The sequence below is a fragment of the Hypanus sabinus genome, chromosome 4, assembly GCF_030144855.1.
Source record: "Hypanus sabinus isolate sHypSab1 chromosome 4, sHypSab1.hap1, whole genome shotgun sequence".
Classification (NCBI taxonomy): Eukaryota; Metazoa; Chordata; class Chondrichthyes; order Myliobatiformes; family Dasyatidae; genus Hypanus; species Hypanus sabinus.
The window spans coordinates 176,645,273-176,717,361 of NC_082709.1; the positions used below are offsets into that span (position 1 = coordinate 176,645,273).

Consider the following 72,089-nt stretch of genomic DNA (forward strand, 5'->3'; position numbering starts at 1 on the left):
TGGGCAACTGAAAGTTCTGAAGGTAGATAAGTCACCTGGATCAGATTGTCTGTACCCCAGGTTTCTCAGAAAGGAACCTGAAGAGATCATAGAGACATTGCTAATGATCTTTCAGGAATCATTACATTCTGGAATGGTTCTGGAAGACTGGAAAATTGCAAATGTTACTCCATTCTTCAAGAAAGAAAGTGGCGGACAAAAGGAAAGTATTGGTCATTTACCTTGACCTCGGTGTTGGATTAAGGTTGAGGTCTCAGGATTTTTGGAGGTACATGCAAAAATGGTCAAAGTCAGCGCAGTTTCCACAAGGGAAACATCTTACCTGATAGATCCATAAAGCCTGATAACAAGTAGAATAGACACGGGAGAATTGGTTGATGTTGTGTACTTGGATTTTCAGAGGGCCTTTGACAAGATGTACACATAAGGCTGCTTCACAAGCTATGAGCCCATTGTATTATAGGAAAGATTCTAGCAAGGATAAAGCAATGGTTGATTGACAGGAGGCAAAGACTGGGAATAAATGGAGACTTTTCTGGCTGGCTGCCGATGACCAGCCGTATTCCAGAAGGGTCTGTGTTAGAACTAATTATTTTTAAGTTGTATGCCAATGATTTGGATGATAAAATTGATGGTTTTGTTGCGAAGTTTGCAGATGATATATAGATAGGTGGAAGGGTAAGTAATTCTGAGGAAGTAGGAAGGCTAATTGAAGAGAAAATACACACAAAAAAAAAGACGGAGGGTGGTTCTTGTGGAAGATTCCCTAAAGATTCATCTGCAGGTTGAGTCGGTGCTGAGGAAGACAAATATAATTTTAGCATTCATCTCAAGAGGGCTAGAATATAAAAGCAAGGATGTAATGTTGAGACTTTATAAAACAGTGGTGAGGCCTCACTTGCATTATTGTGAGCACTTTTGGGTCAATTATCTTAGAAGACAGTTGAAAGGAAGTTGACAAAAATGATTCCAGGACTGAATGACTTATTATATGAAGAGCATTTGATGGTTCTGGGTCGGTATTCGCTGGAACTTAGAAGAATGAGGGATGACCTCATTGAAACCTATCGAATGGTGAAAGGCCTTGATGGAGCGGATGTGGTGAGAATGTTTTCTATGGTGGGAGAATCTAAGACCAGAGGAGACAGCCTCAGAATAGAGGGGCATCCTTTTAGAATGGAGAGGAGGAGGAATTTCTTTGACCAGAGAGCCATGAATTGGTGGAATTCTTTGTCACAGGTGGTTGTGCGAACCAAGTCTTTATGTATATTTAAGGTAGAGGTTGATAGATTCTTGATTGGTCAGGGTATGAAGGGATGTGTGGAGAAGGCAAGAGACTGGGGCTGCAGGAAAATTAGATCAGCCATGATGAAATGGTGGAGCAGACTTGATGGGCCAAATGGTCTAATTCTACTCCTATATCTCATGATCATATGGCCTCATGGAGTAGCAGAGCAATCTCATTGTCTTGAGCAAGGACAGTAAAGTCCTATTCTGAAGTGTGAGATTATATCAAGGTAGATTGTGAGGACAAAGGCTGTACCGGTATACATGCAGAATGGTATATTCTTACTGGAGTACAGGATATCAACTGCAAAGATGATGGAGCTTTAAAAAGAGCAATGGCAACAAAACAAGAAGACCTGAAACTTGGCAATTTGGATAGAAAGGTAACAAATGGCAGATGGAATTTAAGTCAGAAAAGCGTGAAGTGTTGCATTTTGAGAAGTTAAACCCAGGAAGGGCTTGTGCAGTGAAAGGTATAGCCCTGGCGAGTACTGTAGAATAGAAAACAAAGGATACAGAATATGCACACATGCACACACACATGTGAATACACATGCATTCTTATCAACATGCCAACATTCATGTTTATATCAATGCAGATGCCTGACTACATACAAATGCATATACATACAGTATATTGACGCACAAGCACACAAATCCACAATCAGCTATTCACACCTACCCGCATACAAAATCTATCTTTGCCTTGATAAGTACTGACAGTACAAGGATGGAACATAAAGTCAAGAGTTTTACTTAACTCTACTTATGACATATTGTGGCAGAATATCAATACCACAATGACTTTATTTCATTGCATTGACAAGCTGTCTGATTTGGATACCGTTAAATCTTTCTGTGATGTCCAATTAAAATGCCAATCCTCAACTGAAGACCAAGATATATGACTTGATCTTCTTCCAGTAGAAAGAAGGGACCCCATTCCATATTCTTGTTTCTGTGTCTTGCACAGACTTTTGATAATTTGGGCTGTCAGCAGTCTACAGCTCTTGAAAGAATGCTGAGCACAATTTGCTGATGACAGGCATAAAATAATTGTTCTGGAGTCTAGTTGGAGATTCTTTGCCATCAGTTTTGGAGAGTGGATTAGATTCAGACAGACAGACAGCCAGACATACTTTATTGATCCCAAGGGAAACTTGGTTTTGTTACAGCCGCAACAACCAAGAATAGTGAAGAAATGTAGCAATATAAAACCATAAATAATTAAATAATAAGTTAATCATGCCAAGCGGAAATAAGTCCAGGACCAGCCTATTGGCTCAGGGTGTCTGACACTCTGAGGGAGGAGTTGTAAAGTTTGATGGCCACAGGTAGGAATGACTTCCTATGACGCTCAGTGTTACATCTCGGTGGAATGAGTCTCTGGCTGAATGTACTCCTGTGCCTAACCAGTACATTATGGGGTAGATGGGAGTCATTGACCAAGATGGCATGCAACTTGGACAGCATCCTCTTTTCAGACACCACCGTCAGAGAGTCCAGTTCCACCCCCACAACATCACTGGCCTTATGAATGAGTTTGTTGATTCTGTTGGTGTCTGCTACCCTCAGCCTGCTGCCCCAGCACACAACAGCAAACATGATAGCACTGGCCACCACAGCTTCGGAGAACATCCTCAGCATCGTCCGGCAGATGTTAAATGACCTCAGTCTCCTCAGGAAATAGAGATGGCACTGATCCTTCTTGTAGACAGCCTCAGTGTTCTTTGACCAGTCCAGTTTATTGTCCATTCGTATCCCCAGGTATTTGTAATCCTCCACCATGTCCACACTGACCCCTTGGATGGAAACAGGGGTCACCGGTGCCTTAGCCCTCCTCAGGCCTTTGATGTAGGATATGAAGGGTGGTAGTCGAGGGTTGATTCTCAGACTGTGTTTAGTGGTGTGCCAAAGGAGTCAGTGCTGGGACCTTTGCTAGTAATTTGTATATAAAGTATTTGAATGGGAATGTTCAAGGGATGGTTTTGTAGCTAATGTGAAAATAGGTTGTAATGTAAATAATCTGGAAAGGTTATCAAAAATTACAGGGGCTCTTGACCTGCCAGATATCTGGGTGAAAGAGTGACAAATAGCTTCCAATCCCATTTGCCACTCCTTAGCCTATATACCAAGTTGATCAAGAGCTGCTTGTAATTTTTGATAAGTGTGAGATATTGTACTTTGAGAGATCAGATCAAGGTAGGACTTGCATATTGAATGGTAGGGCCCTGGGGAGTATTTTGCAACAGAGTGAGTTAGGAGAGTGCAAGTGCAGAGTTCACTGAAAATGGCGTCACAAGTTGAAAGGATGATGAACAAGACATTTGGCATGTAAGCCTTCACAAGACATAGGAGCAGAATTAAGCCATTCAGCCCATCAAGTCTGCTGTGCCACTCGATCATGGCTGATCCCAGATCCCAGTCAACCCCATACACCTGCCTTCTCACCATATCCTTTGATGCCCTAATCAATCAGGAAATGATCAACTTAACAACTTGCATCTCAAGAATACACATGGTCTTGGCCTCCACCGCACTCCGTGGCATAGATTTACATAGATTTATTATTCTCTGGCTAAAAAAAAACTGCTCATAACCTATGTTCTAAAGGGTCACCCCTCAATTTTGAGGCTGTGCACTCCAGTTCTGGATACCCCCACCAGAGGAAACATCCTCGCCACATCACTTTATCTAGACCTTTCAACATTTAGCAAATTGTAATGAGATTCCCAACCACCACGCCCCCCCCCCCCAGCTCTTTGTCTAAATTCCAGTGAGTGCAGGCCCAAAGCTGTCAAATGCTCCTCATATGTTAATCCCTTCATTCCCAGAATCATCCCTGTGAACCTCTTCTGGATTCTCTCCAATAACAACACATCCTTTTTGAGATACTGGGCCCAAAACTGTTGTCAACATTCCAAGCCTGACTAGTGTTTTATAAAGTCTCAGTATTATCTCTTTGCTTTTATATTCCATTCCCCTTGAAATAAATGTCAATGTTGTGTTTGCATTCTTTACCACAGACTCAACATGTAAATTAACCTTCTGGGAGTCTTGCATGAGGACTCCTAAGTCCCTCTGCACCTCTGAATTTTGAACCTTCTTCCCATTTAGATAATAGTCTGCAGTATTGTCACTTTTACCAAATTGCATTATCATACATTTCCCAACACTGTATTCCATCTGTGTGCTTTTTGACCATCCTTCCAATTTGACTAAGTCCTACTGCTATTGCATTGCTTCCTCAGCACAGCCTACTCCTCCACCTATCTTCCACTCCTTCCAGTATCATCCCCAAACTTTGTCACAAAGCCATCACTTCCATTTTCCAAATCTTGACAATGTGTAAAATAGCGCTCCTAATACTAGCCCCTGAAGCCACTAGCAGTCTACCAGAAAAGGACCCTGTTTCCACTCATTGCCTCCTACCTGTCAGTGATTCCTCTATCCATGCCAGTATCTTTCATGTAACACCATAAGATTTTATCTTGTTAAGCAGCCTCATGTGTGGCACCTTATCAAATGCCTTCTGAAAATCCAAGTAAATGACATCCACTGCCTCTTGTTTGTCCACCCTGCTTGTTACTTCCCCAAAGAACTCTAACAGATTTGTCAGACAAGATTATTTTTTACAGAAACCATGCAGACTTTGACTTATTTTATCATTAGTCTCTAAGTACCTCATAACCTCATCCTTAATTATAGACTCGAACACATTCCCAACTGAGGTTAAACTATCTGGCCTATCATTTCTTTTCTTTTTCCTTCCTCCCTTCTTAAAGAATGGAGTGACATTTGCAACTGCAAAGGTCTTGAAAGATCATGACCGATGCATCCATTATCTTTTCAGCAACCTCTCTCAGACTCTGGGATGTAGTCCATCTTGCCCAGGTGACTTATCCAGCTTACCTCGAACATTTTCCTTTGTAATAGCAATGGCACTCACGCCAGCTCCCTGACACTCCTAGACCTCTGACACACTCCTGATGTCTTCCACAGTGAATAAGGATGCAAAGTACCCATTAAGTTCATCGGCCATTTCTTTGACCCCATTACTACCTACCAACATCATTTTCCAGTGGTCCAATATCAACTCTCACCTTACTTTCACTCTTTATATAACTGAAACAACTTTTGATATCCTGCTTTATTGGCAAGTCTGCCCTCATATTTCACCTTTTCCCTTCTTTTAGCTTTTTCAGTTGCCTTTTGTTGGATTTTAAAAGTTTCCCAATTGAACAAATTCTCTCTCTTAAAATCCGACACCAACATGATTGAAGTCCCCTATTACAATTGTGTCATTACCCTTGTTACATGCCTTTTCCCGCTCCCTTTGGAATCTCTACCCCACATCTTAGCTACTATTTGGAGGTCTGTATATGATTCCCATAATGATTTTTTAACCTTGCAATTTCTTAGCTCCACCCACAAAGATTGAACATTCTCTGTCCTTATGTCACCTCTTTTTAAAAATGTAATTCTATCTCTTACCAACAGAGCCACATGCTACCTATGCCTTCCTGCCTCTGCTTTCGATACAAAGTATATCCCTTGATGTTAAGATCCCAACTATGGCCTTCTTTCAGCCATGACTCAGTGATGCCCACAATGTCATACTGACCAATCTCTAATTGTACAATGAGTTTGTCCACCTTATTCTGAACGCTATGTGAATTTCAATACAGCACCTTCAGTCCTGCATTCTTTGCCCTTTCGAATTTTACCTCTGTGGTACAATTTGACTCTTCGCTCAGTCTGCATTTGTACCCAATCATTGGCTTGGCCTTCTGTATATTCATATTATACTCATTACCTACTTCTAAACCTGCTGGTTCATCCTCAGCTCTATCATACTGGTTCCCATCTCGCTGCCATATTAGCTTAAACCATTCCCAACGGATCTAGTAAATTTGCCCACAAGAATATTGCTTCCCCTTAGATCTGCCTCTTTATCAGGCAGTGCATTGATTAAAGTAGTTGGGAAGATTTTTTGTGTAGTTATATAAGATGTGGGTGAAGCTCAACTTGTAGCATTGTGTAGAGTTTTGCTCGCTCTGTTATAGGAAAGATGTTATTAGATTAGGAGTGCAGAAAAGATTTACCAGGATGATGCCTGAATTTGGGGCTCTGAGTTACTAGGAGACGTTGCATAAACTAGGATTTTATACCCTGGACGTTGCAGGGTCATCTGACAGAGATAAATATGATTATGACAGGTATAGTGTGAAAGCACACAATCTCTTTCCTAAGGGGTTTGGTCCTGTAACCAAGAGGGCAAAGGTTTAAGATCAGAGGCAAGGCATTTAAAAGGGACATCAGGGATAGTTTCTTCACCTAAAAGTCATATTTGGAATCAGCTGCCAAAAATAGTGGGCAATGCTGTTTTGGTGTGCAGCACGAAGACACCTGTCTCATCATTTAATATTTTTCTTAATCCGCTTTCAGCTGACTCTGTTTCAGGGTATGTGGCATACAAATAGTGGCTAGTATCCAATTAGGTTGTAGTTGTCTTTGTCAATCACATCCCCACAATGCTGATCCTCCCATTTTTACCACATACTAGCCCAACATGGCTTGTTTTTGTATTTCATTGATGCAGATGTTATTCCCACAACAGTCATAGTATCTTTTCCCAAGTGTAAGTTCTTTGTTGGATATTTGCAGTTTATTATCTTTGAAGTGCCATTCAAACTCATTTTGTGGAATGACTGAAACAGCCAAATCAGTGTACAATTCCATTTTAATTAATTTGCCATTCATTTCTGGTGTAAGCCATATTGCATTTTCATTGTTAATTTTCACATTATAAATGTCAAGGTGAATCAGTCCTTCATCATTCTCATCATAACCAGATTTTTTCACCAAACATGAAGATTAGTGCTCTTTTTGAAACTGCAACTTGACTTTTAACCCTTTCCTCCTCCTTGTGCAGTCAATATACTTTTGTCTGCCTGACGTGCTCTTTGCTTCTGTCCTATTTTGTTGCATTTACTGCAAGTTTCACCTTTAAACATTCATTGGTCATCTGGTGTGTGCGAGCCACTACAACAATGGTCGCACAGATTATTCAGCCAGGCTGGTTTCTGTTTACGCAAATCATTTTTGTTTTTGCTCACTTTCATCCCCTGCTGCAACTCAGTTGTGTCTCTGCCTGCTGTTTCCACTGATAGAGCGATTTCAACTGCTCTTCTAAGTATGAGTTGTGCTTCAGTTAGGAGCCATTTCTGTATGCTTTCCTGTAAGATTCTACAAACTATATGATCTCTACAGGCATCATTAAGCCCATCAGTAAACTGATAATGCTCTGACAATTTCTTCAATTTGCATACACTGAAATTAACTCCCCTTCCTTCCAATTCTGCTTTTGAAAGCTAAAGCATTCTGCAGTCAACAATGGTTTTGATTCTACATGTTCCTGCATTACTTCTATGATATCAGCAAATCTCACTTCAGCTGATTTGGTTGGGGGAGTCAAACATTTAAGCAAACTATATGGTTTTCCACCCACTGCACTCAACAAAACTGCTACTCGTTTCTGATTAGTTACTTTATTTGCTTCAAAATATTACCCAATTTGCTCAGTACACAATATCTAGTTATCTGTTGTGTAATCAAATACATCAATCTTTCTGATGTAGCCGGCCATTTTTGCTCTTTTTTTATAATTATTATAACTTGGTACTCACTGTTTATAAAATAGTGAACTTGTCTATTTTCTCCCTTTTTTTAAACTTGTCTATGTCTATCCCTTCAAAAGAGGCACGTGCTGTGAGTTTTTAAAAAAATTGACCATTTCTTTCAACACATTTTTTTAAGCTCAAACGTCTCACTGTGCTTCAACAGGTAGGTAGGTTTTTTTAAAACATACTCATCACCACTTTCATGTCTTGTAGTTCCAAAACATAAAACAAATCGACAGGAAAACAAGGGAGCTGAGAATGTGAGTCTAACTTCATTTTTACTTTAAGCAAAGCTTACAAGTATGATGTGGTGGTGAACTTGCTGGAGGAACTCAATGGGTCAAGCAGCATTTGTAGGGGGAGAAGAACTGTCACCATTCAGGTCAGAATTCTGCAACGGGAACTGATTTTGATGTAAAACACTGTCAGTGCATTCATGTTGTTCATCCTGTTGAGTTCCTTCAGCAGATTGTTTGTTGTTACTTCATAGCAGAATATGGTAATAGTTCTAGTTGGTAAATATTTCTGAGAATCTTTATTTTTGTGAAAACATAATTTCGTGTTAACGAAAATGTTATGTGTGTATTGCCAGTTCTAACAGTAATTCACACCAATATTCTTAACTTATTTTATTTAACATTGGAATTGGTTCATTTACAACTTGATTCATGCCTTTTTTATGCACTTAACACTTCCCAAACTCTATAGCTATATTAACCTGTTATAGTCCTGTGGAGCCAATTGAGCTGAACGCCTCACTGCAGTGAAGTAAGTCAGCCTATGAATGGTAACTGGGCATCATGTGGCAACCCTGGGGATCCATCCTGACTCCAAAATGACACTGTCAAACCCTATTAAAGGTTCCTAATATTTCTATGAATCAAAAGCATTTAAAAACCATTGAAATTAATTTACATTATTAGAAACCAAAATGTAAATAGTTAGAAAGGAAAAATTAATACAATTTAAACTTAGTAAAAATGTTATTTTTAATGAAAGCAAAGGTAAGACAGACCACAGACTTTCTCTTACTATTTGCATCGGGGAAATGACTGGAACTGCATTCTCGGAGGGGCCAGATAGGAAATGTATCCGGGCCAGTAGTGTTGAGTCTGGCAGAGAAGCAGAAAGTTAGGTACACCAGAATTTGATTGTTGGCATCATCTTGACTTCAGAGCCTGAATCAAAATCAGAATCTGAATCAAGTGTATTATCTCTGATTTATATCATGAAATCATGGCAGCTATGCAGAAATAAAACATTTACTATCAGTTACAATAAGAAATACTTAAAAAAAAATAGAACCTTCAGGACATTATAGCTGGGGGTGATAATGGGGACAAGCTCCCACTACCTATCAAAAGCTTCCAATGGCGTGCACCTCAAAGAGCCTCTGACAACAAAGTCCAGCTCCTGGCCTTCATGTGTGGCTAAGCTAGTAAGTCCGGCAGAAATGTTTCTACTGACAGGAGAAGGGGCAAATGCAGGTTACTGGTGCCTTAAAACCAGTCGATTTGGGCAGATAGGGCTCATCGGCTATGGTAGGCAGTTCATTGAGGAGAAGGTAAACTCGGACTTCAAACTGCTGATGTCTTGCGGATGTCTTACCCACTCATGGGGAAGGCTTCGAGAGCAAACCCCAATAGAAAACTCCGTAGATGGAATCCTTAAGGCACTCCTACAGTGAGTTCAATGCTGACCAACAACTTCTACGATGCCAGGGGTACCAAACTGTGTCAGTCTCTGCCCTTCCTTTGGATTCATCAGATGCATGAAGATGGAGAGACCATGAGACCATAAGACCATAAGACACAGGAGAAGAATTAGGCGGTTTGGTCCATCGAGTCTCCTCTGCCATTCAGTCACGACTGATCCTTTCTTTTCTCTTCCTCAAACCAATTTCCTGACCTTCTCCATGTAACCTTCGATGCCATTTCCAATCAAGAACCTATCAATCTCTGCCTTAAGTACACCCAATGACCTGGCTTCTACAGCTGCATGTGGCAACAAATTCCACAAATTCACCACGCTTTGGAGAAAGGAATTCCTTTGCATCTCTGTTTTGAAAGGGCACCCCTCTATCCTGAGGCTGTGCCACCACGGGAAATATCCTTTTCACATCTGCTCTGTCTAGGCCTTTCAACATTTGAAAGGTTTCAATGAAATCCTCCCTTATCTTGCTAAATTTCAACAAGCACAGACCCAGAGCCATCAAACATTCATTGTATGGGAAGCCTTTCATTCCTGAAATCATCCTTGTGAACCACCTCTGGATCCTCTCCAATTCCAACACATCTCTTCTAAGATGAGGAGCCCAAAACTGTACACAATAGTCAAGGTGAGGCCTTACCAGTGCCTTATAAAGCCTCAGCATCACATCCCTGCTCTTGTATTCCAGACCCTTAAAATTAATGCTAACATTGCATGTGCCTTCCTCACCACTGACTCAACCTGCAAGTTAACCTTCAGTGTGTTCTGCACAAGGATTCCCAAGTCCCTTTGCATCTCAGAATCTTGGATTTTCTCCCCATATAGAAAATAGTCTGCACATTTATTTCTACTACCAAAGTGCATGACCATGTATTTTCCAACATCATATTTCATTTGCCACTTTCTTGCCCAGTCTCCTAATCTGTCTAAGTCCTTCTGCATTCTGCCTGTTTCCTCAACACTACCTGCCCCTCCACCAGTCTTTGTATATTCTGCAAAATTGGTAACAAAGTCATCTGTTCCATCATCTCAATCATTTATATACAGCATAAAAAGAAGTGGTCCCAACACTGACTCCTGTGGAACACCAATAGCCACTGGCAGCCAACCAGACAGGGATCCTTTTATTCCCAGCCGTTGCCTGTTTCCAATCAGCCAATGCTCTAACCATGTTACTACTTTCCTGTAATACCATGGGCTCTTAACTTGGTAAGCAGCCTCATGTGTGGCACTTCCTCAAAGGCCTTCTGAAAGTCAAAATATACAACATCCATTGTATTCCCTTTATCTATCCTACTTGTAGTCTCCTCAAAAGATTCCTATGGGTTCATCAGGCAGGATTTTCCCATTAGGAAACCATGCTGACTTTGTCCTATCTTGTCCTGTGTCATCAAGTACTCCATCACCTCATCCTTAACAATTTACTCCAACATCTTTCCAACCACTGAGGCCAGGCTAACTGGTCAATAATTTCCTTTCTGCTGCTTTCCTTCTTTCTTAAAGAGTGAAGTGACATTTGTAATTTTCCAGTCCTCTGGCACCATGCCAGAGTCCAAGGATTTTTGTAAGATCATCTCTAACGCCATCTCTTTCAGAACCTTAGGGTGCGGTTCATCTGGTCCAGGTGACTTATGTACTTTTAGGTCTTTCAGCTTTTTGAGCACATTCTCCTTGTAATAGTAACTGTATCCACTTCTCTTCCTTCCCACACTACAACATCTGGCACACTGTTAATCTCTTCCATTGTGAAGCCTGCTGAAAACCACTAATTTAGTTCATCTGCCCTTTCCTTTTCCCCCATTATTACTTCTCCTGCCTTATTTTCTAGTGGTCCTATATCCACTCTCATCTCTCTTTTATTTTTTAATATTCTTGAAAAAGCTTTTACTATCCACTTTGATGTTTTTTGCTAGCTTGCTTTCATATTTCATCTTTTCCCTTCTAATGATTCTTTTAGTTGCTCTCTGTAGGTTTTTAAAAACTTCCTGATCTTCTATGTTCCCACTAATTTTTGCATTGTTGGATGTCCTCTCTTTTGTTTTCACATTAGCTTTGACTTCCCTTGTCTGCACCATAGTACTATTTTGCCATTTGAGTATTTTTTTCATTTTTGGAATACACATATCCTGCACTTTCCTCATTTTTCTCAGAAACGCATGTCATTGCTGCTCTGCTGACATCCCTGCCAGTAGCTCTTTCAAATTGCTTTGGCCAACACTTCTCTCATACCCCTGTAATTTCCCTTACTCCACTGAAATACTGCTACATCAGACTTTACTTTCTCCTTATCAAATTTCAAGTTGAACTCAATCATATTGTGATCACTAGTTCCTTAGGGTTCTTCCACCATAAACTCCCTAATCGCCTCTAGTTCATTACATGACACCCAATCCAGTATAGCTGATCCCCTAGCAGGCTCAATGACAAACTGCTCTAAAAAGCCATCTCATAAGAATTCAACAAACTCACTCTCTTGAGATCCATTACCAACCTGATTTTCCCAATCAACCTGCATGTTAAAATCTCCCATGACTACCATAACATTGTCCTTTTGACACACCTTTTCTATTCCCTGTTGTAATCTGGGTCCACATCACAGCAACTGTCGGAAGGCCTGTATATAACTGCCATCATTGTCCTTTTTTCCCTTTGCATTATTTTAACTCAACCCACAAGGATTCAATATCTTCTGATCCTATGTCACATCTTTCTACTGATTTGATACCTTTCTTTGCCAGTGCAGCCATGCCACCCCCTCTGCCTATCTTCCTATCCCTCCGACACAACGTGTAACCTTGGACATTCAGCTCCCAACCACAACCATGTTGGCCACAACATCATGCCTGGCAATCTGTAATAGTGGAACAATATCATCCACCTTATTTCTTATTCTCTGTGCACTGAGATACAACACTTTGGTGCTATGTTTGCTACCCTTTTTGATTTTGCATCCCTAATGTACTGATACTTACCTTGTTATGTGTGACTATGTTCCATCCCATCAACCTGCCTGCCCTTCCTGGCAGTCTGGTTGCACACTAAATTTACTTTTTTACCATCCGACCTATCTTGAGGCTCATCACTCTGGTTCCCACCCCCCCACCCCTGCCAATTTAGGTTAAACCTTTCCAAACAGCTCTAACAAAACTGCCCATGAGAATATCGGTCCCCCTCTGGTTCAGGTGCAACCCATCACTTTTGAACAGGTCATACCTCCCCCAGAAGTGATCCCAATGATCCAAGAACCTGAAGCCCTGCCCCCCGCACCAGCTTGCTCTCCATATTGTACTGCCCAGGCTTGCATATCTAGACAGCTAGGACACAATATTCATAGTCGACTCTGATCGATGGAGGCCCTCAGAGCGAAAAGAGAGCAAAATAATGATCATGAACTGTTCAGAGATCTGATGAAGGAGAGCAAGAAATCTTTGCTAAAACGTTGAGTGTTTATCTTCAGGCTCCAGTGCCTCTTCCCTGATAGTGGTAATGATAAGAGGGCATGTCCTGTGTGGTGAGTGCTTTTAATAATGAATGGCCACTTATTGAGGCACCTGCTTTAGAAGATGCCCTCGAAAATGAGGAGGGTTGTGCGGATGATTTTCATGCTGTCTGGTCAGAGACTGCCAAGATGGAATAAAAGTGTTGCTCCTCTAAACTGTGTGTGCATCTGCAGACTCTCTTACGTCTTCAAAGACAATGTAGTGCCTCAGTAAGAGCTCTTTCTTGGGAATGAAAGTTCAGGCTGATATTCCAATACAGTTCTGCGGGAGCACTGCACTATAGTAGGGCATATAGAATGAGCTGCTGGGCCAAGGCTCTGTCCACTTCCCCTTGTAGGAGATCTTAAAATATATTTTTTAAAAACAGAATGGGGAAATTATTCCTGGTATCCTGGATTACAATTCCTTCTCAGGCATCGTTACTAAAAGATAGACTGTGATTTTAACCACATTGCTGTTAGTGAAAGAATATTGTGCACAAATTAACTGCTGTAGTTCCTACACTATAGAATATAGAACACTCCTGAACAGTACAGGCCCTTCATCCCACAATGTTGTACCCAGCACTTAACCTACTCTAACATCAATTTAACCCTTCCCTCCAACACATTCCTCCATTTTTCTATCATCTATGAGCCTATCTAAGATTTTCTTAAATGTACCTAATATGTCTGCCTCTACAACCAGCAATGACAGAGCATTCCAAGCACCCAGTGCTCTCTGTGTAAGACAAACTAACATTCCCCCAATACTTTCCTCCAGTCGCCTTAAAATTCTACCCTGTGGTTTTAGCCATTTCTGCACTGGGAAAAAGTCTCAGGCTATCATTCGATCTATGGCTCTTACCATCTTGTACACCTCTATCTGGTCTCTTATCATCCTATTTTGCTCCAAAGTGAAGAGGCTTATTTGCTCAACCCATCCTCAAGAGACATGTTCTCTAATTCAGGCACCATCTTGACACTTTCTAAGAATGAATTCAAAGGTGCCATGTAAATGCCAACCTTTCTTGCATAATGTACCTGTTCCACATATTTCTACCATGGTGCTATCCTGGAATATGGTCCGTCACTCACCTCAGCTTCTAATTTTAAAAAGCGTCATTGTCATATAGTTAAGAGAAGCAAGATGGCTGTTTTACTGATACATATTTCAGGTGTGAAACATTAAGGCAAATAAAAGGAACAGATTTGAACAAGAGGTGTTTCGTGCCAGAAGAAAAGGACAATAGCCCAAAAAGCCGAGTCCTGACCCTCATCCTTGGTTGAAAGCCAGTCCTTCTGTAGTGGTGGATGAAATGGTTTCACAGTAATTGTTCAAAGGCCTCCGCAGAGCTGTGCTAATGAATAACGTTAACGACCTATCAACCAGACCTCGACTGACTGCTCTTCGTAACTGAGCCCCGCTTGGAGCTGCACCGCAGCTTGGCTCTTTGCCGATTATTGATTCTGATGAAAGATTCAAAGATTCAAAGTGCATTCATTATTAAAGTGTGTATGCAGAACACAATGCTGCAATTCATCCTTCCACAGGCAGCCCCGAAACAAAAGAGCACCTTGGTACCCGTTCAAAGAAAACATCAAATGCCCAACACGCAAAAAAAAGAACAAATTGAACAAACAGCAAGAAGCGAGTGAACAACACATGGAACATCAAGGATCAAACCGGGAGTCCACGAATATTCAGTTTAGTTCAATTCAGTGCTGTGCCCCAGCTGACTGCAGGCTGCAAAGTCAGTCTTTGCTGAAGCACCCAGTCTGTCCCCCACTCAAAACAAAGCAAAAAAAGAGTAACCAGCTTTCAGGACACACACGTAACATGAACCTCAAAGTCCCCCAAAATGTCCACGGTCATGAGCCTCAGTGATCAATCCTTGCAGCAATAAAACCGAGACTCCTGCACTTTCTTCCAACAGCAGCCAGAGAGAAGGAGATGAAAATGGGTCAAATGCCAGCAGACAGAGCCCAACACTTGTCCCACTCTGCACTCTCACCTTTGTTGACTTCAATGCCTCAATCGTAGAGGAGCAATGGAGCTGATCACGGGATTGTGCACAGCTGTGGGATTCCAGGTCTCCCAGCCTCACCAAACTCCCTTGGAGAAAGCAAAGTTCATATGCTTCTGAGGGTGCCGACATCTTGGATGATTTGTCTAGGGCTCCATGCCTCGATTTAATCACGAAGAAAGCACACCAGGAGCTCTACTTCGTTAGGATTTTGAGAAGATTTGGTAGGTCACCAAAGACTTTTGCAAGCTTCTAAAGGTGTGCAGTGAAGAACATTGTAACTGCTTGCATCACAGCCTGATATGGAGGCAGAGCATTGCAAGTGGCAGCAGAGGGCTGGACACTCAATCAGCTCCATCACAGGCACAACCTTCCCCACCACTGAGGACAGCTTCAAGAGGCAATGCCCCAAGAAGGTGGCATCCATCATTCAGGACCCTTGCTATTCTCTTCTCATTCCTACCATCAGAGAAGAGATACAAGAAGCTAAAGACCTACACCCAACATTTTAAGAACAGCTTCTTCGCCTCCACCATCAGATTTCTGAACAGGCCATTAACCCATGAGCACCACCTTGTGATTCCTTTTTTAGGACATTTAATTATTTTTGTAACTTATAGTAATTTTACAGTTTGTCTTTGCAATGTATTGTTGCCACAAAAAATAAAGTTTGTGTTTTATAAGTCAGTGAGAATAAATCTGATTCTGATTTGTGTGTAAGCTGGGGAGTGGGTTGCTGAAGTAAAATACTGTTCATACCAGAAACCTGAAAAAAATGGATAGAAGCTGAAAATAATCAACAAGTCAGACATCATCTGTGGAGAGAAAATAAACTATTTCTGGTTGATGACATTTCACGAGAACTCTGAAATATCATGTCTTTTCCTTAAACGTTAATTCTGCTTTAGTCTCTACTAACATAAGACCATATGATATAGGAGCAGAAGTACGCCATTCAGCCCATCGAATCTGCTGTGTCATTCAATCATGGGCTAATCCAATTCTTCCAGTCATCCCCACTCTCCTGCCCTTTGATGCCCTGGCTAATCAAGAACCTATTTATCTCTGCCTTAAATGCACCCAATGACTTGGTCTCCACAGCCTCTTGCGGCAACAAATTCCATAGATTTACCACCCTCTGAATAAAGTAATTTCTCTGCATCTCTGTTGTAAATGGACGTCCTTCATACCTGAAGTCGTATCCTCTTGTCCTGGACTCCCCTACCATGGGAAATAACTTTGCCATATCTAATTTGTTCAAGCCTTTTAAAATTTGGAATGTTTCTATAAGATCCCGCCCCCCCAGCACCCATTCTCCTGAACTCCAGGGAATACAGCCTAAGAGTTGCCAGACGTTCCTCAAATGGTAACCCTTTCATTCCTGGAATCAGATGTTCCTCATACAGTAACCCTTTCATTCCTGGTACCAGATGTTCCTCACATGGTAACCCTTTCATTCCTGGAATCAGATGTTCCTCATACAGTAACCCTTTCATTCCTGGTGCCAGATGTTCCTCACATGGTAACCCTTTCAACATTGTCTGACCTGCCAGATATTTCCATCACCTTGTATTGTTACTAATTGTGTACTTAACCAACAAGAATCTGAAGAGATGAAAATCATGGATGGGATGGGTTGTGAAATGATCTGAAGAAGGTATTAGTTTGTGGACTTCTTGTCCCTCACATTTTCTTCCAGAATATAAATTGGCTATTATTGTTTATACTCGGATGCAATGAAATTTCTCGCAGTAAACATAACAATAAATATAGTGAAAATAGCAAAGCACCAAAAAGGTATAAACTATAGTAGTGCAAAGTGTTGCTAAAATAAATGCTAAAGTGAAATTAACAGAAAAGGGTTTGAGAATGTGGCAGTACCACTGAGAAGGGGGACGTGAAAGTGTTGATTGGTTCAGCATTTTGTTTAGAGATAAAGCACGTTGCCAGGCCCTTGCAATGTTTAATTGCACACAATTTAGCCTACTAACTCGTATGTCTTCGGAATGCAGGAGGAAACTGGAGCACCTGGCGAAAACCCCACGTTTTGTGTTTTTATTTCAGATTTCAACATCTACACGCTGGTCTTGTTGAATATAGGCTGAGAGGGAAATAGATCAGCATGATGAAATAGTGCAGCAGACTCGATGGACCAAATGGCCTAATTCTGTTTCTATATCTTACTGTCTTATGTCTTAAAAGGAGTGTATTTTGGGTGTCCTGAGTTTGTACAAGGCTTTTGGAACAGACATCATTATTGAATATTCAAAGGTGTTCTGCTAGTTGGGATGTGACACCATTGTAAATATGAAACCCTGTTAATTTGTCTGCCTATATTCAAAATGTTAGAGTTAAGTACATGATTATAGCAATTCAAACTGTAGCTAATTATTTATTGTTATCTTTGTGTTGGAGAAGTGTAAAGAATAATCTCAGCAAAATGAGATTCTTTTGGATTCTCTTGGACTTTCTGTCTCCTGGAGGTTTGTTCTGTGAATTAAAACTTTTATACTTCCCAATTACAGCTTCCATGCAGTTCAGTTTTAATCAGCCACAACAAGACCAGTGTGCAGATGTTGAAATCCGAAATAAAAACACAAAACCCCGGAGATATTCAGCACGTCAGGCAGAGCCTGAGATTAAAAGTACTACAGAGGATCATAGAATATAGAACATACTCCACAACATTACAACCATCTATCCATGTGCCTATCTAAGAGTTTTGTCAAGGTCAGAATCAGGTTTATTATCACCAGCATGTAATGAGAAATTTGTTAACTGAGCAGCAACAGTTCAATGCAATACATAATACAGAAGAAGAGGAGAAAAAATAATAAATAAATAAGTAAATCAATTCCAGTAAACATAGACAAGAAGGGTTGTCCTGACAAAGGGTCTCGGCCCGAAACATCGACAGCGCTTCTCCCTATAGATGCTGCCTGGCCTGCTGTGTTCCACCAACATTTTGTGTGTGTTGCTTGAATTTCCAGCATCTGCAAATTTCCTTGTGTTTGCACAGCAAACATATATTGAATAGATTAAAAAGTGTGCAAAAAACACAGAAATAATATATATTAAAAATTGAGGAAGTGTTCACAGGTTCAATGTCCACTAGAAATCAATTGGCAGAGGGGAAGAAGCTGTTCCTGAATCACCATGTGTCTGTCTTCAGGCTTCTGTACTTCCTACCTGATGGCAACAGTGAGAAAAGGGCATGACCTGGGTGCTGGAGGTCCTTAATAATGGACACTGCCTTTCTGAGGCTCCTCTCCTTGAAGATGTCCAGGGTACTTTGTAGGCTAGTAACTAAGATGGAGCTGACTAAATTTACTTCACTCTGCAGCTCTTTTGACCTGTGCAGTAGCCGCACCCCCCCCCCCCCATCCTAGACAGTGATGCAGCCTGTCAGAATGCACTCCACAGTACATCTACGGATGTTTTTGAGTGTATTTGTTGACATGCCAAGTCTCTTCAAACTCCTAAGTAAGTATAGTCGCTGTCTTCCCTTTTTAACTGCATTGATATGCTGGAACCAGGTTAAATCTTCAGAGACCTTGACACCCAGGAACCTGAAACTGCTCCCTCTCTATGAGGACTGGAAAATGTTCCTTCATCTTACCCTTCCTGAAGTCCATTATCAGTTCTTTCGTCTTACTGAGGTTAAATGTAAGGTTGTTGCTGTGACACCACTCTACTAGCTGGTCTGTTTTGCTCCTGTACACCCTATCATCTCCAGCTGAGATTCTACCAACAATGATTGTGTCATCAGCAAATTTATAGATAATATTTGAGCTTTGCCTAGCCACACAGTCATGGGTTTAGAGAGACAAGAGCAGTGAGCTAAGCACGCACCCCTGAGGTGCAGCAGTGTTGATTGTCAGCGAGGAGGAGATATTATCAGCAATCTGCACAGATTGTGGTCTTCTGGTTAGGAAGTCGAGGATCCAATTACAGAGGGAGATACAGAGGCACAGATTCTGTAACTTCTCAATCAGGATTGTGGGAATGTTGGTGTTGAATGCTGAGCTATAATCGATGAACAGCGTCCTAACATAAAAGTTTGTGTTGTCCAAGTGGTCTAAGTCCATGTGAAGAGCCGTTGAGTTGTATCTGCCATTAACCTATTGTGGCAATAGGCAAATTGCAATGGGTACAGGCCCTTGCTGAGGCAGGAGTTCAGTCTAGTCATGACCAATCTCTCAAAGCATTTCATCACTGTTGATGTGAGTGCTACCGAGTGATAGTCATTAAGGCAGCCCACATTATTATTTTTAGGCACTGGTATAATTGTTGCCAATTTGAAGCAAGTGAGAACTTCTGCCTGTAGCAGTGAAAGGTTGAAAATGTCCTTGAATACTCCCACCAGTTGGTTGGCACAGGTTTTCAGAGCCCTACCAGATACTCCATCTGGACGTTCCGCCTTGCAAGGTTTCACTGTCTTTAAAGACATCCTAATATCAGCCTCTGAGACAGAGGTCACAGGGTCATCAGGTGCAGCAGGAATCTTCACAGCTGTAATTATATTCTCCCTTTCAAAGCGGGCATAGAAGGCATTGAGTTCATCTGGTAGTGAAGCATCGCTGCCATTCATGTTATTGGGTTTCATTTTGTAGGATGTAATGTCTTGCAGACCCTGCCAGAGTTGTCGTACATACAATGCCGCCTCCAACCTCATTCAAAATGATCTCTTTGCCCTTGAAATAGCCCTCCGCAAATCATACTTGGTTTTCAGATACAGACCTGGGTCGCCAGACTTGAATGCCACAGACCTAGCCTTCAGCAGATGACGTACCTCCTGGTTCATCCATGGCTTTTGGTTTGGGAATGTACAGTAAGTCTTTGTGGGCACACACTCATCCACACAGGTTTTAATGAATTTGTTAACAACTGCAGCATACTCATCCATATTCAAAGATGAGTCCCTGAATACAGAAACATATCTGTCTCTACCACCATCCCCAGCAGTGCGTTCCATGCACTCACCTCTCCTTGTGTAAGAAAACTTGCCTCTTGCCCTATAGTTACCTCCAATCATCTTAAAGTTATGCCCCCTCATATAAGCCATTTTCCTCTGAGAAAAAGTTTCTGGTTGTCCGCTTGATCTACGCCTCTTATCATCTTGTAAGTTTCTACAAGTCACCTCTCATCCTCCTTCATGCCAAAGAGAAAGGCCCCAGCTCACTCAATCTATCTTTCACTGAATCCTGTCTAAAACTTTGACTCCCTTCCTATAATGAGACAACCAAGACTGAACAGGATACTCCTACCAGCGTTTCATAGACCTACTACATTGCCTCGAGGCTCTCGAACTCAATCCCCTGATTAGTGAAGGCCAATACGCCATAAACCTTCTGAACACTGCCATCAATTTCCTCTGCAACTTTGAGAGTTCATTTGACATGGGCCACAAGATTCAGATCTTTGACCAGAAATGCTAACTGTCTCTTTTTCCACAGGTTTTCTAGCTGAGTTTTTCCAGTAATTTCTTTCTTTGTGTGACTGCTTTAACTGAGAAAATGCTCTGATATAGGAAGAAAGGGAAAATATATTGTCAGCTACAAGTCAATTAAGTGCTTATTCAGGTGGTTCAAAGCATTTATTGCTTTTGGATTCCTATCATTTCTCTTTTAATTATATTGAGTAGAGGCCACAAAAGGATTCAGCCAGTTTTGAACTGGAGGAATACCTTAATGGCCAAGCAATGAGTCATTTCACTTAAAAGCATTTTACTTTCTGATATTTTCTTTATTCAAGCAAAGAGAATAATAATTAAAATCTTGGTTTAAAAAAAAAGAATGAGTCGATAATGGCAACAACAAAGTAAGCTTTCATTTCTATTCGGAAATAGTTTTGGCCTTGATGGAGCCGTAACCCATGATTCATTGCAGAAAACTGAGATGGAAGTTAACAGCAAACGAAAAACAGATTCCAGCATGTCACAGAAATAAAACTGAAAACCAGGCACAATTTTAAATCTTTACAATAGTTTTAAATTAAGTTAAGAAATAGTTATTAATCTGTCCAATTAATATGAAACTCAGTCACTGGTAAGGCAAAATTATCTGCCCAGTGAGTCCACTCATTTTTCTTCTCCTTCCTACGTTCTATTATTCCTGTTGATTCATTTAGTCTCCGTCAGTTCAATAGAAATTAAAATGCATAAGCACAAACCCCACAAGCTCTTACAAAAGATAATTTATCCATTAAAATTCCTCATTTACATACTTTTGCTTCAATCATCCTGTCAGGTTTTAATTACATTCTGGCCCATTAAATACATTAACTTGGATTCCAAAATTACTTATTATTATCAGTTTGTCGCAGTCTTATTTGAGTCTGATTGTTCCACACTTCAGCTCCAATTCACTCAACTTATTTCTTTCTTCATTCAGGCACACGGACTCAGGTACGTATACAGATGCAGAGATGTATGTAAAGGACATAAATATAGACACACAGTCACAAAACCACAGAAGCACAGACACACCTACTCAACGACATTTTGTTGTGTGGAGAGGCTTGCGAGTTCCTAAGATCTCTAGAGTGATGCCATCTGGCGTTTAGTTCCTGGTAGGGTCACCGATAGAGGTAAGGTCCAAAGCTGAAAGTAAATTTATTATCAAAGTACATATATGTCTCCATATACAGCCTTTGAGAATCATTTTCCTACAGGCATACTCAATGAATTCATAATAGAATAATAACCATAATAGAGTCATTGAAAGACTGCATTAACTTGGGCTTTCAACCAGTGTGAAAAAGACAACAAACTGTGCAAATACAAAAAAAAAGAAATACTAATAATAAATAATCAGTAAGTATTGAAAACTTGAGATGAAGAGTCCTTGAAAGTGAATACATTGGTTGTGGAACGTTTCAATGATGGGGCAAGTGAAGTTGGGTGAAGTTATCCTCTTAGGTTCAAAAGCTTGATGGTTGATGGGTAGTAGCTGTTCCTGAACCTGGTGGTGTGAGTCCTGAGGCTCCTGTACCTTCTTCCTGATAGCAGCAGTGAGAAGAAAGCATGTCCTGTGTGGTGGGGGTGTCCTTGATGATGGATGTTAATTTGCTGCAACAGCAAGAAAGGAGATGTTAGATAAAAAATGATCTAACCAAGACCTCCGTGGCAGACATATCACAGCAGCAGTGCAGGTAGGGGAAGGCTGCAGCGGTGAATGGTCGCCAGTCATCTTGCATTCCACGCCACTGGACCCTGACCCTGATCTGTCAAGGACCGTGTGGTGCATCAACCTTCCCACGTTATACAAGGCCATGCACAGATGTTCTCGATTAAGGAAATTGACCCTCCCCAAGGACATGCACACATACAGTATACTCACACACAAACACTTGAACACGTATAACACAGAGACATAAATATGCAGATGAAAACACACAAAACACAGAGACCTGGTAACACTGTATGATATGTGACAGTGAATATACCTCAAGCAACTGTGACTTTTAAAACATTTTTGAACCAACCACTGCAGTTAGCTGTTGGTTGAATGCCTTCAGTAAAGGATGTACACACAGGAAACTTCCAACGCTGGAATCTTGAGGGACAATCAAGATACTGGAGGAACTCAGCAGGTTGAGCAGCATCTGTTGGGGCTATAGCCAATAGACTGGGCTATCAATAGAGGTTGATTTGTTAGTAGCTCAGTCCTCCTTTCCTGTTGCCAGTAATGTAACTCCTAGAAAGCCTAAGGACACCACACTGGTGAGTTCAGGGAATAAAAGGGGAATGACCAGATATGATGGAGGGGCGTGGAGTGTGCAGGAATGATGACTGGCAGTGACCCTGATGGACGTGTCAGTGAACTAGAGCAATCTCACTCACTTGTCTTGCTCGCTGGAATGAATGGACATATTCCGAAGGACAAACAATAGAGTTGAAGCCAGAGAGTCACAGTCACAAATTTGAATACATAGAAATTGGCCCAGTCCTGATGTACATCTTTACCCAAAATGCTGACAATTCCTTCACACCCACAGATACCACTCAATTCACTGAGTTCCTCCAGCAGATTGTATTTTTGTTTACTTCAGAGTCCAGGTTCTGTAGTCTCTTGTGTCTCTATTGAAGCAGACCCTTTGGCCCTTCATACTAATTTGATTTGTTCACCTTAGGGCTGCTAACTTCTGTACCTTGTCTAATTAAGTGCCTGTTTAAATGCCTCTTGAACTTACTAACTGTATCTGGCTCCACAAGCTCCTCTGGTAGATAGTTCCAGGTACGAGGTTAACCATTCTCTTTGTTAAAATTTACCCCTCAGATCCCATTTGAAATTCCCTCCTCTCATCTTAAATGTTGTGCCCTCATGGGAGAAAAGATTTTACCTACCCTATTTATGTCTCTTGTAATCATATATTTTTCTGTCAGGTCACCTCTCACCCTCCTTCACTCCAGGAAAAAAGAACAAGGCCAGCCCAACTGATCTCTCCTCATAACTTCAGGCCTCTGATCCAGGCAGCATCCTGCTGAATCTCCTCTACATTCTGTCCAGTGCAGTTGCTGAGGGAAGAAGTACAGCAACCACCAGGTTCAAGAATGACTACTTCCCTTCAATCATTCAGTTCTTCAACTAACCCGAACAACCCTAATCAGTAACTCAGCACAGTAATTCTATGACCACATTGCACAACAATGAGCTTTGTTTCCTCTTCAAACCTCAAAGAAAATTTATTATCAAAGTACACATTCAACCAGGAGACCATTGAATATCATTTTTTTATTGTTAAAGTGCACTTTATTGCCCTGGTAATGATAAAATAGCTGCCTGTGCCTCTAAGAGAAAACGGTGACATCATTATGCATGTGCGGAGCAGAAAGAAGAGTTACAATGTTCTAGAATGGACACAACTGCTGGGAGATGTTCCTCCCAGATATGGTGAGGACAGATTTCCACGAGTAGGGTATCAGCACTGGATAGCGTGGTTGTGCAAAGTTCCTCATTGGCCTAGTAGTGTGAGTGAGGAGAACTCGTTTCAGGGTTCAGCCTATACATGTTTGGAAGTTAAGCACATGTATGCCAAAAATTGCCACTACCGTATTGGTTTTGTGTACCTCGTATTTTTTAACATACTGTGTATGTAACTAGCTGATACACAAGTGTGTGGACAAAAATTAAACTGAGATTGTAACAGCAGGAACTGTTGTTTTTTTGCTCGTTTTGTTTTTATTTTGATACCCTCTTTCTGCATTAAAACATCTAAAACAGATAAAGGAATTAAAGACACAAAAAAGTATTTGTTGTTCGGAGTGTGTATTTTCCTGGGCTACAAAATTCGGTGCTATGAGTGGGGTGATTTCAGGCCAGTTTAGAGGGTTTTTGATTTTTGTATGCAGTGCAATTTACAATAGATAATGCAGTAGTGGTGAACAACAGGATAGCTGTCCTCGTGGGATGGCAGGAGAGAGCCTGTTGTTTCATGTTAACCATGGTAGAGCCTTGAGACCAGGCTGGGACATCTGGGACTGACACCAGGATGTAGAACTAGAGCAACTGCGGCGATGAAATAATCGTGTTTTCTGCAGGAGACGTCAGCAACCTCTTTTCCATGCTTGTTGCAGACACTTTCAAGATTTGAATTTTCATGTTGTTACAAAGAAGATGAAAAAAGAGAACCTGATTTGCATGAACAAATTAGAGAGTTATGTGGTAGGCATGAGGAAGCAAATAAATTAAGCAAAATGTCCTATGTATATGTTCCATGGGAGATAACACATTGCTTCATTTACTGGGGGCGTTGAGAAAGATGGGAGATCTGTTGATGTCTTTATTGAAGAAGTCGAATGTGCGCTTCGTGCAAGAGATCCATCCAATCAGGATCAGTATGATTTTGTTATATCACTGCTCAGGGGTGCAGCTCTCTAAGAAGAACGTATGTGCAGCGATGCAGCGATATGCAGCGGGTTCTAGAGGGAAGCTCTCAGAGACATGTGTGGTGCAACCCAGCTGTTGTATCGCTTCTCTAGTCACAAACAGCATGCGAGTGAAGACATAAGAGAATTTTCACATGCTCTAGCCCAAGTTCTTAACTTGCCTCTGAGGTGTTCCCCTGATGCTGTGGCATCATAAGAAGGTGGTGCTCAGAGATCAATTTATAGAGGGCATCCAAGATCCTTTCTTTAAAAGGGAGCTCCACAGATTCGTGTAGAACAACCCCGAGTCCTCAATGATAGAAGTTCAAGAGGTTTTAGAAAAGTCCTCAGGAAATGCAAAGACTGTGAAGTCAAAGTGCCGGGTGCAGTGCACAACTCTCAAAGCTCAGGAATCTAAGTCTGTCACTCTAGATAATTTTCTTAAAGTAGTCGCAGAGCAGGGCAAAGCCATTAGTGAGTTGATTCAAGCAATGAAAGATCTTGCTGGATAGAGAGGTGTTGCACATGCTACTAGCAGTAGACCCAAGTTATAGCCCTGGTTCACAAAGGATGGGCAACCAATATGTTTCAAGTGTCAGGTGGGAGGGCATGTAGCAAAGAATTGTCCCCAGAAGCGAAGTGCAAGGGATGTTGAGTCCGAATCCTCCAGCCCCCAGGTCATTGTGAGTTGGGCAATTAAGGGGAACCTCATAGACTCAGTTAACTTACAGCCATCCTGTGACCAGTTGCTGGAACCTGCCATAGGAACATGTCCTGTCACTGAGCTTAAGATATCAGTTGTCTCTGTCCGTTGTCTGTTAGACTCAGTTAGTCAAGTGAGCATTGTGACTGAGCAGTTCTTTTGAGAACACTTGAATGGAAAGGACGAGGATATGTTGTCCACTGCTGGCTGGCTTCGGTTAACAACTGCTAACGCTCTTGATGTTCCTTACCTTTGGTATCCAGAGCTAGAGGTTCAAGCCATGGGAATGAAGATACCCAGTTGCAACTTTCTAGTGGTCAGAGATCCTGTTAGCACTGAACAACCTGCCCAGTGCATTGTAGGTATGAGCATTATAAGCCAATGTAGACAACTTGTCTACACTGAATTTGACACGATTGTAGAAGGAAAGTTGAATTCTGATTGGAGAGATGGTTTTCCAGAAATTTCAGATACGCATTACCAAAAATAAAGCCATAGTTATAGTATCAGGAAAAGATACTGAGCACATATCTGCTGAATCTGTATTTATCATTGTGGCTAGGAAGGCCGCTGGAGACGCTGGTACTGACCATAAGTTGTTATTTGAGCCATTTAACACCCCTCTACCGGGTGGTCTTGTAGTTATTCCCATGCTCGTTGACTCTCGTTGTTGTATAGTACCAGTACAGGTTTTAAACCTCTCTTGCGATAATGTATGGCTCTCCCCTAGAACCTGGTTGGGCATCCTGACAAAGGTAGTATGTGTAGACAGTGATCAACAATGTGCTGTAAGATTTCCGCAGATTTCAGCTGGCACTGAACACATGACAGTTGGTGTAGAGTGCAGTAATCCCAAGTTAAAGTCAATTCTAGACAAACATGACACTGGGGGTAGAGAAGAACAACAAGCTCAGCTAAGAGCTTTAGTGGCTAAGTACCTGAATATCTATGCAGTCGAAGGCTAACAAGGTCAATCCTGAAATTCAGTTAGTCGACGACGAGCCCGTTTCACAGCTGTGCCATTGCATTCCGCCCAGTCAGTATAGTAGAGTGAAAGAGCACATCTCAAAGTTGTTGAAGAAGGGTGTGATTCAAGAGAGCAATAGTGCGTATGGAAAGCTGATTGTAACATAAGACTGTGTGTAGATTATTGGAGACTGAATCTTAAGACTATGAAGAATACGTTCCCACTCCCAAGTATTGATGAGAGTTCTGGTGCCCTGCAGGGAGCGCAGTTTTTCTCAACAATAGACCTCATGAGTGGTTACCACCAAGTGGTGATAGAGGAGCATCCTAGGCATAAGACTGCTTTTTTGACCCCATTTGGTCTGTACGAATATCTTCGTATGCTGTTTGGGATCTGCAGTGGGCCAGTGACTTTTCAGAGGCTCATGCAGGCAAGTATGAATGACTTAATCTTCCAAGTTATGCTTGTGTGTATGAATGATATGCTGATGTATTCACAGGCTTTCCAGGAACACATGGGGAGGCTTGACACTGTGCTTCAGTGTCTCAAGGAGACGGGTCTGAAGGTGAAATTGGAAAAATGTCATTTTCTGCAGTCGGAGGTCAAGTTCTTAGGACACCAGATATCAGTCAAAGGGATACGTACAGATCTCAAGAAGATCTCAGCTGTTCAGCAATGGCCAGCACCATCTACAGTCAAAGACTTAAGATCATTTCTCAGCTTTTGTAGTTATTATAGATGGTTCGTTCGGGGATTCTTAAAAATTGCAGGTCCGCTGCATGATGTAGTGAATTTATGTCCTAGAGCAGGGAGTCCTAGTAAAGCAAATCAGCTGTTAAAACAGTCTTGGATGGAAGAATGTCAAGCTGTCTTTGACTTGTTCAGAGAGAAACTGACCAGTTCACCTATCCTCAGCTTTGCCGATTTCACACAGCCTTTCATAGTGGAGACCGATGCAAGCAGTCACGGACTAGGAGCTGTTTTATACCAGCGACAGGGAGAGGCAAAGAGGGTTATTGCATATACAAGCTGACAAATGAGAAATGCTGAAAAGAACGATAGGAATTATAGCAGCATGAAATTGGAGCTGCTTGCACTTAAGTGTGTGAAATGTTGCTGGTTTCCTCGGCTGCATGAGCCTGGGGAACCCACGCTCCAGTCCCACCAAACCCGTGAGATTGAGATGGCTCTCCTACCCCGAACTCCAGTTTGTGTGGACATTGTGCAATTTGCTGCCCTGTTACAACTCAGTGCCAAGAAACAACAGACAGCATATGAATAAAGGGGTTATATTTATGAATCTTGACTTAACTAAAGGGTAGTAAAGAAAAAAAAACAAAAAGGGGCCATTATAATTAAACAGTCAAATGTGCACAAATTGGAGCTCAACTCTTCCCAAAATTCATATTCACCAGTTCTCAGTCGACCTTGGCATCTGTCTCCATCGAATCACTATCCCCCACTGGGTTTAATCCTACGACCGTTTCTCTCCAGCATCTTCTCTCTTTGTCTCCCACCGAACAAAAAAAAGCCCAGGACCAATCTTATGTCCTCTCAAGACCTCTCCCTGCACTGTGCTCTTGAACCTTCTCCCAGTTCCACCATCCTAATTGGATGGCACACATTCCTCAGCATCCTTTATCTTCAATGATGACCCAAATAGGCTGAAAGCAGAACAGACTGTTCTTAGAGAACTGCCTAAATTAAATTCCTACAGCACAGCAGTAAAAATGTGAACCAGGGCGTTTCATGCACTATAGTAGAGAAGTTTCATGGTTACTTATTGGGTTCCAAAGTCACCGTAACTGACAATAAAACCACTTGAAAACTACCAATTTTGGAGCAACCAAGCAGAGTTGACTGGCAGCTGTTAGCGTTTGACTTTGATGTTCAGTATTGTCCAGGTCGGAACAAAACCGCGGCTGATGCTTTCTCTAGGCAGCCATTTGCAGAGGAGCCTGAGCCTGTCTCAGAGGATGCTGAGTTTGACGGGTCTGTGGCGATCTGGCAATCGCGGCACTGCTTTTGACCTAGCACTGGTTACCGCTGGTCTTAAAAGCTGAAATGTTAAGCAAATTCAAGCTTTTGAAGATGGTACTAGCAATGTAAGATTTCTGATGCAAGGAAACACCTCAACCCTCCCAGCTTATTCTAATGGAGTCTTGCAGACTTTTCAGCAACAAGACTTTGTGTTAGGTGTTTTCAGAAACATATGGGAAAGAAAGCTGAATGGCAGGAACATGGAGCTCTGCCTAAACTGATTTTGTCTCTTTTAAAGCACTGGGACAGTATCAGGGAGTGCAAGGGGTTACTGTATCTTGCAGGTGAGGATGAGAAGCATGGGGAGTGTTATCAGCTTCTGCTAACTACCAGCTTGAAGAGTAAAGTGTTAGGGTATGTACACGACACTATAGGTCAACAAGGCACAGAGTGAACTCTGCATTTGTAGAGAAGCAAATGTTTTTGGGTTGGCTTGCACGAGGATCAAAAATTGTCTGTGTTGAGTATTAACTAAAATGCTGCACCCTAAGATCCATCCCCCCATGAAATCATTTCTTGCTTCTAGGCCACTCGAAGTAGTCACTGCAGATTTCACTGTGCTTGAACCAGCAGTTGATGGGCAGGAGAATACCTTAGTCATCACAGACCTTTTTACAAACATCCCCATCTCGGGATCAAAAGGCAGATACGACAGCACAGGTGCTCTTGAGGGAATGGTTTACGAAGTGTGGTGCTCCTGAGAGGTTGCATTCTGACCAGGGTTGTGACTTTGAAAGTGGCGTCATAGCTGAGCTTTGCAAACTGTACAGTGGGTAAAGAAAAACCGTCCTACACCCCATCATCCCTCTGGCAACCCTCAGTGTGAGTGTTTCAGTAGGACGTTGTGTACGTTGCCTCCAGAAAAGAAACACAGGTGGCCAGAGCATTTACCCGAGTTAGTGTATGCGTTTAATGTGACACCTCACGCAACCACAGGATATTCCCCTTACTACCTACTGTTCGGTGTTGATTCCCACTTGCCCGTGGATGCTCTGCTGGGGCGAGAACTGTGTGTGAACAGGAAATATGACTGGCTCACTGTACACCAGAAACGACTGAGTGATGCTTACAGCAGAGCAGATGATTACTCTGAACAGAAGGCTGCGGAACGCTTTGCCTTACTGGAGGATCAAATTTGTTGGCCTAAGATTGATGTAAATAGAAGATAGAAAACCTACAGCACAATGCCAGGCTCTTCAGCCCACAATGCTGTGCCGAACATCCACTTACTTTAGAAATTACCTTGGGTTACCCATAGCCCTCTATTTTTCTAAGCTCCATGTACCTATCCAGGACTCTCCTATGAGACCCTATCATATCCGCCTCCACCACTGTCACTGGCAGCCTATTTCACGTACTCACCACTTTCTTGGTAAAAAAACTTACCCCCGACATCCCCTCTGTACCTACTTCCAAGCACCTTAAAACTGTGCCCTCTTGTGTTAGCCATTTCAGCCCTGGAAAAAAGCCTCTGACTATCCACACAATCAATGCCACTCATCACCTTATACCTCTCTATCAGGTCACTCTCATCCTCCGTGGCTCCAAGGAGAAAAGACCGAGTTCACTCAACCTATTCTCATAAGGCATGCTCCCCAATCCAGGCAACATCATTGTAAATCTCCTCTGCACCCTTTCTACACTTTCCACATCCTATCTGTAGTGAGGAGACAAGATCTGAGCACAGTACTCCAAGTGGGGTCTGACCAGGGTCCTATATAGCTGCAACATTACCTCTTGGCCCTTAAACTCAATCCCACGGTTAATGAAGGCCAATGTACTGGTTTACCTCTGGAATAGACCATGTAATAAAATCCAGGATGCTTTGAAATCAACTGTCTACAGGATAGTAGAGGTACTAGACAACACAGACACTGCAGAACCTTCGGAGGGAGGGCCTATCAAGAGGGTGAACCGGGTAGACATCAGGCCCTGTGAGAATGCTCCCATCCCAACTCCACAAAGGTGACTGCGAACTCCTGTAATTCAGGCTTGCCTTCCCTTGGGACATGAATCAAGATTCTGAGGATGCAGAGAATGGTGTGATATTGGTAGAAGGTGTGTCCGAACAGGGTATACAGAATCTTGACCCTAACTTTGACAGCAAAACTTCTGCAACTGAGACCTTAGTGCCTGTGACAGCTGATACAAGGTCAGATGTCTGTAGTCTTCCTGTTGCAGCACCTTGCAGGAGTAAAGGAGTAATTGCTGGACGGCACTCTAACCTGCATCACAAGCTAAGGTCTGTCCTAGATGTGGCCTCCATAAATCCTGCAGCAGTGTCACAGATACTGGCTAGCCTAAGTTTAGTTCTGTTCAGAGAAGCAGTTAAAGAGGTTAAAAATACATTTACAGTAAGCAGGTTATCAAGGATACTTACCTGTATGCATGGGAGAATGTAACCAGGTGACCGTTGAATGTAATTTTTTTATTGTTAATGTGCACTTATGATTTCACCCTGATATTGCTAAAGTAGCTGCCTGTGCCTTTAAGTGAAAATGGTGACATTGTTATGCACGTGCTGAGTAGAAAGAAGAGTACATTTATTTTCACGACATATGCAAGTGATATTAAATCTGATTCTGAGATGACACCACTGCAGCAGATGTAACTGTGAATGTTTCGGAAAGGGGTTTGGATCTGCACATAATGCAAAAAATTACAAAACTCTAGAGGAGCTCAGAAGGTCAGGCAGCTTCGATGGAAGCAGAAGAAAAGTCAACTTTTCTTTTGTCAACTTTGACACAAAGCATTGACTCTCCCTTTACCTCAGCAGATGCTACCTGACCTGCTGAGCTCCTCCAGCAAGTTTCTTTGCTCCAGTTTACAGCATCTTTAGTCTCTTGTATCATGTTGGATCTAGAAAGCATTAATTGGAATTACTCAGTGGGTCGAATATTCAAACTGAACTGAATACCTCGTGTTCACAGCTTAAATAAATAAATCGTCCTTGACAGGAATAGCGAGGCAGTGATCATGGAATTCAGATTCAGATTCATTTATTGATCACAGGTACATTAAAACATCCAGTGAAATGCAGTATTTGCATCAACAACCAACACAAACTAACAACGTGCTGGAGACAGTCTGCAAGTGTCGCTGTGTATACTGGAATCAACGTAGCAAGCACAGAATGTTCAGCAGAACAGCACTAGCAACCACAACAGCAGCAAAGCAAGTCCTTTCCCCTCTCATCCACTCACACACACAGACAGGCCTCCAATCACAGCACAGGCCACATCCGTGACTCCATTCTCCAGTCCCTTGGCTGGTCTTGCAGACTCGCAGACTTGGTGTCTCCGACTTCCCAACACGCCATCCTGGCGCCTTGACCATCAGCTGAAGACTTGAGGATTTGCTGGCTTTGGTCTTTGACTTTCAGTATCGGCCTTGATTCAGGGCTTTGAGCACTGGGCCTCAAACTCTGCATTCACACAATCCCCCAACGCCAGTATGGACTCATGGATCATTCAGCAATTTGATGGCAAAGGAGAAGAAGCTGTTCCTAAAACATTCAGTGTGGGTCTTTTGCCTTCTGTACCTCCTCCTTGATGTTAGCAATGAGAAGAGGACATGTCACAGGTGTGATGGTTTCTTGATAGATGCTGCCTTCTTGAGACACTGTCTTTTGAAAATGGAGTAGGAGAGTCTGAAAACAAACATTGGAAGTGCTGGAGACAATCTGGATAAGCAAAGTCAGAGATGACTTTGACACTTCAAGAGAAATAGCAGGATAGAAAAAGAACCCAATGTCTACTAGGAGACAGAGTGAGAGAAAACAGCAAAAACGAAAGAGAGAATTAAGTAACAACTATAAGCCGTTGAAATTGCAGTTATGGTCTCTATAACTATACTAAAGTGCAAGGTATAATTGCAGAAACTGTTGTATTTGGCATGTTATTAGCTTGAATTGACTCTGGTTTTAACTGCTGAAGCTGAGGCAACATGTAACACATTTTATTCATCGTTAGGAACCACTATTGAGATAATTACATATACTAAATTTACGATTGTAAAACAGAATGTTAGATAATTTATGCACAAAACCTATCTGGGGAAGTGATCCCTGGGAATTATCAAGTTTCTGGTGTGGATGATGTAGAGTTTGTGGGCAAGTAGAATAGATCCTTCAAAGTGGCCTTGCAAGTTGATAGTGTGGTTAAGAAAGTGTATGATGTGTTGACCTTCAGTAGATGGGGTTCAGAATTCAAGTGTCGCAAGGTAACTGTATGAAACTCTGTTTAGACCGCACCTGGAGTATTGTGTTCAGTTCTGGTCTCCTCATATATGAAGGATGCAGAATCTTTAGAAAGGGTGTAGAGGAGATTTACCATGCTGCCTGGATTAGAGAGCATGTCCTATGAGGAAAGGTTGAATGAGCGAGGGCTTTTCTCTTTGGAGTAAAGGAGGACGAGAGATGACTTGATAGAGATATACAAGACGTTAGGAGGCATAGATAGAGTTGTCTGTCAGCACCTTTTACCAGAGTGGCAATAGCTAATATGAAAGAGCATAATTTTAGGTGATTGAAGAGAGAATAGTTTATGTATGATATGCACTGCCAGGGGTGGTGTTACGGCATATTCCGGATGTAATATGTGTGTGTGTGTGTGTGTGCGTGCGCATGCCTGCATGTGCCCTTAAGTCCTGGTGAAGTCGTCATGACAAGCTTTTTTTTACACTGATCTTTTTTTGGTGATTGCTCATTGTACAGCGTGTCTTGGACATCTGAAACCTGGAGGAGCCCATCCCTCTCCAGGTTTTTTTTTCACAAGGTCGAGTTGCTAGCTCAGTACTCAGGCATGGATGGAGAGCGTGCAAAGGAGCCGGCCAGGTTCCCAGGACCTCTTGCCCCAAAGTCCAGCACTGATGCTGCTACGCCACCAGCCGGTGAAATAGCAACATATTAACTTCAGCAACCAATCTTTAGAATGTGGACTGTAGATTAAATTTAATGTGCAGTGGTGGACAACAGGTTCCAAGGGTTATGAACGGCTGATAATTGAAAAACCATTCATTTTGAATGGTGAGAGAATGGGTGCGAAGAACAAGGTGTGAGAGTTATATGCAATTCAAAGGAAGCATTGTAGATGCATTACAAACACAGAATTGTCCTTTGATCTTTGTCATGTAACTGCAGCTTGAACAAGCCTCTTCCTCCAGGAGGGTCTCAACCTGATGCCTGTGCTCATTTTTTTAAATAAACCACTTCTGTATCTACTAGCTTCAGTCTCTCCCTCTCCAGTGACTTTGTTCACATTACAACAGTGGCAAACACATTACAGACATTTAAGTGACTTAAATGAAAAGTGGAAGGCTATGTGGAAGTTGTTAGATTGATCATAGAGTAAAAGGTCGTCACAGCATTGTGGGCCAAGGGTCCTGCACTGTGCTGTAAGGTTCTATTTTTGACCATTTTTCTTCCCCTTTACCCCTCTTGCCCATAAGATACTGGCCTAAAGTTCTGTTTCCAGTCTGTCACTCTTTCTGTGCAACCATAGCATTAACAGATTACTCCCTTTGAATGGAGATAATGCAAATATCTGTAAAGAACATCAATACAAACAGTGTGTTCCTTGTTGAGCTATTAAAGTGCTAACGATCATACATTACTTTCCCTTGTCATGCCGTATTTTTATATCCATTCCGCGCTGCCATTATTCTTTTTATGCTTTGTTTCTAGACAGATGTTTTGAGGACATAGCCTAGTCAGCCATAGGCAGTTCTAGGCCATACAACATTACAATACTGAGTGTCCCAAGGTAGATGAAGAAGAATGAAAATGTTGGCCTAACATTTAGTGGGTAGATTAATTTGCTCCACATATTGTATGCACTTTACCATGAAAATCAATGCACCAAATATTACAGACAGCTACAAACTGATATTGGTTTATTATTGTCTCATGTACCAAGATACAGTGAAAAGTTTCTGTTTTACACGTCATCCAGACAGATCAATTACACTGAGGGAGTTAAATGAAAGCTGAATATAGAACCTAGTATTATTGAGGAAGCGCAGAGCATGGAGGCAAATAAGGTGCAAAGGCCATAAAGATGTAGAGTGAGAGATCAAGAATTCTTTAAAAATGGCATACATCAGGACAGTCTTTATCTGCTACAGCTTGGCATTCAAAACTATCGTCCCTTAGAATAATCAATAAGCTTCAAGACTTGAGCCTGAATACCTCCTTGGACAATTGGATCTTCAATTTCTTCAGTTGCAGGCCCTAGTCAGTCCAGATTGGCAACAACATCTCCTCCACAATCTCTTCATCAGCACGGGTGCATCACAAGGCTATGTGCTTAGCCCCTGCTCTGCTCATTTTATACTTACGACTGTGTGGCTAAGCACAGCTCCAATGCCATATTTAAGTTTGCTGGTGGCATCATTGTCCTTGCCCAAATCAAAGAGGGTGACAAATCAGCATATAAGAGGAAGACTGAAAACCTAACTGAGTGGTGCGACAACAACAGCCTCTTACTCAATGTCAACAAGACCAAGGAGCTGATTATTGACTTTAGGAGAAACCAGAGGTCTATGAGCCAGTTTTTATCAGAAGATCAGCAACTTTAAATTCCTTGGAGTTATTATTTCAGAGGATCTGCCCTGGGCCCAGTACATAGTGTAATTAGGAAGAAAGAACTTCCTTAAGAGCTTGCGAAAATTCCCTTTGACATCTAAAACTTTGACAAATTTCTATAGACGTGTAGAGGAAAGAATATTGATTGGTTGCATCACAGCCCAGAATGTAAAATCCTACAGAGTATGGATATAGCCCAGTCCATCACAGGTAAAGCCCTCCTCACCACTGAGCACATCTACATGAAGTGTTGTCGCAGGAAAACAGGATCCATCATCAGGGACCCCCCCCCACCACCACATATGCCATGCTCTCTTCTCACTGCTGCCATTAAGAAGAAGGTATAAGAGCTTCAGGACTCACACCACCAGGTTAAGAAACAATTACTATCCCTCAGTCATCAAGCTCTTGAACCTAAGAGGATAATTTCATTCAACTTCACTTGTTCCATCACTGAAATGCCCCACAACCTATGGAATCACTTTCAAGGACTTGTCTTCTCATATTTTTGATACTTATTCCTTATTTATATATTAATTAGTATTTCTTTACTTAGTATTAATTAGTATTTATTAGTATTTGCGCAATTTGTTGCCTTTTGCACACGGGGTTGAACACTCGGTGCGGTCTTCCATTGATTCTATTATGGTTATTATTTAATTATGTAGTTATTAAATATGTCTGCAACAAAGTAAATCTCAAGGTTGTATATAGTGATATATATGTACATTCCTAATAAAATTTACTTTTGAACATTGAACTTTTACCATATGAGAGGCCCATCCAAGATCTGGTAACAATTGGATAGAAGCTGTTTTTAAGACTGGTGAATCATTCTCTCAGCCTTTTCTACCTTCTGCCTGATGGGAGGGGGGAAAAGATAGAATGCCTGGGGTGGGTGTAATCTTTAGTTATGTTAACTATTCAGAACAAAGGAAGCCGTAGATAAAGCTACTGGAGGGAAGGTTGGTTTACACAATGAAGCCGTACTGAATTCATAATTCCCTGCAATTTCTTGTGCTGTTGGGTAGAGCATTTGCCATTCTAACCAAGACTGGAGGCTGGGGGAAGGTCTGGTGGAGGTTTATTAGATTAAGGTATGCGTAGATTGTGCAGACATGCAGTAACTATTTCCCAGGTTTGAAATGTCTAATACTAGAGACCATGTATTTAAGGTGGGGAGAAGGATATTTCAAAGAAAATCAGTGGGGCAAGTACTTTTCTCAGAGAGTCATGGGTGGGTGTAATGTGCTACTTGGGGTGGTGGTGGAAGCAGAGACGAAAGATTTATCTAATCAGTTCTTTGATTGACATATGAATACACAGAAAAAGGAGGATATGGACATTGTTTCAGTTGAAGAGATGTATTTAGTTAGACAGTTAATCATTATTTTAAATTCTTCAGTACAGCATCCTTATCATAGGGCCTAGTATGCGCTGTACTCGTCTAAGTTTAGCCAGAGAATGATGAATCTGTGGAATTCATTGGGACAGACAAATGTGGAAGCCAAGTCATTAGGTATATTTCAAGTTCAAAAGATCAAAGTAAATTTTTTATCAAGGTACATATCTGTCACCATATTCAATCCAGAGAATCATTGTCTTGCAGGCATTCATAGTAAAACAAAAAATAGAATTGAATCAATAAAAAACTACAAAGACTGACTGACACAGGATGAACGTGAAAAAGAAGATGAAGTGTATTAATACAAATTATAATAATGATCACCATCATCATCCATCCGTCCATCAATCAATAAATAATAATGAGAACATGAGTTTAGTGTCCTTGAAAGTGAGTCCACAGGTGGTGGAATTTAAAGTGGATGTTGATATGTTCTTGATTAGTCAGGGTGTCAAAGCTCACGTGGAGAAGGCAGGAGAATGGGGTTGAGGAGAATAATAAATCAACCATAATTGAATGGCAGAGCAGACTTAATGAGCTGAATGGCCTAATTCTGCTCCTGTGCCTTTTGATTTTATGCACTGTGTTCAGGCTGTAAGGTGTCTGGTTAGAATGCATTCTATGGGAGGTATGTTCAGTGGAAATCAGCCTTTGATACAGCCCATCTTACTAACTTACTTCAGCACTTAAAAAGGAGGAGATATAAGACATTTTAGTGGGCTTCAAGGTGGATTAATCCCCTGTGCCTGAGAAGATATATCTCAAATTGTTATAGAAGCAAGGGAGGATGTTACTGGGGATTAGAAAGAGAAGTTTAAACCTTTGCTGGCCACAAGCTGCGTACCAGATAATTGGTTTGCAGAAATGTTCCTTTATTCAAGAAAGGCAGCAGGGTAAGCAAAGAAATTATAGTCTTCTAAGTCTAACAGTGGTAGGAAAGTTATTAGAAAAATACCCCGAGGAGTAGGATTAATTTACAGTTGGAAAGATTGGGAGCAATCGGGCCAATTTAACTATTATTTTTGATGTTGACAATTATATTGATGAGCACAATGCAGTTAACTTAGTCTATATGGATAGAAGGCATTTTACAAGGTCCCGCAGAGGTGACTGGCCCAAAAGACTCGGGCTCATGGGATTTAATGCAATTTGATAAATTGGATCTGAATTTTGCATAGTGATAGGCACTAGAGAGTGATAGTGCAAGTTTGTTTTGTGAATAGAATCCTGTCACACCAAGTATACACTACAGGGATCAGTGTTGGGGCCCTTGCTGTTTGGTATATTGATTAACCATCAATTTAGAAGATGTGATTAGTATATTTGCAGACAATATGAAAATTCATGGTGTTATTGATAGTGAAGAGCATAGCCTTAAACTACAGAATGATCTTGATCACTTGGTAAAATAGGAATAGCAGTCGTAGATGGAATTTATCCTAATAATAGCATGTTGGTGTACTTTGGGAGGATTAGTGAGTGGAAATTTCACAATGATCAGTTCGTCCTAGGGAATATTGAGAAACAGAACCATGTTGCCATACAAGTCTGTGAATTCCTGAAGGTGGTAGTGCAGATAGATAAGATGGTGAAGAAGGTCAAGATCGTGCTAATTGTTTACTTATAGAATTATAGACTAATACAACAGGGAAACAGGTCCATAAGCCCAACTGGTCTTCCCAACACTGAGCACACTGCACAATGGAGAGTATCATTGGTTGCATCACGGCCCGCTATGGAAACACCAGAGCCTAAGAATAGACCTACAAAAAGAGGTGAATTCAGCCCAGTCCATCACAGGAAAAGCCCTCCCTATCAATGAGCACATCTACAAGAGGCACTGCCACAGGAAAGCAGCATCCATCCTGAAGGACCCCACCATACAGGCTATGTTCTCTTCTCACTGCTGCCATTGGGTGGGACGAACAAAAGCTTTAGGTCCAAGAGGTTCCAAAACAGTTCGTTTCCTATAACTGGTTCAGGCTCCTCAACCAACATGGATAACTTAACCCACCTCAACACTGACCTGATTTCACAACCTATGGACTCTCTTTCAAGGACACTATTACTCATGTTCTTAGTTTTATTTATTCACTATTTATTATTATTATTATTATTATCATCATCATCATCATCATCATTATCATTATTATTTGTTTGGTTTTGCACAGTTGGTCTTCCTTTTTCAATCTTTGCGTGGAGGTTTTCATTGCCTCCATTGCAAGAAGTTACTTCCCAGGTCTCTTTTAATTCTTTCCCCTCTTATCTTGTATCTATGCCTTCTAGCTTTGGACTCTCCATGCCCTCAAAAAGCCTATGTTCATCCAACATCCATAATCTTCACAATTTCCTAAATTTTGATGAGATCACCCTTCATTTTCCTACACTCCAAAGAATAAAGATCCACATAAACAACTTCTCCTTATAACTCAAGATCTTTATCCCAGACAGTATCCTTGTAAATCTTTTCTGTACACTCTTCAGCTTGATGATATCTTTCTTATAACAGAGTGATAAAAACTGAATACAATACCATAAATACAGCCTCACCAATGACATATAACTACACCATAATGTCTCTAATCCTAAACCTGATGTCACAAATGCTGAAGACCAGCATGCTACAAAGTTCAAAGTAAACTTATTATCCAAGTACCTGTATGTCACCTATGGAACCCTAAGCCTGAGATTAATTTTTTTGCTGGCATACTCAGTAAAGACCATTGGATATATGATCAGAATTAGGCCATTCAGTTCATCAGGACTGCTCCACCATTCATCAGAGCTGATCCCGGATTCCATACCACCCCATACACGTGCCTTCTTGCCATACTCTTTGTGCCCCGATCAGTCAGGAAACAATCAACTTCTGCTTAAAATATACCCATGGACTTGGCCTCCACTGCTGACTGTCCAGAGCATTCTGCAGATTCACTACTTTCTGGCTAAAAAAAAAATCCTTCCTTAACTCTGTTCTAAAATGTATCCCCTGAAAGATATCCCCTCAGTTCTGAGGGTGTGCCCTTTAGTTCTGAATACTCCCATTATAGGAAACATCCTCTCCACATCCACACTATCAACATACAGTAGATTTGAATGAGATCCCCAGACATTCTTCTGAATTCCAGGGAGTACAGGACCAAAGCTGCCAAACGCGCCTCAATTGTTAACCCTTTCATTCCTGGAATAATCCTTGTGAACCTCCTCTGGACTCTCTCCAAAGACAACACATCCTTTCTGAGATATGGTGCCCAAAATTCAGATTCAGATTCAGATTTGGATTCAGTTTATTGTCATTTAGAAACCACAAGTGCAATGCAGTTAAAAAAAAAGAGAGACAACGTTCCTCCAGAGTGATGTCATACAGACGACAGACGACAACAGATGACACCAGAAAATCCACATAACATTTGGCAATTCCCAATCCAGAGTCCGGAAATGCTGCTGCATATTAATATCGCGCTACCGTCTTAGCGCGTTCCCCGGAAAGGAGCTCCAAATCCACCAGATAAAACAAGACCAAAAACTAAAGCTACAAGACCTGCACAAAACCACATAGTTGCAACAATGCAAACAATAGCATAATTGATAAAAACAAAATTATTGACAATATTCCAAGTGTGGCCTGACTAGTGTCTTACAAGGCTCAGCATTATCTCCCTGCTTTTATATTCTATTTCTTTGAAATGAATTCCAACATTGCATATGCCTTCTTGACAACAGGCTCAACCTGTAAGTTAACCTTCTGGGATTCTTACAACAGGACTCCTAAGTCCCTCTGTACCTCTGATGTTTGAACCTTTTCCCCATTTGGATAATAGACCACACTTTTGTTCCTTTTACCAAAATGCATTATCATACATTTCCCAACACTGTATTTCATCCTTTTTGCCCAGTCTTCCAATTTGACTAGTCCTGCTGCAAACACAGTGCTTTCTCAGCACTACCTACCCTTCCACATATCTTTGTATCATCCACAAACTTTGCCACAAAGCCATCAATTCCAAATCATTGACAAACACTATAAAGAGTAGTGGTCCCAATACTGACTCCTAAGGAACACCACTAGTCACTGGCAGCCAGCCAGAGAAAGTCCCTTTTATTCCGACTCACTGCCTTCTTCCTGTCAGCTATTCATGCCAGTATCTTCTCTGTTACGCCTTAGGATTTTATCTTGTTAAGCAGCCTTGTGTGCCTTCTGAAACTCCAAGTAAATAACATCCTTAGCCTCTCCTTTGTCCATCCTGATTGTTACTTCCTCGAAGAACTCTAACAGATTTGTCAGGCAAGTTTTCCCTTTACAGAAACTTACTTTATCATTAGTCTCCAAGTACTCCAAAACCTCATCCTTAATAATGGACTCCAACACTTTCCCAACCACTGAGGTTAGACTAACTAGCCTATGATTTCCTTTCTTTTGCCTTCCCTCCTTCTTAGAGATTGGAGTGACATTTGCCATCTTCTAGTCCTCCGGGACCATGCTAGAATCATGTGATTTTTGAACAATTAGGATCAGAATCAGGTTTATTATCACCAGCATGTGGCGTGAAATTTATTAACTTAGCAGCAGCAGTTCAATGCAATACATAATCTAGCAGAGAGAGAAAAAAATAAAACATAATAATAAATAAACAAGTAAATCAACTACATATATTGAATAGATTGTTAAAAATGTGTCAAAACAGAAATACTGTATATTAAAAAAAGTGAGGTAGTGTCCAAAGTCCATTTAGGAATTGAATGGCAGAGGGGAAGAAGCTGTTCCTGAATCACTGAGTGTGTGTCTTCAGGTTTCTGATTCTCCTACCTGATGGTAACAGTGAGAAAAGTGCATGTCCTGGGTGCTGGAGGTCTTTAATAATGGACACTGCCTTTCTGAGACACTGCTCCCTAAAGATGTCCAGGGTACTTTGTAGGCTAGTGGCCAAGATGGAACTGCTGACTAGGTTTACAACCTCCTGCAGCTTCTTTCAGTCCTGTACAGTAGCCCTCTATACCAGACAGCGATGCAGCCTGTCAGAATGCTCTTCATGATACAACTATAGGAGCTTTTGAGATGCCAAATCTCTTCAAACTTCTAATAAAGTATAGCAGCTGTCTTGCCTTCTTTATGACTACATCAATATGTTGGGACCAGGTTAGAAACTTAGAGATCTTGACACCCAGGAACAAGAAGCCTCTCATTCTCTCCACCTCTGATCCCTGTATGAGGATTGGTATGTGTTCCTTCATCTTACCCTGCCTGAAGTCCACAATCAGCTCTTTCTTCTTACTGATGTTGAGTGCAGGTTGTTGCTGCGGCACCACTCCACTCGTTGGCATATCTCACTCCTGTACGCCCTCTCGTCACCACCTGAGATTCTACCAACAATGGTTGTATCATCAGCAAATATTTAGATGGTATTTGAGCTATGCCCAACCATACAGTCATGGATAATAGAGAGTAGAGCAGTGGGCTAAGCACACACCCCTGAGGCGTGCCAGTGTTGATTGTCAGCGAAGAGGATATGTTATCACCAATCTGAACGGACTGTGGTCTTCCGGTTAGGAAGCAGAGGATCCAATTACAAAGAGAGGTACAGAGGCCCAGGTTCTGCAACTTCTCAATTAGGATTGTGGGAATGATGGTATTAAATGCTGAGCTATAGTCGATGATCAGCATTCTGATGTAGGTGTGTGTGTTGTCTAGGTGGTCTAAAGCTGTGTGAAGAGCCATGGAGATTACGTCTGCCATTGACGATTGTGGCGACTGGCAAACTGCAATGGGTCCAAGTCCTTACTGAGGCAGGAGTTCAGTCTAGTTATAACCAACCTCTCAAAGCATTTCATCACTGTCGATGTGAGTGCTATCGGGCAATAGTCGTTGAGGCAGCCCACATTATTCTTCTTTGGCACTGGTTTACAGTAATTGTTGCCTTTTTAAAGCAAATAGGAACTTCTGCCCGTAGCAGTGAGAGGTTGGAAATGTCCTTGAATACTCCCGCTAGTTGGTTGGCACAGGTTTTCCGAGCCATACCAGGTACTCCATTGGGACCTTCTGCCTTGTGAGGGTTCACTCTCTTTATAGACAGTCTAACATCGGTTCTGAGACAAAGATCACAAGGTCATCAGGTGCAGCAGGGATCTTCACAGCTGTAGTTGTGTTCTCCCTTTCAAAGCAGGCATAGAAGGCATTGAGTTCATCTGGTAGTGAAGCATCGCCGCCATTCATGCTATTGGGTTTCACTTTGCAGGAAGTAATGTTCTGCAGTCCCTGCCAGAGTCGCTGTGCATTTGTTATCACCTCCAACCTCATTAGATATCGTCCCTTCACCCTTCAAATAGCCCTCCGCAAATCATAGCTGGTTTTCTGGTACAGGCCTGGGTTGCCAGACTTGAATGCCACAGGTCTAACCTTCAGCAGATGACGTACCTCCTGGTTCATCCACAGCTTTTGGTTTGGGAATGTACAGCAAGTCTTTGTGGGCACACACACATCCACACAGGTTTTAATGTAGTTGGTAACAACTGCAGCAAACTCATCCAGATTCAAAGATGAATCCCTGAATACAGTCCAGTCCACTGATTCAAAGCAGTCCTGTAGGCGCTCCTGTGCTTTCCTTGTCCGAACCTTCTTGGTCCTCCTTATTGGTGCTGCAGTCTTCAGTCTCTGCCTATACTCAGGGAGTAGAAGCACAACAAGGCGATCAGACTTCCTGAAGTGAGGGAGTCGAATAGCACGATAGGAATTCTTATTGGTTGTGCAACAATGGTCCAGTGTGTTGTTTCCTCTGGTATTGCAAGTGATTTTTGATGGTATTTGCTTATCATGACCAATGCATTTGTATTCTCTTCAGCAACCTCTCTCAGGATCTGAGATGTAGTCCATCTGGTCCAGGTGACTTATCCACCTTAAGACCTTTGCATTTGCCTAGTACTTAGTACTTTTTCCTTTGTAATACCAATGGCACTCACTCCTGCTCCAACACTCATCATAATCCATGAACCATAACAGAATCAAAGAAAGATCACATTCTACAAGGCAGAAAAGCAACTAATGTGCAAAAGACAACAAACTGTGCAAATACAAAATAAAAGGAAATAATAATATTAAATAAATAAGCAATAAATATCAAGAGCATGAGATGAAGAGCCCTAGAAAGTGAGTTCATAGGTTGTGGGAGCATTTCAGAGATGGGGAAAGGGAAGGTGAGTGATGTTATTGGCACTGGTTCAAGAGACTGACAGTTGAGGTACAATAACTGTTTATGAACCTGGTGGTGTGAGTGCTGAGGCTCCTGTACCTTCTTCCTGATGGCAGCAGTGAGAAGAGAGCATGACCTGGGTGGAGGACATCCTTGTGGATGGATGCCTGTTGCCTTCTTCATCATCCTGTCTTCTTATGTGACTGCTTTCAGCGAACTGTGCATCTGTACTCCCAGTTTCTTCTGCTCCAGACAGACAATTCTAAGGTTTTAAGTCCATTTATTATGAATTTACTTTCCGCCATCACTCTTTGCTTCCTGTCATTGAGCCAGTTCTGAATCCAGCTTGCTCGCAGCCCCTGAATCTCATGAAGCCTATTTTTTAGATCACTCTGCTAAGCAGGACCTTGTCAAAAGGCCGTACTAATGTTCATATGGACAGCATCCACTGTCCTACCTTCATCTGTCCCCTGAATTACCTCTTCAAAAGATCTGTCAGACATGTGAACTCCCACATATTCCTAATCGGGTCTTGACAATTCGAGTGATGGTAGACCCTGACCCTTGGAATGTCCTTCAGTAATTTCTCTGAATTCACGCTCACTGGCTTGTAGTTCCCTGGCCAGTTCTGGCTATCATTCTTGGAAAAATGTAACAAACTTTAGGCACCTTCTAGACTTCTGGAACTTGACCAATTTTTAATGATGAACAAAATATATCTCCATTGGCCTTTGTGACTTCTTCCCTGACCTTTCATATGACCCAGGGGTGCACTCAGACAGACCCTAGAAATTTGCCCACCCTATTGTGCTTCAAGGATGCAAATATCTCCTTCCTTGTAGTATGCACTTGATCCAAGACCTTGCTGCTTATTACCTTAATTTCTTTGGCATCCATGATATTTTTCTTACTAAACTCCAAGGAGAAATAGACATTAAAAACCTCAGCCACCTTCTGTGGCTTCATACAGTAGATGGCTCTGATGGTCATTAAGAGGATCTAGTCACTCCCCAATCACCCTTTAACTCTCAATATAATTGAAGAACCTCTTCGAATTATCTTTAACCCTGTCTGCTGAATCCATTTCTTACCCTCATTTTCCCTCTAGATTTCCTTCTTATGGCTTGGTCTTAACATTTTTATGTTCGACGAGGGATGCATTCAGACACAGTTGCCTAAATGCAATGTATACTTCCTACCTCTACTATTGCATATCTCTATCAATACTCCTCTCAATTTTCTTTGCACGAAGGAAAACACCAGCAGCTTCTTCAGTGTACCCTTGTAGGTGACCGCCCTCATTTCTGGATCCATTCGCTCTGTTGTCCTCCCAAGGATATTGCATCCTCCCTAGAGTGGGGAGACAAGAATTAGACACCATTCTCCAACTCCTGCCAGTCAATATTTTACATAATTTGAACATGTTCTGATAAAAGCTCCTAGACCTGAAGCATTAACTATTTTTTTCAACAATTGCTAGCTGACTTGTTGAAGGTTTCCGGCACTTTCTACATATTTTTCAACATATCCCTTCTGCTTTTATACCCGATTTATGACTCAGAGGATCCAGACTGCTTTCTAACTATTCTCTCACCATCCCCTGCCACTTACAGAGAAAGATCAGCACTGCATCAGAAAATGCTGCAGAGGGTTGCAAACTCAGCCAGCTCTAACATGGGCTCTAGCCTCCTCAATATCAAGGACATAATCAAAAGACAATGCCTCACAATGGCAGCATCCATCATTAATGACTCCCATTATGTGCCCACTTCTTATTACTACCAGCAGGGAAGGGTACATTCTCATGATTTTAAGAACCGCTTTTTCCCCTCTGCCATCCAATTTCTGAATGAATATCAAACCACCCCTTGAACACTATCTCACTGGATTTGCTCTCTTTTGCATGTCTTATTTAATTTGTTTTTTCCTTTTGTGTAAATTTCTTATTGCAATCAATAGTATTTTTATGTATTTCACTGTAATGGTGCTGCAAAACAGCACATTTCCAACATAATGTCAGTGATAATAAACCTGATTCTGCTTTTGATTCTGATTCTGAGATGCACAAGTTGCCACATGTCCCTCTGTTCCCCCAAGCCCTTCAGAACTGTGTCACTTAAGTCTATTGTTTCCAAAACATCATTTTTGTGGTAAAATATGGTATTTTGTTCCAAGACTTTTTCTCACATGTTTTCTTAAGTTTTCAGTAAAAGATTTGTTGAGCTGCTTGCTTTTTGTTTGATCTGGTAACAAGGATGAAGGGCTTCCCGCGGAACCCTATCCTCATTCGAGATCCTCAGCTTTGGTTAAAAAGAGAGAGGACTAGAAACCTCTGGGGCTGATATAACCCTGCTGTACTTACAACCACAGTGTTAAAAGTGAAAAATACAAATATTGTCACATGCATGAGGATTCTTGCTGTTTATCTTGGTGCCTGTAATAGCAACAAATTAAATAGATTTTAGCTTACCTTTGAGGAATTAAGCCCTTAGGAATCTTAGTATATGCCGATAATATTGAGATAAAGACATTCATTACAGGAAGTAAATGTGTAACCTCCTTACCCAACCTGGTAGAATTACTCTGACAATCTTGGCTGGTTTGATTATCACTGCCGTAATGTGAAGTTATTTTCCCTACAAGAATAAATTAGCATTCGATTTGGTGTAACCTCGCAGGGCTTTCACGACCTTGCAGTGGTGTACTAAGTGCTAAAACAACTCTAAATGTGATTACTTTACGAGTTGGTTCTCTTGTAAAGAAAAATGATGGTAATAAAAAATATTAGAGTATTAATCAATGAAGCTATTAACGATTAGCTACGAAGTAAGCTGCCTTCTCCATAGAGATAAACTACCAAGGGCTCTATATACCAAAAGCACATCATTTTCACACATCATAATTGGACTACCTCACCTGGAAGAATCTTATGTGGTTATGCGGTGTCTTTTATTGCCATTGTAGGATGCTCCAAAGCACTTTAGAACTCAGAAACAGAACAGTACAGTGCAGGAACAGGCCCACCACCCCACAATGTTGGGCCGATCCAATTAAACTTGTAATCAAATGAGTGACCTAACTAATACCTGCTGCCCATACAACGTCCATATACTTCCATTTTTCTCTCATTCATGTGCCTATCTGAACTTCTCTTATAAGGCTCTAATGGTTCTGCCTCTACCACCACCCCAGGTAGTCTTGTTACTCCAGATACAATGTAGCATAAAAAATACAGTACGTGTAAAGGAAACAATAAAACCAATGACGGTGCAATAGTGTAGTGGTTAGCTTTAGACTTTTTGGTTCAAGTGTCCCGGATTCACTTCCCACCATTGCCCGTGAATAGTCTTATGTTTTCTCCATGACTGTGTGGGTTTCCTCCAGATGCTCTGATTTCCTCCCACATTCAAAAGACCGTACCGCTTAGTAAGGTTATTTGTCACATGGGTGTAATTGGGCAGCACGAGCTCATTAGGCCAGAAGGGCCTGTTTCTGTGCTATATCTCTAAATTAAAAAAAATATATATAAATACACACCATTAGCTCATAAACGTAGGCTGATTGAGTGTACATAGAATGATGCTAAGTACGGGAGTATCTGTACAAAGCAAAAAAAGATGACTGGCAGGCAATAATAATGTAGTTGTGGTAGGGTGGGTTGGTTTAGTGAGTGGATGTGTTGAACAGCCTGATGGCTTGGAGAAAATAACTGTTTTTGACTATGGTTGTCCTAGCATGGATGCCAGGTAAGATAGGGTTTGAAGAGAGGTGACTTTATACAATAGGGAATGCATAAGTCAATTTATACACAACAATATAACAACGACCAAATCATTTGACTTCTTTTCTCCTGATATAACAGAAACTGTTACAATCCTACAAAGTAGACATGTCAGTGGCTAACACACATAAAGTGCTGAAGGGACTCAGCAGGCTGGGCAGTATCTATGGGAAAAAAAAGCACAGTCGATGTTAGGGGCTGAACCATTCAGCTGTATTTACTTAGGAGTTTGAAGAGATTTTTAACAAGCACTTGAGCAAATTTCTGCAGATGTACCATTAAGCATATTAAGTGGTTGCATTGTCATCTGGTATAGAGCCTTCAGTGCACAGGATTGACCAAAGTTGCAGAGAATTGTAAAGTCAGCTAACTCCATCATGAGCACTGGCCTTCCCAGTATCGAGGACATCTTCAAAAGGCAATGCTTCACAAAGGTGCCATCCATCATTAAGGAACTCCATCACCCAGGGCATGCCCTCTTCTCATTGCTACCATCAGGAAGTGAGGTACAGGAGCCTGAAGCTACACACTCAATGATTCAGAAACAGCTTCTTCCCCTCTGTGATCAAAGTTCAAACTCCAAAGTAAATTTATTATCAAAGTGCTGTATACAACCCTGAGATTCATTTTCTTGTGGACATGCTCAGTAAGTCCATAACTGAATCAATGAAAGACCACACCAACTTGGACGTTCAACCAGTGTGCAAAAGACAACAAATTGTGCAAATATGAAAATAAATAAATAAACAATCATTATTGAGAACGGGAGATGAAGAATCCTTGTAAGTGAGTCCATAGGTTATGGGAACATTTCAATGAGGAAATTGAAATTGAAATGAAATTCAACATTTCATATTTCTGTACAGACTATAAACCAACCCATTAACTCTGCTGATTCTGAGATATCGGCCCAAGAAGTTACCACACAGGGGCACATTCCAAGTGAAGTAGAACAGCTTTGTGATGAAAATCATTAAGATTAATATGTTTGGTGGGCAATTGCCCAACCATGCTCAATTTGTTCAGACCAGAACAATTCTCAACAATTTCTCGGTGAGCTGTGATCTGAGCTTGGAGTTGAGGGTTTGAGCCCACTCTGGACACATAAGCACAATTCAACAATATGTTCCCAATGGAAAGCCACCGTAAGAGTTGCCAATACTTGCTGGAGACCTGAAAACAAGTCACCACCTATCCTCAGGTTGATGTCAATAATGCTATGGCAGTGAGGTTCTCACTGGTATATTGAGGTCATTCTTGAATTCTTGGCCAGCATCATTAAAGACTAAAACAGAGGAAATTGCAGATGCTGGAATCTGGAGTAAACATTAATGAGCTACTAGAGGAACTCTGTGGTCAAACTCCAACTGTGGTGGGAAATGGGCAGTCCATGATGATTGTCTGGACATCACATTGGTGTTTATGGGAGTCCTCTGTGTTTGACTGGCTGCCACAATTCTGGATTTACAAAAGTGAGCTTGGTGAGGCTCCAGTAATTTGCTATCCAACTGCTTAGAAATCCTAATGGTTGATACTGAAACCTGGATCCCTTTCCACTCACTGGAGCCCCAATTCCTTGGGCCTCTCTCATTCTCTGTGACCCTTGTTTTCATGTTCCCTTTCACTCACCATGGTCCCTGTTCTTGACCTCCTTTAAATACCATATCTGTTAGCATCCTTGAATCTTACCTTTGTATTCCCACACTCTGTTGACTATGAGACCATAAGACGTAGGAGCAGAATTTGGGCACTCAATCCATCAAACCTACTTTTCATTCAATCATGGCTGATTTACTTTCCCTCTCAACCCTATTCTTCTGCCTTCTCCCCGCAACTTTTGACACCCTTACTAATCAAGAAGTCATGAACCTTCACCTTAAGTATACCCAGTGACTTCGCCTTCTTGGGGATATTGGGCACACCGCAGGCTGTGGCAGTGAATTCCATGGATTCGCCACTGGCTAAATAAATTCCTCCTCATTTCTTTTCTAGAGGAATGACCTTCTATGTTGAGACTGTGCCCTCTCACATTACTGAAAAAAATCCTCTCTGAGTCCAATCTATCTAGGCCTTTCAATATTTGGGAGGTTTCAATGAGAATGTTGTCATTCTTCTAAACTTCAGTGAGTACTGGCCCGGAGCCATCGGATGCTCCTCATATATTAACCTTTCATTCCTGGGATTATTTTCATGAAGCTCATCTGGACCTTCTCCAATGCTCGCATATCCTTTCTTAGATAAGGGGCCCAAAAGCTTATGCTTGTTGAAACTTACTAGGGACTTGCTTCCCTGAGTTCCCTCTAACCTTACTGGATTGCATGGACAGGACAAGGCCCTTCAGCCCATCATATCTGTGCTAAGCCTGATGCCAGCATATTATCCATCTCCCTCCACACCTTGCACATTCATTACCGATCCTAAAGTATCTCAAATATCACAGCTGTGCCTGCTTCCACACCACCCAAGGCTGTGTGTTGTAGGCATCTACCACTCTCTGTGTGGTGGAAAGCAAACTTGCCCCACACGTCTCCTTTCAACTTTCTTTTCCTCACATTAAAATTATGTCCCCTAGTGTTTGACATTTCAGAGGAGTGCCTTTTGCCTCCTTTGGTAGAGACATATCTTCAACCCAGCATCCTTGTCAGGAAGTTTAAATGGTTTGGCAAAGACTAGATGGGCTGAAGGGACTGTTTAAGAGCTGTACTTTTCCATGACTCTACTCCAGACAGTGCCCCTTTACCACTCTTTCTCAAATTCTTCATATCCTTTCTGGAATGGGGTGACGAGGCAACACTGGTCATAGTGGTTAGTATTATACCTTGCAGTGTCAGCTATAAGATCAGGGTTCAATCCTGCCGCTGTCGTGAGGAGTTCTCCCATGACCATGTGGGTGCTCTGGTTTCCTCCCACATGCCAAAGACATACAGGTTAGAGTTAGAAAGTTGTGAGTATGATATGCTGGCATGAGAACCTTGATGGCTGCCCCCTGCACACCTTCTTCGTCTTTAACACATGTGATGCATTTCGCTGCATTTTTTATGTTTCAATGTAAATGTGACAAATAAAGATGCTGTTTAATCTTTACACTCCAAGCGCAATGTAACCAAAGTTTCACACAACTGCAAACCTTTCTTAATAATCAAAATCAATGCAAAATTTATTATCCTACAGAGCAATGTTTTAAGACAATAGTATATTGAAGTGTGAATAGAATGATATCTAATTATCCAGAAAATCTCTTAGTTTCGTATTATTAACCTTTTGAGTATGCTGGATTAATGGAGTTTTGCTCTACAATTAAAAGTTCTTTAATGGCAATAAGTCATCTTGGGATATCCTGAAAGTTGCTTCATAAATGCTGAATATTGGAGTTCAAAGTTCAAAGAAAAGTTATTATCAAAGTATGTATACAGTGTGTCATCATACTCTGAGATTCATTTTCTTGCAAGCATCGACAGTAGAATAAAGATATGCAATCGAATCAATGAAAAGCTCACACAAAGGTCAACAAACAACCAATGTGCAAAAAAAGATAAAGTGCACAAAATGCAAAATAATACATAATAATTAATTCAAGTCACTGCCCTCGGAAGGAACCACTGGGTCCCGATTCTCTCAGAGATGTTATTGTAACTCTGAGATTTATGGACTGAACTGTAGTTCATATCGGCCTCTTTCAGCTCTATGTTTTTTTTCAAGTTCTCGCCCATTCTTCCTTGTTGCTAATTGACAGGCTGGCGGGGGACAGTTTGGGGTTTGATGTTCTTGTTGTTTCTTCACATAGGTGATTGTTAGTTTTTTGTGTGAGGGAAGGTGGGGGGGGGGTTTGGGATTTGCAAATTTTTGGTTTCTTTTTCCTTTCATGCAGAGGGATGGTAGTGATGTCTTTCTTTCAACTACTTCTATGGTTTTTCGTATTTTCTGGCTACTTGGAGAAGACAAATCTCAGAGTTGCATTCTGCGTACATACTTTGATAATAAAATGAACCTTTGAACCTTTGAAATAATGCCAAGAACATGAGTTGTCGAGTCCTTGAAAGCGAGTCTAGAGGTTGTGAAATCAGTTCAGTGTTGAGGTGAGTTCAGTTTTATCCGTGCTAGTTTAGGATGCTGATGATTGAAGCTGATGATTGATTCCTGAACCTAATGCTATGGGACCTAAGGCTTTACCCTTTTTCTATTTGTGGTGCATCAGGAGAAAGGAAAGCCTCCTGAAAATAAATTTGGCCCAGGTTTGTGTTTATAACTATGGCATTAAATCTCCTTCAGGGATGCAGTATCATTTGCAGCCACAGAACGTAGAAGCACCCAGTGCTGTTTTGGATGTCTTTATGTTAATGTACTGCATTAGTGAGTGTTAATGAGCATTCTGACCTTTGTTAATGACTTCCTTGTTTCCTGTCTGCGAATATTTTCCAAGCAAGTGGATTTTAATCTGGGAACGTTGTGTTTGTCACAAAGAAACATGTTGGTGCTGATAAATGGAATATTGTAATGTAGTGAGACTAATCGATCTGCCATGGCATTTTGCAATGTGCATCGATGCTTGATGCAATTTTCAGGTGAAGGGACTTGAGGGCGTATTACATTAGGGCCCCGTTTCCCATTCTAACATCAGATCTATCTTCAGCCTCCAGTCTCCAGGGAAGATATGTTTTTAAGTGAATTATCTGTGAACTTTTCAATAGTGTTTTGATTTTTTAATGATGGTGGACATTTAGATACCCTCACACAGTGTAATACAGCACAGAAGCAGGTCCTTCGGCCCACCCTGCCTATGATAACTATTAAGAAGGCTTATCAGCAGCTATATTTCATTACTAGTTTGAGGAGATTTCTATAGGCAGACAGTGGGGAGTATTCTGACTATAGTTGCATTGCCACCTGGTGTGGAAGCTCCAATGCACAGGATCGAAACAGGCTGCAGAGGGGTATAGACTCAGCGAGCTCCATCACAAAATGCCAGAGGAACTCAGCAGGTCAGACGTTTCATCTATGGAAATGACGTTTCGGGCCAAGATCTTTCTTTGGGACTTAAAAGGAAGGGAGAATATGCCAGAATAATAGCTGGAAGGTGACAGGTGAAGTCAGGTGTGTGGGAAAGGTAAAGGGCCGGAGAAGAAGGAATCTGATAGGAAAAAGGGGAGGAGGAGGGGACCCAGGGTTAGAAGAGGGAAGAGGCCAAAGTGAGGAACAGAAGACCCTAATCTTCACCTTAGGAGAGCAGCACTATGACCACTTGGCACTACAATGGTCTTGACTTTTATGGTTCTACTTGTGTTCTTTGTTAAATAATTAGCTTTAATTTATGCTGTAAATTTATGTTTACTTATGAATGCTGCGTATCTGATGCTGCTGCAAGTAAGCTTTTCATTCCATCTGTGCACGCGCATACCTGTGCAGATGAGAATAAGCACAGATCGACTTTGGGAATCACAGCCATGAAGCATGGGCTGAGCTGAATGTAATTTCATCCAATGTCTCATTGTTTATGGCTTTGCTGTGCCCTGTTTCCTGCCACACTCTCCCTTTATCATTGCGGACCTGACGACCATGCATCTGTGCATCATGAACTTTACAGGACAATGCAACTCCGAAACAGGAACACGAACCACAAATCAGCTGCTCACCAGAGACACAAGCCTTTGCACTGGCAGCCACTTCTATAGAACTAGCGAAAGAGATAGTCCAGAAACACACCCATCAGCCCATCAAGTGTGTACTGACTATTGAGTACTCTTTAACACTAATTCTACAGCAATCTCATTTGTACTCTCCCCCATTCTCAACAGCTCAGTGCAGAATCCTCCACTCACCAACACACGAGGGTCAATTTATGACGGACTACTAACTTGTGCATCACTGGAATGTGGGAAGGAACTGGAGTAACTACAGGAAACTCATGGTCACGGGGAGAGCAGGCAAACTCCACACAGAAAGCACCAGACATCAGGATTGAACTTGGGTCTTTGTACAGTGAGGCAGTAGTTCCATTAACTGTGGCACTGTGCTGCCTCGTAATAAATAAATAGCCCCATCCTCTGCTAAAGACATCTCTGTATCTCTTTGGAATATTGGAGGAAACCAGAGTACTCACGCTTACAGGGAGAACATAAAAACTCCTTGCAGACAGCAGCAGGAACTCAACCCCAATCTTTCAGCTTGCCTTTCCACTGCTAATCCCTCAATATGAATAGCAGTTTGTTCAAACTACAGCCTTCCTTCTAACCCCAACAGGAACGTCAGTGCTTACAATAAACTATAGAAGAGGACAAAGTCATTAACTTCACAGCACAGTGGCATAGTGGTTATCGCAACGCTTTTAACTATCAGCAGTAAGATACGGTCCACCTCTTGCACTGCCGTGGACTTGTTTCTGACTGTGGTCTTTATTTTTTTTGCAATAAAGTCTTGTTTATGCAACAACTTGCTTCTTTCTCTCTTCAGTATTTTGTATAATTGATATTCTGCGTGTTGTCTGCACCTATATGCCTCTGGTGCTGCTGTAGGTAAGCATTTCATTGTATCTGTACCTGTCCATACTTGTGCACATGACAATGAACTTGACTTAGAAAGGTATTGTCATTCCTTCATTGCTGCAGGATCACAAGGGCTGAGGATATGAAGAAATTTGATAGAATGATACCACGTGGGAGGAACTTCATTGGAGAACCTTGAGGCACCCCATTGGTTCTCTTACAAACTTTTTATTTTATTTAGAGATACAGCACAGTAACAGGCCCTTCCAGCCCCAATGAGCTGTCCAATTACACCTATGTGACCAATTAACTTGCTAATGAGTATGTCTTTGGAATGTTGGAGGAAAACGGAGCACCCAGCGGGATTTGAACCTGGGCCACTGGCTCTGCAATAGAGTTATGCCAACTGCTACACTATCATGACAAACCACACCCCCCCCCCACACCCCACATCCAATGTGACAAACTGAATCTTTCACAGTGGCACTTTAAACCACGAAGGGTTTTGATGGAATAAAGAGAAATCGATTCCAGTGGAAGATGGGTCAGGAAGCTAATGATGCAGATTTAAGGGAATTACAGAAACAACAGAAGCACAATGTGGAGAGACTTTTTTTTAAATACAAGCTATTACAATTCATGATGCACTGACAGAGGGTAGGAGAATACGAACAGTAACTTGCAGAAGGAAATTGGATAAATATGTGCAGAGGAGCAGATCAGATTTGCTCACTCTTTCAAAGGGCTGACATGGGCACAATGGACTGAATAGTACTATACTGAAATACATAAATAAAGTGAATGTGCAGAGGATATTTCCTATTTTGGGAGAGTCTAGGACCAGAGGGCAGAGTCTTGGAATAGAAGTCTGTTTCTGTAGAGCAGAGGTGATGAGGAATTTCTTTAGCCAGAGTGTGGTGAATCTGTGGAACTCGCTGCCACAGGTGGCTGTGGAAGCCAAGTCATTGTGTATATTTAAAGCAGAGGTTAATAGGTTCTTCATTAGTCAGGACATGAGGGGTTATGGGTAGAAGGAATGACAATGAGGTTAAGAGAGATAGTCAATCAGCCGTAATGGAATGGCAGAGCAGACTCAATGGGCCAAATAGCTTAATTCTGCTCCTGCGTCTTATGGTCTAATAATCTAGTCACCTACGTCTCTGAGCTACTAATGCTCTTTGGTATTTGTCGAACCATTACTGACTGCTAAGCTTGACTTCAGGTAATATGTCTCTTTGTGTCATGAGGTCGGCAGGGGGAGAGCTGGAGGGGTGGGGCTGGGAATTTAATATTTATACTGAACACTAAGGCCAGCTGGTGGAGCAGTGGCATCAGCACTGGACTTCAGGGCGAGAGGTCCCGAGTTCAAATCTAGCCAGCTCCCTTGCAAACTCTCCATCTGTGCCTGAGTTGAGTGTCGAGCTAGCTAGTAACTCGACCTCCTGGAGAGGGATGGGCTCTGCCAGGTTTCAGATGCCCAAGACTCGCCGCATGATGAGCAATCACCAAAAAGATCGGTGCAAAAAGCTTGTCATGACGGTGCCCCAACTACTCCACCAGGAGTTAAAGGCGCACGTACACACACACACACACACACACACACACACACACACACACACACACACACACGCACACACACTGAACACTAGGTGCAGGAACATGCCCTTTGACCCTCAAAGTCTGCGCCAAACATGATGCCAAATTAAACTAAATCTATTTTCCTGCACATTATCCAAAATCATCCAAGATGGCGGACCGACGCAGCTTGCAGCGTCCACTTTGGAGCTGATTATCTGTTATTTGTGAAGCGGGGTGCCGTGCACAATCAAAATCGATTGATAACGGACGTGGAAGCATGGAAAAACATCTGGAAATTCCAGGAAGACCTTCTTTGTTGCTGCTGCTGCTGTGAGGTCCGGGACTCTGCTGGGAAGAACAAGCTCCCAGTCCTCAGCGTTGCGTTGCCAATGGGCATTGGTGGGGCTGTCTTAATGCGCTCGGCAGAGGATGGTGATCGGAGAAGCTGTGCCGGAGGGGATGGTCGTCGGCTCTGAGGTTCGACGGACTCAGGTCGCTTTCACTGTGTGCTGTGTCTGCGAGGCTGGTTTCGATGGAGCTTCCATTGTGTGCTGCGTCTGCAAGGCTGAGTCGGGCGGCACCTTGGAAGTCCAAAGTGGGGGTATTCCCTTCTGCCGCCGGCGTGGGATGGCGAGTCTGTCGGGACCCTGGGGACTTGTGGAAACTGTGGTGATTTCTTTTGAACTTACAGTCCTTTAACATCTTGGACTATTTTTACTGTGGCCATAGTCTGTTTTTTTTATCAATTATGCTATTGTTTGCACTGTTGTAACTATATGTTGTAACTATGTGGTTTTGTGCAGGTCTTGTAGCTTTAGTTTTTGGTCTTGTTTTTGTCTGGTGGGATTGGAGCTCCTTTCCGGGGAAACCGCTAGACAGTAGCACGATATTAATACGCAGCAGCCTCTCTGGACTCTGGATTGGGGATTGACAAACGTTACGTGTATTTTCTGTTGTAGTCTGTTTGTCATATGCTTTTGTGATATCATTCTGGGGGAAAGTTGTCTCATTTTGTAACTGCATTGCATTTGTGGTTTCTAAATGACATAAACTGAATCTGAATCTGAATTATCCATATTCCTCATTCCCTGCTTGTTCATGTGCCTGTCTAAACTATCACATCTGCTTTCAGCCACCACCATCCCTGGCAGCCCATTAAAACAAACTTAACCTGCCGTGGTGTTTGGTCTCAGAACTGGGCAGGATCGGCAGACTCTCTCTGTCGCGGCGGTGGCTGGCATGGCTCAACCCAGGAGGGGAGGATGGCGTCTTCACAGTGAGATCTGCTGATGACACAACACGGGAGCGGAGTAACAGCGGACTCCCCATGAGGAGACGGAAACAAGAGGGTGGACACTGGAGAACCAACAGAGCATCAGAGGGACAACCTAGAGGCATCATTCTCCACTAACAGAGCATGATCGAGCCATTTAAATAATCACAAGATGGAAGAAACATGCCGGTTACAATCAACCAGACAAAACCAAACAGAAAACATCTGAACTTAACATCTCTAATAATTGGTAAGTACAGGTGAACGAGAAGCCCTGAAGCCTAATGCTCTACAGCAAGCCACAGAGGAGGCCCACAGAGCTCATGACATTAACTCACACTGCTTAGAACTATAGAACATCACAGCACAGAAACAGGTCTTTTGGCCCTTCTTGTCTGTGCCAAACCATTTTTCCTTCTTTAAACTCCACCCCCCCCCCCCCGCATTTTAATCTCTGCAAACAAAAGTCTTACTGTCTGTAATGATTTCTTTGTCATCACACTGATATCAGGGGTTGGAATGATTGACCAGGAGTTCATTAAGAGCTATTCGCTGTGTGTTCAGTGATGAAGCAGGGAACTGCTCCATCGGCTCCCTGTACGTCTAGTCACAATTTAATTCACTTCTGCTGTGATATAATCTGATGCCTGTAATAAATATTGGAGAATGCCATTGAGAAAACGTACAGGGCTCTTTTGGCGAGAGACAGGGATGCATTTCAGAGTCTGTAAAAGTCTTGGTAAATAAAACGTTGTTTTATGCACTGTCAATTTGTAGGACTCACAAAATGTATGTCAACGAGTAGTTACAGTAAAACTGCCCAACACATCATCGGCACCAGTCAATCCACCAACAAGAACATAGGTACAGAAGTGTGACAGAAAAGGGCCAGGAACATTAGGAAGGGTGCTATCAGCCCTGTTCCTGGTCTGTTAGACCCACACCCATCAGGGAGGAGGCTACGTAGCATCAACACGGAGACTGCCAGACTCAGAAACAGTTACTTTTCCCAAGCAGGAAGGCTGATCAATACCTCCACCTACTAACTCCACCAATACTTTAATATTTCCTGTCAGTCACCTTAAGTACCGCCTAGCATTACTTTATAGACATACAATCAGCCGTAGATAAGCTACCTTAAGTATTTATATTTATCATGCTTTCTTTATAATTGTGTTTATTGTCTTATGTGTTTTTCTGGTGCTGCATGGGATCCTGAGTAACAATTATTTTCTTCTCCTTTACATTTGCGCGCAAGAAATAAACTTGATTCACAATAAAATATATATACTAAGGTAACAGTACAAAACTTGGCATTCATGCACAATACATTTCTAAAAGCATAGTACGGCAGCCAGCATTATCAAATGATGGCTAACCCCCACCCATCCCAGCCATTCCCTCTTCTCCCCTCTCTCATTAGCCTGAAAACACATGCTACCAGGCTGAAGGACAGATTCTAAACACTGTTACAAGACTATTGAATGGCTCCCTGGCATGTTAAAATGGACTCTCAACCTCACAATCTAACTTGTTAAGACCTGGCACCACTAAGAACGGGTTGTCAAAACTGCCTAACGCATCACTGGCACTAGCCCACCTGCCGTCAAGGACGTGTACTGTACGCAGAGACGTGCCAGAGAAAGGCCAGCAATATCATAAGGGATCCCGCCCACCCTGCTCATGGACTGAGCAGAGAGAAGCCTAGGTAGCATCAACACAGGGAATACCAGAGTCAGAGACAGGTACTTCCCCTTGCTGATCAACACCTCCACCCATTAACCCATCCCAGCTCCACTACACACACATCACCTAGTATCAGTTATGTACGTACCATCAGTCTCTATATACAAACCCCATTTCCAGAAAAGTTGGGATATTTTCCAAAATGAAATAAAAACAAAAATCTGTGATTAGTTAATTCACGTGAACCTTTATTTAACTGACAAAAGTACAAAGAAAAGATTTTCAATAGTTTTACAGACCAACTTAATTGTATTTTGTAAATATACATAAATTTAGAATTTGATGGCTGCAACACACTCAGCAAAAGTTGGGACAGAGGCATGTTTACCATTGTGTTACATCACCTTTCCTTTTAATAACACTTTTTAATCGTTTTGGAACTGAAGATACTAATTGTAGTAGATCTGCAATTGGAAATTTTGTCCATTCTTGCTTGATATAAGACTTCAGCTGCTCAACAGTCCGTGGTCTCCGTTGTCTGATTCTCCTCTTCATGATGCGCCATACATTTTCAATAGGAGATAGATCTGGACTGGCAGCAGGCCAGTCAAGCACATGCACTCTGTGTCTACAAAGCCACGCTGTTGTAGCCCGTGCAGAATGTGGTCTGGCACTGTCCTGCTGAAATAAGCATGGATGTCCCGGGAAGAGACGTTGCCTTGATGGCAATATATGTCTCTCTAAAATCCTAATATATGCCCCAGAGTCAATGGTACCTTCACATACATGCAACTCACCCATGCCATGGGCACTGATGCACCCCCATACCATCACAGAATCACAGACGTTGGCTTTTGCACCTTTCACTAATAACAATCAGGATGGTCGTTTTCATCTTTGGCACGGAGAACTTGATGCCCATTCTTTCCAAAAACTAGCTGAAATGTGGACTCATCTGACCACAGCACACGGTTCCACTGTCCATCTGAGATGAGCTCAGGCCCAGAGAACTCACTGGCGTTTCTGCATAGAGTTGATGTATGGCTTCCTCCTTGCGTAATACAGTTTCAAGTTGCATTTCTGGATGCAGCGACGGACTGTGTTAAGTGACAATGGTTTTCCGAAGTACTCCCAAGCCCAGGTGGCTATAATTGTCACAGTAGCATGACGGTTTCTTAGGCAGTGCCGCCTGAGGGCTCGAAGATCATGCTCATTCAACAGTGGTTTCCAACCTTGCTCTTTACGCACTGAGATGTCTCTGAATTCTCTGAGTCTTTTCACAATATTATGTACTGTAGATGTTGAAAGACCTAAATTCTCTACAATCTTGCGTTGGGAAATGTTCCTTTTGAACTGACTAACAATTTTCACGAATTTTGGCTCAAAGGTGTGAGCCATGACCCATCCTTGCTTGCAAAGACTGAGCCTTTGATGGACACTACTTTTATACCCAGTCATGATACCTCACAGGCTACCAATTAGCCTGCCTAATGTGGAGTCTTCCAACCCGGTGTTACTTGAATATTCTGTGCACTTTTCAATCTTATTTTAACTCTGTCCCAACTTTTCTTGAGTGTGTTGCAGCCATCAAATTCTAAATTTGTGTATATTTACAAAATACAATTAAGTTGGTTAGTAAAACTATTGAAAATCTTTTCTTTGTACTTTTGTCAGTTAAATAAAGGTTCACGTGAATTAACGTATCACAGATTTTTGTTTTTATTGCATTTTGGAAAATATCCCAACTTTTCTGGAAATGGGGTTTGTATAAGTTACTTGCACATTGTGTTTTATAGGATTGCTTTTATGTTTGTTTTTTTACAGTGCCCTTTATGCTTCTTGTGTTTTTTGTGCTGCATTGTATCCAGAGTATCAATCTTTTCAATCTCCTTTTATGTGCCTTATGAGGAAAGTTTGAATGAGCTAGGGTTTTTTTCTTTGGAGCAATGGAGGATGAGAGACAACTTTCATTCTTGTGAACTGGGGAGTGACAATAAACAACCTTGAATCTTGAAGGTGTTTGATTTGCGGAGGGAGATGTTTCTCATATTTCTCATTGCTCCTTGAGGACATAGCAGGAGGCCACTTGCTCAACAAATCTATGTCAAGTTTCAGAGCAATCCTGTAAGACACAGGTGTGCACAAGTGTACATTACCCATAGTTTGGCAGGATTCTTAGCAGTGTGGATGAACTCAGTCAACTCCATCATGGGCACCAGCCTTGGTAGTATCCAGGACATTGTCAAGCAACAATGTCTTAAAAAGACGGCGTCCATCAGTAATGACCCCCACCACCCAGGTCATGTCTTGTTATCATTGCTACCATCAGGAAGGAGGTACAGAAGTGTGAAGGCACACACTCAATGATTCAGGAACAGTTTCTTCCCCTCTGCTATCCAATTCCTGAATGGGCATTGACCTATGAACATGATCTCACTACCATTTTTAGCACTACTTAATTAATTTAACTATTTAATATATATAATTACTGTAATTCATGTTTTTTTCGATTCTTATGTATTGCATTGTACTTCTGCCACAAAGTCATCAAATTTCATGACATATGCCAGTGATATTAAACCTGATTCTGAAACAGAAGGATCTTGGGGGTCCAAATCTATAGATCTCTCAAAGTTTCTGCACTAGCTGATTATGTGGGTTAGAAGGCATATATGGTGCACCAGCCTTCACTAGAAGGGGCATTTTGTTCAAGGGTTGCAAAGTAATTTTAGGACTCTATAAAACTTTGGGTAGACCACACATGGATTATTGTGTTCAGTTCTGGTTGCTTCATAACAGAAAGGATGTGAAAGCTTTAAAGAGGGTACAAAAGAGATTTTATCAGGATGCTGCCTGGATTAGAGAATGTGTCTTACAAGTGGTTAATTACAGTTATCATTTAATCCTCCAATAGAGTGAAAGTGTGCTACGGAACGATCCCAAATCTGAGTTAGGTCTGATTATCAATAGTATTGTGCTTTGTTTGTATTAAGAGTTGTAATGTTTGCTCCTCAAGAACTTTGGCTAGGCCTCATCAGACATGCTCAAATTCTAAATTCTAAGTATCCTCCAGATTCTCGTATTTCCCATCTATCACCTTGACAACTCGTGATCAGTTCCTAACTTGTTACTGGTTTTTGGCATCAACTTTCTTAGTTGCGATTCTTTCACATAGGATTGGGCTCTAATATCAACAATTTGCCTTTTGCTATATGAACATTGAACTACTTGTCTTCAGATAAGTCAAGCCCTGCATATTTATAGAGCACAGATACAGGACCTTTAGCCCAACCAGTCCATGGCGACAATGGTTCCTGCTCAGCTGGTCTCAATTTCGCTCTGAGCCCTGCCCTTTCATGTACCATGATACTGTTGTGCTTGCCTGAACCTTTTCTTCTGACAGGTCATTGCGTATACTCACCACACTCCACGTTTCTTATGTTACCCACAAGCACTACCTCTCTATTTTGCTCTCTTTTGGCACTACTTATTTATGTTTTTATGTAAACTCAGCAGCCACTTTATTAGGAGCACCTGCCAGCCTATCCAAATATCCAATCATGTGACAGTAATCCAAAGCATAGAAGCATGCAGATATGGTCAAGATGTTCAGTTGTTATTCAAACAGAACATCACAATGGGGAAGAAATGTGAACTAGCCTGATTTGTGCCAGATGGGGTGGTTTGAGTATCTCAGAAACTGCTGATCTCCTTGGATTTTTTTGCACAATAATCTCTAGAGTTTCCAGAGAATGGTGTGAGAAACAAGAGAAAGCAGGGGCAACGGTTCTGTGGGTGAAAACAGAGAGAAGTCAGAGGAGAGTGGTCAGACTGATTCAAGCTGACAGGAAGGTATCACTGACTTAAAAATACAAAAAGAGAAAATATGCAGATGCTGAAAATCTAGGGAACAGACACAAAATGCTGGAGGGACTCAGCAGGCCAGGCAGCATCTAGGAAAAGAGAGCAGTCAACGTTTTGGGCCGAAACCCTTCGGCAGGACTGGGTCCAGTATTTTGTTTGTTTGTTTTGCTCAGATTTCCAACATCTGCAGATTTTCTCTTGTTTGGACTGTAAGGAGTTTCCTGCTTTAACAACTTCTGTCATCTTCTCACATATAGAGGGCAGCACCTTCTCCAATATAATCCACCTAAGCTGATACTGATGGGCTTAGATTTCACATTTTATTTCTGAACTTTGGGATTCTTTTTAATTCATTCTTTGTCTTCTTAGCTCAAGTGAGGATCAGGAGAATAATTTCATAATGCAGATTGCTCCAAAATAATAAAGACTTCTTCATTCCATTTATTATGCATCTAATCTGCATCGCCAAGGGATCTTTCTCAAACAAAGTAAAATAACACTTAACATTCATTTTGGCTCCAATCTATTGAACAGAATATGAGCAGGCAAATAATAATATAACGATAAAATCTGCCAGAGGTTTTAAATTTTCCTTGTTCCTCATGGATTAGAAACTAATAAATAACTAAAATTGTGACAATAACATCGGGCTATATAATTATTTTATGAGTTCTTGCTTTGCCAGCTACAGAATTTACTTGGCTAATCTGTTTAGAGTTTTGAGTATAAAACCTCAGTGAAAACATTGGATCAAGTAATTTGCCAAAATCTAGTTTAATTTATCACTCTTACACATATAACTACAACTTGTAAGTGTTTGTAGTCGTGTGCTAAAATAAAAAATGCATAAATTGCATGCAAAGGACAATAAAATAAGCATGCTTATATTTAAGACCATAAAACATATGAACAATCATCCACCTTATAGCCATCAAATCCGCTCCACCATTCAATCAGAGCTGATTTATTTTCCTTCTCGACTTCATTCACCTGTCTTCTTTGACACCCTTACTAATCGAAAACTTATCAACCTCCACTTTAATAACTTGGCCTCCACAGCAATCTGTCCAATGAGTTCCTCAGATTCGTTACCCTCTGGATAAAAAAAATTCTCTTCATCTCTGTTCTAAAGCGGCAGCCTACTATTCTGAGACTAAGCCCTCTCCTGTAATTGGAGAGGCTCCAGAGCAGGTTCCCGAGAATGATCCCAGGATTCAAACGGTCAACGTATGTGGAGCATTTGATGGTTCTGGGCCTACACTTGATAGAGGTTCAAAGAATGAAGGAGGATCTCATTGAAACCTTTCAAATATTGTAAGACCTAGAGTGGATGTGAAGAGGAAGTTTCCTATAGTGGGGAGGCAGAGGGCATAGCCTCGGAATACAAGAATGTTCTTTTAGAACAGAAATGAGCAGGAATTTCTATAGCCAAAGGGTGGCGAATCTGTGGAATTCATTGCTACAGACAACTGTGGAGGTCAGATCATTGGGTATATTTAAAACAGAGATTGATAGGTTTTTAATTAGTAAGAGCATCAAAAATTATAGGGAGAAAGCAGGAGAATGTGGTTAAGAGGAACAATAAATTAGCTATGATGGAATGGGATAGACGATTCAATGGGCTGAATGACTTTGTTTTGCTCCTATGTCTTACGGTCTTACGGAAGCATTATCTCCATGTCCACCCTATCTAGACCTTTCAATATTCCGTAGGCTTCAATGAGATTCTAAGTTTCACAAGTACAGCCCCAGAGCTATCAAATATTCCTCATGCATTAACCCTTTCATTCCAGAGCTCAATTACATAAATCTCCTCTAGAATCCTTTCATAGAAAAGAGGCTCAAAACTGCTAACCATACTCCGAACGTGGTCTGACCTACGCCTGACGCAGCCTCGGCGACTTGGTAGCTGCTTAAATAATATGACCAATCAAATAATTTTTATGATGAAAGGTTTTATGACATCTTTTAAGTAACTGAAGAATTACTAACGGTTAAGTGTTGAGTAAGTGTTTTATTACATTGAATTGTAAGGAGTGCACATTTAAGCAGACCATTTAACCCTTATGATTGACTGCGGTTTATAGACAGAATTAACCTCCTCCCATCCATTCTCCTTCTGCTTATCACAACATGGAAGGAGGCCACTTGGCCCATTGACTTCTTGTTAGCTCTCAGAGTGTATCAGTCAAAATATCTTTCTTTCTCATGTCCTTAATGTCTTCTTTTTAATTCTATAGCTTTTGGCTCAGCTTCTAATAGTAAAAAAAGACCTTCTGATCAAGATGGAGCTGAGGTGCAGTCTCTGTTTAGGTTCCGACTCAGGCTTAGTTATCTTTATTTTTGGTTTCTAGAGATGTTTTGGAGACATAGAGGGGAGTTCAGGGTCAAGTTAGGGATAGAGATGTGGGTGAGTAAGAAACAGGCCAAAATCTAGACGTCCACTCACTAGTCCTCGTTCAAAGGCCATTGGTGGTGTGCATGAAAGACAACTGTGGAAAAATGTTAGGACAGCAAGCACAGTTGACAAGAAACAGCTCAGAGTTCCACCTCGCAGTTCAGTGAGTCCCCTGTGAGATCATCATGATCAAATATCTGAGTGGGCAGGAGGTACGAGAATCAATGGCTCCCAAGCTACACGAATCGCTGAGCCCAAAGTTCAAAGTCTGGATTTCAGAATACTGCCAATGGCAAATCCAAGCTTGAAGCTTAGAGTTCAGGGGCAATGTCAAAGAATGAACCCAAAAGTCAATCAGAAGCCTGGATGTCAATTCCTGATAGTATTAGATCTATAGGTCTGAAGTCTGGGGCCAACAGCTGGAGGCTGGTGGTCCAGCTTGTCCTGAGTTGTTGAAGAAGTGTGTGTATGTGTGTGTGTGTGAATGGGTAGGTGGTTGGATGGGAGGGAGGAAAGGGACTTGTTTTGTTTGCTGTTGTTCTGCTGAACATTGCGGACATGCTATGTTGACACCAGAGTGTGTGGCGACATTTGAGAGCTGACCCCGAGCACGTTCTTTGGTTGTGTTGGTTGTTAATGCAAACAACGCGTTTCACTGTATGCTTTGATGTACTTGCGATTTACATCACATTTGATATAAATGAATCCGAATCTGAATAGAAAGCTGAATATTTTTCAAATTACTAAGAACTGCAATTATATACCTCATTGTGAGCAGTTTTGGTCCTAAGGGATATACTGCCATTGGAGAGGGTTCAGAGGAGATTCAGAAGATTGATTCTGGCAATGAATGGGTTAACACATGAGGAGCATTTGACTGCTCTGGATCTGTACTCACAGGAGTTCAGAAGAATGAGGGGGTGTCTCCGAATAGTGGAAGTAGATAGAGTGGACGCAGAGTAGATGTTTCTTATAATAGGTGAGTCTAAGACCAGAGGGCGTAGCCTCAGAATAGAAGGATATCCCCTTCGAACATAAATGAGAATGAATTTCTTTAGCTAGAGGATGGTGAAATTCACAGCTAAGTATGGAGGCCTAGTCACTGAGTATGGTTAAAGTGGAGATTGATAGATTCTTGAATAGGAAATGTGTCAAAGGTTATGGAGAAAAGGTAGGAGAATGGGTTGATAGGGTTAATAAATTAGCCATGTTGGACTGCCAGGGCAGACTCGATAGCCAAGTGGCCTAATTATGCTTCTATGTCTTAAGGTCTTAGACCTGTTAAGTCGCATCGCCATAATGGAGAACGTTCCATTGAATGCTAATGGGTAGTGAGTTTTTTTTCTCTCTAAGAAATATCTTCTGATCTTATTCATGAAAGGTCAACCCGAAAGGTTATCTTTATCTTCTTCTCTTTCTGCAGACACAGTTGAATACTTTCAGCATTCCTTGACTTCATGAATTTTCCCAACAACTACCTTGTCAGCCTTGGTAATAAACCCAATGATCTCTCTCAGGTAATCCCACAAACTTACCTTTTTGAATTTCCAACCTACTCAAGTTTCTTGGTAATAATAAACTTGTATATGCCTTTTGATATTTGTTTTCAGTTTCTTCAGAGATAAGAATAATGAGTGAGCCATAGATGAAACTTAACCTTAACCTGTATGTCTGTAAAAAGAGTGGAAGGAAGATAATAGACAAAAAGAGGAAATGTAAATAATTTAACAAGAGCATGTCAAAAAAAGTTAAGTATATATATTAAAAAATCTAGGGCTATGATACTGTCTACAATACTGAAAAAAAATTATGAAGTAGATTTGCATTGATCAGTTAGAATATAAAAGATTTAGGAGATCATTGAGGTTTCTCAGATGATTAACAGGATTGATAGGCTGGAGAGAAGTAATTTCCTTTGCTGAATGCATCTAAGAAAGGAACGTTAACTTTAAAGATAGAGCTCAGCTCTTCAAGTTGATGACAAAATGCACTTTGTTATGCCGAGGAAGTTTGAACTTCCTCCAGCATGGAATTCTCCAACAATGGAGTGGAAAGCCATGCAACTTGGCCACAATTCTACTTTCCTGCCTGAACTTTTCCTCTCCTTCAACTTGCACTAATGCATTTTGTCGTAAAGTAATGTAAAATTTATATTAATTTAAGATAATGTTAGCCATGTTTGTAATGTATTGTGCTGCTACTGCAAAAAGGAGACTATGGGAAAATGCAAAGAGGGTGCAATGTGACTGAGACAAGTTGGGAGAATGGGTGAGAACAGGGCTGTTGCAGTCAAGGATGAATAAATGTGGCATTATCCACTTCAACACTAAATAGAAGAGAAAGGCAGATTAGTATCTCATCCATGACTGATTTGGAAAAGGGAAGCTCCAATGAGACATGGGTGTCCTTGTACACCAACTACTAAACTCAAATATCTGATGCAGTAAGGAGTAGGAAGGAAAATGGTAGCTTGAATTTCATTGCAAGAGGTTCTGAGTACAGGTGCAAGAATGTCTTATCGCAGTTGCATGGGGCCTTGGGGAGACACAACTTAGCATTGTGGGTAGTCTTTATCTTTTTAACTAGGAAGAATGTTTCTCACCACAAAGGAAAGTTATGAAAATTTGTTAGACAGATTCTAGGACTTTTGGATAAGTTAGAAGGGATAGTATCAATTTGGATTATTGTTGTTCGAGTAAAAAAATGAGAAGATTTATAATAGAAATCTATATAAAGTTTGAAAAGGACCGGATACAGGGAAGATGGTCCTGATGGCTGGAGAGTTCTGAATCAAGAGTTACACATCCTTGGGAGATATTTCCTCACCCAGTGGCTGGCAACTCTGTGGAATTCCATGCCTTAGTAGTGAAAGCCAAGTCATTATAGAACAAAAGATCCATATAGCATGGTACCAGGCTCTTCAGCCTATCCTGTCCTTGTTGACTGATTTGCCTACATGATGTATTAAATATTGTAAAATAATGGATGAACATCTGAACAGTTCAAAATGACAAGTTAACTCTTTGTGGGCTTGCAGCATGGAATGTGTCTGTACAAGGTAAACACTGTAGATTTGTTAGCATCTAATGTTTGCTAATAGAAGCTGGATTCTTTCTTAGTATTAGGCACCATTAACATGAGGATATCTGTTCATAGCTAAATGTCTGTTGATCACTTTGACAGTTAGGCTGATGGATTCTTTCTTAGTGTCTGTCAAACTGGCTTGATTCATTCTTTTTTGGATTTGAGCTTAATGCTGAAATGCAACATTAGTGTTCTTTTGTAACTGAAGAAATGTTAAGTCCAAAACATTTGTGACCTACTGCACAGTATTTTGTGCCGTTTATTTGCGCTTTCCCTTTTTATGAAAATAACTTAGGCTTACCTTACTCTTTTGTGCTTGTATCTGTATTACCACATCTCCTGGATACTTAATAGTTTGGGTCAGATCAACCCAGCCCATTACACATGAGCTCGTCCAATTTGCCTCTATTTGACCCATAACCTTCTACACTTTTCTTATCCATGTACCTATCCAAATATCTTTCAAACTTTGTAATTGTATTTCCCTCTAACACGTCATCTGGTAGCTCTTTCCACCTACCCACAACTCTCTGTGTAAAATTTAAAAAAAAGTTTTTCAATCCCTTTAAATTTTAAACACTATCTGGTATGGGGGGTGGAGGGGGGGGGGGCTACTGCACAGGACTGAAAGAAGCTGCAGACGATTGTAAATTTAGTTGGCTCCATCTTGTGTACTACCCTACAGAGTACTCAGGACATCTTCAAGGAGCTATACCTCAGAAAGGCAGCGTCCATCATTAAGGAACCCCAGCACCCAGGGCATGCCCTTTTCTCACTGTTACCATCAGTAGGAGATACAGAAGCCTGAAGGCACACACTCAGCGATTCAGGAACAGCTTCTTCCCCTCTCCGTCCGATTCCTAAATGGACATTGAACCCTTGGACACTACCTCACTTTTTAAATATATATTATTTCTGTTTTTTGCAAGATTTTTAAGCTATTCAATATACATATACTGTTATGGATTGATTGATTGATTGATTGATTGATTTATTTATTATCATTATTTTATTTTGTATTTTTATTTTATATTATGCATTGCATTGAGCTGCTGCAGCTAAGTTAACAAATTTCACGACACTTGCCGGTGATAATAAACTTGATTCTGATTCTGAAAGGAAGGGGTAAGACATCAGAATAAAAAGGTGGGAGGAGCAGAAGAAGGACATCTAGAGGGCGATAGGCAGAGCTAGATGTGTGGGAAAGGAAAAGGGCTCTAGTGGAAGGAATCTGATAGGAGCAGAGAGTGGACCATAGGAAGGAAGAGGATATCTGGAGGAGGTAATAGGTCAGAGTGGGGAATAGAAAGAATAGAAGAAGAGAGGAGGTGGATGGATTTTATTTTAACCCGAAGGCCAAATCAGTATTGATGCCATCAGGTTGGAGGCTGCCCAAAGGTGTTGCTCCTCCATCCTGAGCGTGGCCTCATCGTGGAACAAAAGGCCATGGTCCAACAAGTTAGAATTGAAATGAGAATGTGAGCAGTTTGTCTCCAGAGTTGGAGACAGGGAGGTTGACATCCCTTCCAACTATTGCCCTCTTAGCTTAAAACAATAGCCCTAGTTTTAGAACTTCTTAACCTGGGAATAAAGATCCTGACCATTCATCTTATCTAGGCCCCTCACGATTGTATAAACTTGTAAAAAGTTACCTTTTAGCTGACTATATGCCAAGGAATTAAGACCCAGCCTATTATGTTTCTTCAATCTTGAGCCTTCCACTCCCATTATCACCTTTGTAAATATTTCCTGCCCCCTTTCCAGCTTAATGAAACTTCCTAAAAGCTCTGTACAATGCTACAAGTGTAGTTTCTGCAATATCTGGAACATGTAACATGATGCCCCAACTCAAGTACTTTTGAAATAAATATATTTAAAACAAAGCTTGAGATTACATTAAATTCTAAGGGATCGGAGGATATGAAGAGAATGTGGAAATAGGACACACTGAACTGTGTAGTCAGTCATGATCATGTTAACTATGGATCAAACTGGAAATTCCAAATTGTCTTTCCTTGCTCTTATGTTATGGTATACTGGTTCAATCTGAATGGATAGATGGACTGAAAAATACCCATACCAAAATGCCATGCATAACAGGTTTTACCATTATATAATCTAAATGGTGACCACTTTCCCCATCATAAGACTACAAGGCCATAGGATATAGGAGCAAAATTATCTCTCTCGACCCCATTCTCCTGCCCTCCCCGTGTAACTTTCAACATCCTTAGTGATCAAGAACCTATCAAACTCAGCTTTAAATAACCTATTGCCTTGACCTTCACACTGAATTCCACAGATTCACCACTCTCTGGCTGAAGAAATTCCTCCTCATCTCTGTTCTAAAGATATGCCCTTCGATTCTTAGCTCCCCTACTACAGAAAACAAACTCTCCACAAGCACTTTGTCTAGGCCTTCCAATAGGATCCTATGAGATCTCTCCTCATTCTTCTAAACTCCAGTGAGTACAGACCTAAATGGAAAAAAAGTTGAGATATAAATGTAGGTATGTTTTTTTCTGTTCCATGTTTCCTCTTAGGGAAGGAAGGAACAACTGCAATGTTATGTTGTAAATTTTCTTTGGTAAGAGTTGATAACATAATCTTGTGGGCATTACATTACTGTCAAGACTAAGTTCATGCTTCAGACTAAAGGGGAAATATTAAGGTGAAGCAAGTTAGCTCTCAAATGATTGTGTAGACAATAACAAGAAGGAAGTAAGACATGGAAAGCAAATTAAAAATAGAACTGACAAAAAGTAGTAATAAAGAGATTCCAAGATAAGAAAATATAAAGGCAATTAGGAAAGAAGGGCCATTGCTATGTATTTCAGAGTTTCTCATTATGTCTCCACTGTAATGCAAGGTTTTCAAACTGTGGAACAATCTAATCTCAGGAACCAGAAATACGAGGTAATCACAAATACAATAAGGGAATCAAGTGAATCCTTGCCAAAGAAAATGGTTGAAATATCAAGTATTTGTTGAATTGGAAAGTGTGGATTTTAAGGGGAAAAAAAGACCTTAAGACCATAAGACAGAGGAATCAAATTAGGTTATTCAGCTCATTGAGTCTGCTTTGCTATTCTATGATGGCTGATTTAATATCCCTCTCAATCCCATTTTCCTGATGTCTCCTCAAAGGTCCAAAGGTACATTTATTATCAAAGTATGTATGCAGTGTACAGCTCTAAGATTTGTCTTCTCCAGACGGCAACCAAATAAATAAAAACCATGGAAACTGTTCATAGAAAAACATCAATCCACCCTCCAGCATGCACAAAAAAATCATGCAAGTGTCAAAGCAAAAGCCAAGCTCTCCCCACGTGAAAAAAGCAAATGTGCAATCAGCACCAAAAACATCAAACCTCAAACCCCCTCCGCGCATAAAAACCTAAGAAATCTCACAAACAGCAACAAGAAAGAACAGGTAAAAACACAGCAATATAAAAACATAGAGCTGAAAGAGTCCCATTTAAACTATAGTCCCTAATCCAGTCCGTAAATCACAGAACTTTGGTAACATCCTACGACAGCATCCAGATAGAGAGGGACCATTCGAATGCAGAGGCCCTCCCAGAGACTATCACAAGTAAACACCTTCTCTGGCAGTAGCAAGCGAGAGGCCGGTGGTCGGCATGGAATACTTCCTTCCTTCCATATACCCCTCGATGTTTCAATCTTGATGCTTTAATTGGTGAGAAGTAGAGTTGATCATGGGCTCACGCCCTGTCATCGCCTCAAAGCCGCTCGCCTCCTGGGATTTTCTCAGTGACAGCAATGCGCTAGATCACTTAATCGATCTTCAAGCTGTAAATCACAGGCTCCAACAGCACCAAAAATACATCTAAAATAAAATGAAGATGGAGAAGAAGTGCAATAAGCGGTTTTGTGGACTATCCGGGAAATGTTGCCTAAGGAAGCGTTGTGCACTGGCGCCATCTTTTTGTATTATCCCTGGAACCTTTGACACCCTTACTAATGAAGAACCTATCAATCCCTGCTTTA

The 72,089-nt window shown here is 41.4% G+C and overlaps 1 long non-coding RNA gene across 1 annotated transcript; it reads right to left on the reverse strand.

Annotated features, from left to right (window-relative positions):
* Nucleotides 1-20,934: 20,934 nt before the first annotated feature.
* LOC132392405 (uncharacterized) lies at nt 20,935-46,515 on the reverse strand. The gene is made up of 3 exons (XR_009511523.1): nt 46,406-46,515; nt 45,135-45,285; nt 20,935-22,254 (listed from the first exon to the last, which is right to left on the reverse strand). It is a non-coding gene; the product is annotated as an uncharacterized LOC132392405 (long non-coding RNA).
* Nucleotides 46,516-72,089: the final 25,574 nt, after the last annotated feature.